Source organism: Syngnathus typhle, linkage group LG2, assembly GCF_033458585.1.
Source record: "Syngnathus typhle isolate RoL2023-S1 ecotype Sweden linkage group LG2, RoL_Styp_1.0, whole genome shotgun sequence".
NCBI classification, from domain to species: domain Eukaryota; kingdom Metazoa; phylum Chordata; class Actinopteri; order Syngnathiformes; family Syngnathidae; genus Syngnathus; species Syngnathus typhle.
This window is the reverse complement of record NC_083739.1, coordinates 2,974,546-3,046,634: the sequence shown is the minus strand read 5'-3', so window position 1 is coordinate 3,046,634 and position 72,089 is coordinate 2,974,546. Positions and strand designations below refer to the sequence as shown.

The 72,089-nt window shown below is 44.0% G+C and overlaps 1 protein-coding gene across 6 annotated transcripts; it reads right to left on the bottom strand.

Annotated features, from left to right (window-relative positions):
- Positions 1 to 17,174: 17,174 nt before the first annotated feature.
- LOC133170792 (neural cell adhesion molecule 2-like) lies at positions 17,175 to 45,077 on the bottom strand. 6 transcript variants are annotated; one of them, XM_061303953.1, is made up of 18 exons: positions 44,108 to 44,254; positions 39,641 to 39,715; positions 37,763 to 37,969; positions 36,229 to 36,372; positions 35,847 to 35,984; positions 35,077 to 35,194; positions 31,681 to 31,850; positions 28,472 to 28,617; positions 26,009 to 26,159; positions 25,620 to 25,807; positions 25,413 to 25,509; positions 24,829 to 25,002; positions 22,927 to 23,046; positions 22,280 to 22,401; positions 22,013 to 22,187; positions 21,234 to 21,432; positions 20,952 to 20,991; positions 17,175 to 19,225 (listed from the first exon to the last, which is right to left on the bottom strand). In XM_061303953.1, exons 1-18 carry the CDS (start codon positions 44,157 to 44,159, stop codon positions 19,157 to 19,159), a joined length of 2,385 nt encoding a protein of 794 aa, XP_061159937.1. In that variant the 5' UTR covers positions 44,160 to 44,254; the 3' UTR covers positions 17,175 to 19,156. The 6 variants fall into 6 exon arrangements, with proteins under 6 accessions (XP_061159937.1, XP_061159954.1, XP_061159928.1 ...); XM_061303962.1 differs by having other exon boundaries at positions 19,081 to 19,268; XM_061303970.1 differs by lacking the exons at positions 20,952 to 20,991; positions 44,108 to 44,254 and adding an exon at positions 44,955 to 45,077.
- Positions 45,078 to 72,089: the final 27,012 nt, after the last annotated feature.

Below are 72,089 nucleotides of genomic sequence, written 5' to 3'. Positions count from 1 at the left end.
TCAACTGCAGCTCTTCATGAACGGTGGGGTGAATTTTGCTTAAATGTTTTGTCAAGTTTGTGGTGTTGTCACAATATTTAATTGTTTTGTGACATATTTCACATTTTGCCTCGTTGTTATTAAGTAAAAGATAATATCCCCAAACCAGACTTCTCTTGCGTTCGGACTGGGCCGCCACCGTGGCGATGCTTGTTTGTGTTTGTTTGGATTGGAACGGGGGGGCAGAGGAGGAGGGCTTGGCTTGTGAGAAAAGGGGGCGGGAGCAGAGCAGAGCAGGACACGCCGGTGCAGCAGGCGGAAGGAAAAGTTGTGCTAGCATGAGTGCAAGTCGTCAAATTGGAGCAGAAAAAAAATGAGGAAAAATATAATTAAATAATTGTAAGTATCGATATTTTAGCGAGGGAGATCCATACTCAAAAATGAGCAGCCTGGATCGATATATCGATATTTTGGTATCGATCCGCCCATCCCTAACGAGAGCATTGCGGTCGCATGGAGCGTGTTTGTGACGTTGTGACGCTCACCCGCGTCTCGTCACGCCGCCCGGCTTGTCGCGCAATCACCCACGCTGTGACTGAAAGGAAGGCGGCGTTTAGTTTAAGACTCCTGCGGCACGTACCACGCTTTAGCTCCCGTCGCCCGCCTTTCACCTGTCACTACATCTGAGAGTCGAATGCAGCGGAGACATTTTCTCTGCCGGCCGGCAAAATCACAAAATGATAGTCTAGTCAATAAACTGACAGCAGAGGGAACAAGCTAAAGAGATGACATATTGACAATCCAAAGAAAAAAATATCCGCACTCCTGGATGGTGAACTGCAAAATATTCTTTGAAGTAAACACAACACCAGAGCAGGTCAAAATACTCCTTATTAAAAATAAAGAACCGAGCTGCCTAATATTGTTGGTTGTATCATGTTGTATGTCTTGGATATTGCGTGAAGAAACGAAACGGAACTGAACTGAACTAATGTCAGTGGATGACAAGGTCAGGGAAAGATGGCTGACCAACTTCACTTTGATTTCCAAGATGATAAACTTTTCAAGTCAAAAAATAAAATAAGCCGTCTGTCAGGTTAAATCTGAAAAAGCCACCATTTCACTAATTGTCGGCCTCTTGTTTTGTTACTTCCAAATGTGCTAAAATGTTTTAATAACAGATAAGAGCCACCTTTTCACTCATTGTTGGTCTGTCTTCTTTTTTGGTTCTTCGGAACATGCTAAAAGGTTTGAACGACCAACTCCACGATACAGTTTCCTTTCTAAGGCGGTAAACATTTCCAAGCGCAATCATTTGAAAAGCTCCCGCTTCACAAATTGTCGGCCTCTTGTTTTGTTTCTTCCAAATGTGCTAAAATGTTTTAATAACAGATAAGAGCCACCTTTTCACTCATTGTTGGTCTGTCTTCTTTTTTGGTTCTTCGGAACATGCTAAAAGGTTTGAACGACCAACTCCACGATACAGTTTCCTTTCTAAGGCGGTAAACATTTCCAAGCGCAATCATTTGAAAAGCTCCCGCTTCACAAATTGTTGGCCTCTTGTTTTGTGTTAGAATAATTAGTTTTGCTGAAGCGCTGGTCGGCCTGAAACCGAAGGTCACATATCTTCGCTCAAGTCAACATATGTGCCGGCTAGCCTTGGGGAGTCCTTATACTCCCTTTCCTTGTCTTATCTTTGAGAGGCCCTCACAAGTTAGAAACAGAACATCTTTGTTCTTTGTTTCTTGTTAGTTCAAGAGAAGTCCTCTCTCTGTTAATTGTTTTGTCCGAGACAGTGTTTAGTTATCCCATATTTACTCAATGTTTGTTTAAGTAGACTTCATACAAGTTATCTCACATCGTTGTTGGAGTGTATGCACGAGAGAGACACGGCATCCAGTTTTGGAGATTGCAGCCAGGAACAAGGATGCCAACCATCTAAGAACAGACTCTGCATTCCTGGGGTCACTGATCGGCCAAGGCCATGCGGCCTCGCACCACACAACATTATTAGCTAGCTGAAACAGTGTTGCTACAGACACACTCTCCCCTCCCTTTAGTGTAGCAACGCCTCTTGTAACCAGGGCAACGCAATATAAAAAGAGGAGATGACGGTAGGGCAGGTCAGAATTGGTGGAGGACTGTGAACTGGGCCCTCTACCTAATTCTCCTCGCGAGCAAAAGAATACTGGTTGTCTTCTCCTCTTTGTTTCCAGCGTGTAAATAAATGTCTGATGGTATTTAGACCTGACATTTTATTTCTTCCAAATGTGCTAAAATGTTTTAATAACAGATAAGAGCCACCTTTTCACTCATTGTTGGTCTGTCTTCTTTTTTGGTTCTTCGGAACATGCTAAAAGGTTTGAATGACCATCTCCGATACAGTTTCGTTTCCAAGGCGGTAAACATTTCCAAGTGCAATCATTTGGAAAGCTCCTGCTTCACAAATTGCAGGCCTGTCGTTTTGTTTCTTCCAAATGCTAGGCTCAACCTTTCAGGCATGTCTCTATATTGTGTGTCACCGTCACAGCTACGCAATGTCTCAGTCGGACTGCTCGCTGGGTTTCGCATTGGCATCTGGCTCTGACAGTCCACTTCCTCTCTGGCTGCCACAGCCAACATCTTTGAGAGCAGCCATAAGATGATGTACCCAAGGTCCAGACATTGATATCTGTCCGTCTGTGCCCCAATTAAATTGACCAGAAATGCACGAGATCAGCTGCGCCAGTCTTTTGATGCGCTCTGAGCAGGTCGAAATTGAGACCGATTTTTGGTCCTCCATAGCTTTGCCACAATTCCCAGCTTTGGAGCAGTCTGCCAAATTAGAATACGCCATGTTGATGCACAGAGATCTCTGTATATTATACATGTCAATTCCAAAATTCTCAAAGCAACTTTACAATGCTCAAAAACACCCAAACGCTCGCTAACAGCTTGCTGGCTTGACAGTACAAATGACATGCACAGGAGCAGGTCACAGACTACTGATAAGGCAGAACTAATTGTTCTGTGAAGCTCGGCTTATACACAACACTGCCTTATAAGGCTTTGATGGTTTAAGCCTTAAAGGGGATTTGTCATGAGGTCCACTTTTCCCTTCCACATCCAAAATATCCATCCCTGATTTGTCATGTGATTGATACATGGTTAGAAACCTGAGTGCCTGGAGATTTGATGAATGCCCTTCATTTTAAGATACCATCATATCTGCAGGCTCAATGAGCATTTAAACGAGACACAAGAGGAATGGCCGCCGCCGCATTCATCTGACACGGCTGCTGCCATTTCGGCACCGCACAAGATGTCAGTGGGACAACTGATCTTTTGTTGTTGTTGTTTTTCTTCTTCTTCTTCTTCCCAAGACATGGACTTGACAGGAGCACTGATTGGTTGAGACTAGGGGTGTAAATCGCGGGTTTTGTCATGATACGATATAATATCGATATAAAGAACTACGATACGATATTTGCCGATATCTTAAAGCCTGCTATATCGCGATATAGTGCTCTACGATCGATCTTTTTTTTAAAATAAAAAATATAGAACAATATCCTGATTTATAACAATTCATACGCAAAATCAACAAGGTACTGCAAACTCTTTATTTAGGAAATGACAAGAGTATTGTAGTATACAAATTGCTTACTTTAACATTGAACTTTGATGTGGTGTTTTTTCTTTAAATGTGCGGCGAGATTTGTGCTCCCTGAATATTTGATCAGCGCATGGCAGGATTTACAAACTGCACGTGTCTTGTCCGTTGAGCCAGCTTTTCTTTGGGACCCAAAGTGCTTCCAAACGAATGACTTGAAGCCTAAAGGGGAGGGAATTTCCTCGTCTTTTTGGACACTAGCCATAGCACCAGCCCAGGAGCCGCGTACTAGTTGTCGCCTCCCCTTTCACGTGCCTGCTCTGCTCACAACACAACAACGCCGGGCGCACTGCTCCCGGAAAGAGGAAGCAAGCAACAATGAACTGGATTTCAAAATAAAGTCGCCTCTAATGTCCGAGGTCAAACACGGCGATATAAATCGATGTTTACCTTTAGCATCGATGCCAATAAATCGTAGAGCATTATATCGATTAATCGATGTGTATCGATGTATTGTTACACCCCTAGTTGAGACTGCACGGGACGTCTTTGAAAAAGTCTCCCTGCCCAGTTCGAATTGATTCCCCGCAGGCTTACGCAGCATGCTAGTACCATGAACGAATGAAAAGGAAGAACAAGCGGCACTCTACTTTTTCAAAAGGTTCAAAGCTTGGCTGCAAGAAAGCAAAACCATTGTGTTCAAAAGGGCATTTTTCAAAGGAGCATAAACAACAGAATGACTGGCTGGCTGGCTGGCTGGCTTTTGAATGGTCATCCTTACAGGTTGAGGGCGACCGACCGACCGACCGTCCAGCAAGCAGGTGGATTCAACCTGATAACAGCAACAGGCCAGATTAGAAGTTACTGCATGCTTGCTTGCTTGCTTGCATGCGCGACTTCCAAAAGTCACGGCTGTTAGCAAGGCAAACAGAAGATGTCCTAACTAGCAACCAGCAGACCTGAGGTGAAGTGTACGCTCTCTAGAAGTCGACTCTCTTTCCTTAACCTGCCGCTCCGTGCTTCTTCTTCACATCATATCGCACCGCACCACACCACCCGTGTGCGCAGTGCGCCTCAAAGCACCGTTGAGAGCGGCCGAGCTGTGGGGAAATGGACTCCGTCCGGAGGGTCAGTGGGCAAAGGAGACGAAGGGAGGGAGGGAGGGCTGGATGGGAAATCCTTCCAAGTCCTGTCTGGCCGGGCCCGGTGAGATTACTCGAGCGGTAATAGGATCGTCGGCCCTTTTCCCTAATAGAACACAGAAAGGCTGAGCTCGCACTCTGAAGAAAGAAAGAAAGAAAGAAAGAAAGAATGAAAGAAAGAAAGAAAGAAAGAAAGAAAGAAAGAAAGAAAGAAAGAAAGAAAGAAAGAAAGAAAGAAAGAAAGAAAGAAAGAAAGAAAGAAAGAAAGACGCTTGCTCTCTCCGTCAGTCCGTCCGTCCGCCAAGGGTTGCTATGGTGACTGCATTTCATCCTACAAACACAATATGGCCAAGCCTGTCCCTGAGGAAAAAACTCTGGGCTGGAAGGAGTTTGGCAAGGCCATGGAAAACAACTGGCCGAGGGAGTAAAATGCTCTCAGGTCGGGCTCAAGGCCAACTGGAAATAAACTAACGACTGTCTGTGTGTGCGCTAGCGTGTGTGTGTGTGGCGGGGATTACGTTTGAATTTGAATTCAGCTAAGCAAAACAGAAACATTCTTAACCTCTATGTGTATCCAACAGTGGTTTGCCACTTACTAGGTCAAGGAACTAAATTTGGGCTCTTCAAAACGGACAGAATTAGAATCATAAAATGACAAGTTATTTGTTAAACCCCAAGTCAAAACCATTCTCTGGGGTTTTGTCAACACGATTTTTTTTTTTTTTTGGACTGATTGACAACTTTGATTCGGAACATTCAAATACACAAACAATAGCGAGCTTCCCCTTTGCTATCAGACAAAATCCCTCCATAAAACCAAATGAAATTGAGGAAGCAAAATAAACACTGAGAAAAGAGAGAAAATGTACAACTATGTACAACTATGACTGAAGGCCAGAAAATACAGTCTCATTTTAGTATACCGTTTTTTTCCGTGTATAGTGCGCAAAATTTAACTAATTTATTGTCCTAAAATCTGGGGTGCGCATTATACATGGGTACAAAATAAAATATATATATATATTTTTTTTAAGTCCCAATGATCGTCACACACGTAGGGAGGCAATGGGTCCCATTTTTATACATAGTCTTTGGTATGGTCTTAACTAGGCTGGATGTAATTTTTTTTGTTGGCGTTGATTTCTCCGACTGCCCGTAAACGCACCACCGCGCTCCGTGCGCACACGGGACAGCAAACGAGCAGGTGATCGAGCAAGCCTTGTCTGATACGAGAGCATTGCGGTTGCATGGAGCGTGTTTGAAGTGAACAGCAGAGAAGAAAGGAACAAGATACACCTGTCACCATTTTAAGCTTGTCTGAGAAACAACTCTGTACACATCTACTAGCTGGTAGTAGATAGATAGATAGATTTATCTAAAGAGCAAATCTGCTAGTTACTAGCAGATTTGCTCTTTGGATAAATAGATACATGGACGGACGGACGGACAGACAAGCTAGCTCAAAAAAGATAAGCTAGCTCGCTAGATCAAATAAAAAATGAATAAATGACTAGATGTGGCTCTCTTCCAACACACCTATTTGGAATGATGAGCTCATCAAATAACGAGCAACGTAAACAGGCAGAACATTGCTAGCGATAGCATCAAGGGAGCGGCTGATGGGGTGGAGGGCTGGCTACACTTGCTCGTCTTGTGTGCCGCCGACACCGCGCGTTTGATTCCCACCTTGTGAATGTGTGTGCGCGCGTGTGACAATGTCAAGTTCTGTCAATGTTTCACCCAGTTCTTGCTTTAACTTGAAAAAAGCCTGCTCTGAAGAATGCAAAGGGACAAGTCCAATCTTCATTTCGTTTTCCTTTCATTGGGTTCCAGTTTACATTCCATTTAGGTCCCAATGAAGGTTGTCATGTAGATTGTAAGGTTGATAACCTTTAAACAAATAAACATTTGTCTCATTGTAATTCAAACAAAACCTACTTCAACTTTGAAACAAGTACTCAAATTTCCCATTTCAACTTCATTTGACCATTCCAATAGCTCAGGTTCCTCAACAATCGATACAAATGTCCATTTTCATACCAGTTGCGTGTTGACCGTGAGCGGAGTGACTTTTGGTTGCTTGTTCCAGTGCTCCCAAACATTGTTGATTGCTCTCCGTGCCATGCAGGCTGGCTACAGGAAGTATATAGATACGTAGGTAGGTAGGTAGGTAGGTAGGTAGTTTAGTTCCAGGGCTCATTGGCTTGGGCTCCTGCTTTTGGCTGACACTTTCCTCTTTCTCTGCCCCCTGCAGGTTAGGAGGTTTGGAGCTGATTGCAAGTTGCCTGTGGCTTGCACCTCTGACTTGACATGACAGACAAAAGAAAGAAAAGCAAGTGACGGCATCAAGTTCTTGCTAGCTGCTGGATGCCAAGTCACTGCTAGCTGGATACCGCTGAATGTCTTGTCTTGGAGTGAGCCATTTGGGAACTAAAATGTCGGTTCGTGTTGTTTTTTTAGCGTGCTAAAGTCAGGCCAGCGAACCGAGCGGGCCGGACACGGACCGCAGCTGGCGAGGGAGGCAGAGGAGAGCATCTGGCACTGTCACATCACTGGTTAGCGTACGCGACCTCAGGTCCACGCGGGGGAGAGAGGCGACTGGAATACGTTGCCCTCGCACATTTGACATTTGACACAAAATCCGTACGGCCGTAAGGCATCCATCCCTGGGAACATGTGGGAACAGATGAATTCTGCGAGCTGGAAGCTTGCTCTTTGATAGGCGTCCGCATATCCGTTAGCAGTGACATCGGGCAGAAGGTTATTATCCGTAAATGTCACTTTCGAATGAAGGAATGGTGTCGGCCGGTGGCTCCCCTTTCCTGGATAATGAGCCGAGTCAAGCTGATTGTATTCACGCTACGCTCATGTGTCCAAACATACAAGCCCCCCTTTGCCAGGATAGTTCGTTTCATCAGCCGACGAGAGCGCCGCTGGGCCTTGCCTTAGCAGCCTCCACTTTGTTTGGCCTAACGAGGGCCGCCGCGGCCGCGCGGCGCGGTCAAAAGCAAAGCCAAGTCTTGGCTGAGAGCAAAGTTGACTCACACTTTGGTAGCAATCACCTTTGACTGGTGAGGAGCTCCACACTCCGCAGAGGCAATTATGGGGGCAATTTTGAGCTGTTTAGCAAATTGATTTTGAACGCTCCCCCAGAGGCACATCCATTACTATTGGGTTAAATTTGAACAAAAATCCAATATGAATTTGCACCAAGCCGGGAGGAGTAACTCCGCCATATTAGGCTAATAGAGAAGAATAGTGTGGCGCCGAATGGCCCCGCAATTACTTTGACATTTAGCCTGCCATGCGCTCGCTCAATTATTGGGAGCCTTTTTTCTTTTGCCACAGGCTCTGTTCACTTATGCATGCTGCTTTCTGCAAATGGCTGTAATCCATACAGGCTTGAAAGGACTCTGGCTGTGATGATGCGTGGCTTCATAATTGCCAGCTTGCATTTAAAATGAGCGACATTGGCCACTCAACATCTGCCGCTTGTCACATCCCACCTGATACATGAATGTGGGCTTCCGTTGTGTGCCTTGAGCATTCTTTCTGCTTTACCACTAGACCAGTGGTCACCAAACTACGGCCCGCGGCCCGGATACGGCCCACGGGACCGTTTAATCCGGCCCGCCAACCCTGAATAAATTGTATTATTAAACATTTTTTGGGGTCATTTTGCCTGCAATGACTGCGTTTCCCCAGTAGATGGGGAAGCGCTCGCCTGCGCATTTACTACCGGAAGCCGTGTCAGAAAGCTCGGTGCACACTCACGAGTGCGTGTACGTACTCAGTAGTACGGACATGGCGCACTTGCGCTCTATTTGAATCAGTCCCGAATTTAGAGCGTGGGCTGTGACGACAGCATTCTTGTAATTCGCGCGCTGAGCTTTCAGATGCAGTTTTGCGCTAAAGCCACCCACAAACCTTCCCCTGGAATCCTTCCATTAAAATGAGTCGCCCAAGGAAAAGCAAGGTGGACACAGTGCCGAGCGTTTAAAAGAGAGTGGCCAATTTGGCTCGACGTACGCGACGTGACGTTCAGCCACATGAACGTCAACATCAACCCGTCACAGATTGAGGTAAACGGACCAACACCTCGGATCTCGCCTAAGAATTGCCACAACAAATGTTACTCCAGACTATGACGCACTAGCAAACTTTAACAGAAAAGACAGCGGTGTCTACAAGCCTACTGGAACCTACAGAAGGATTATAAGGATGGAACACAAGAACTGTAAGAGACTGCTCATGTGTCAGAGAGATTCTGCTCTGACAACTGAGCTGAACTTTTATCTGTTAAGATTGTGCATGGCACAACAGAAAGTTAATGTTCCATGGCTCTTTTTTCTATGAAGAACCCAGAGAGAGTTATTTCTTTCCTGTTTTTTCTGTGAAGAACTCAGAGAGGGTTATTTAGTTATTATTTATTTCATTAATAGTGTTATTATTTGTTTCCTGACTTTTTTCTGTAAAGAACCTGGAAAGGGTTATTAAATAACCGTTATTTGGTTATGTGTGGCTTTCTGGAAAACAATACATTTTTCAAGCTCCCCTACGATCGTCACACTTTTTCTGTTACAAACTGACACCGGCCCCCCATCAGAGAAGGGAAACGTTATGTGGCCCTCACAGGAAAAAGTTTGAGGACCCCTGCACTAGACGGTGGGAGTGAATTCATTAGGCCTTACAAGCAATTCATTACAAGCTGCAGCAAAATGAAGTGATTACCGTGCTTCTAATTGGCTGCTGCGCTGTAAAGGTCTACCGCATTATATTGTACGTACGAAGAGCGTTTCAGAGTTCTTTCATTGGAAGCAACTGGAAAGTAGGATTATTCCCAGCAGCGCCTTTCCGAATATGCCGGCAACGCCAAACGTTTAAATCTCAAATCCACTTTTGCCTTTCAAACCAATGAGAATGCCATCGATGGTGGAACGGATCGATGGCATTCTCATTCATAAGCCTAAGCCTAAGCCTCCCGGCAAAAATTGGGTGATGAGAAGGAGAAAAACAGCAGTCTATATAATTGATGTTGCTAGAATGGCGCTCTATATTAGTGTTGGTGTTCAAATACGCGTGACTTCAAGTATTTGAATGCCGCAAACCTATTAGCCTGTCTGTGAGCTTTTGCTTTATGTGCTCGCATTAAGCTAGCGGTAGGCAAAAGTTGTGTCTTCAACTCAAAATTTGGGTCACTCACAGGAACCACCTAACGATAGCGATGTTTTCCCCATGATTTTAACGCAGCTGCTGAAATCTTGTATGTGAACGTAGGTGTAAGGCGGCAAGTTGAGCTGCAGCGGGTGTCGCAACAAAGCTTTTAACGTGTGACAGGTAATGACACGTCAGTCCTTTTACAGTAATTCAAATGAAGGAAAGTACCTTCGCGACGCCTTTGCGATCTCATCTGTGGTCGGCACAAATGGACTGCCTGCCAAAGAGCCTTTGGCACTTCTGACGCGGCCACATGGGAACCATGGTGTCAGGTTACCCCACCTGAATCTGAGGTCAAGCTCCTCCGCTCTGATTAGCGTCAACATTCAGTTGAAGCCGCTCGGATACCTTGTGTGCTTCTGGTCTGGTCTGATAATGATGTGTTTCATCACCACAGAGGTAAAAGAAAGGTGATGTCGTTTTTTTTTGTTTTTTTTTTATGTCAGTCTAGCGTGGACCAGAATCCAATCTTAAGTGCACGCTTGCTTTTACGCATAAGGCTCACGAATTCAGGAAAAGAAAAAAAAAAAAGGGGTATAATTTCGAGATAAAAAGGAGTAATTTTATGAGAAGGCTTTGATTGTTGGTTATGGAGGAAAAAAGGCGATATACTAACAATACTACTATTATGTACTATATACTAAGTATTTTTCAGAGAGAATTACATGAGCAATTTGCTGCCTGTCTAAAATTGCGCACTAAACAAATGTTTCCCGCTCACTGCATCAAAAGCAGTTTGGAATTGAAATTGTAGTTGATGGCACTCAAACGTGTGAAGTGAAAAGCACGCCGCATTAAAATCTTCATTTCATTTCACCTTGCACGCACAATTCTCTTGGTTTTCTCATCCTGGAGTGGAGGATGGATTTCAATGCAACACAGCTTCCATTTGAAATAATGCTGGCTTGGAAATGACCCTGACGGAAAAAAGCACTTTGCCCTCTATTGGGAAAGACAAAAAAGCCCACCCAATTGTCCATTGAAGGGCAAAAAAAAAAAATCGATGTTTGTGTAAGAATGTGATTTCACCGACAGTTTGTCACAAATGACAAGGACTGCCGTCCGTGCGTCCGTGCGTGCGTGCATGCGTGCGTGTCGCCCGCCCGCCCGCCCGCCCGCCGCTTGCCCGTCGACGTCCTTGAAGCAACGAAGAGAAAGCCACATCGGGAACCAGGGCCTCTTCTACCAGGACATGTTTATTTACATATGACACAAGTGTTGCACATGTACATACAGAGAGACATCGATATTCCCACGTCCTGCCTGCACAAAGCACATTCCGCGAGGGGTTAGGGTTGAAGGTCCAAACGGGTGCAAAGAAATTTGGGGCACGAAGACGACGCGCACTGTACACTGAGATCACACGCACCCGTTTGGACGGAGGAGTGTCGTACGGATACAGTTTGGGGGAATTCGTCTGTCCTTGCTGTGTTTCGTGCTTTACTTTAATATCCGTTTTTTCCACGCTGTGCATGCCTTTATTGTCTATCTTTGTAGTCATAGCCATTTCACATTGTTCACGTGCAGCATTGTGGCAAGCGAGAGGATCGACTCGTGACGTGAATCCTTCATGGCAAATGTCTGTGTTGCTGAATATACTCTGCTGTGCGTTGCATTGGATTAGCACAGTGCTTCTCAATTATTTTCTGTTACGCCCCCCCCCCTAGCAAGAAGAAAACTATTCGCGCCCCCCCCTCCCCAACGTGACTTTCCTAACTTGTCTTGTAAGTCGTAAAATGTTGCACTGTCGCAAACGTCATAGAAGTAACAATGAGAGCGCCACTGCCCCCTGCTGGGAAGATGCGCAATTACACTTTATTCTAGTACTGCAAAAAAAAAGCCTGTTCCCCAGGGTCACACGCGCCCCCCCAGGTATAGCACGGCGCCCCCCAAGGGGGGCGCGCCCCACTATTTGAGAAGCACTGGATTAGCAGGTGGTTCTACAAACACATGACTCAGTTCAGTCTTTGAGAGACCCTCGGTTACTTGGGATCGGTATCGATGAGGACTTAAGATGATGCATTGAACGGACGCCCTCTTCCTTCTCAGCCAGACTCCCAATACTTTTCAGGCTTGGACGATTTTGTTTTCTCCAGCGTGGAACTCATCTCCCTGACTCTAAAGTAAGTTTGAATCTTTTATTACACTGTCGATCTTTTTTTTTTTCACAGTTGGAGTGCCTGGGAGAGCGGAGGCTTCGTGGCCGTTTGTCTGCCGTCGATCATCGGACACAAAGTATGGCTGCGGATCGAGAGGTTTGTGTGGCTTCGTGCACCAACTGCACCCTTCTCTTAGAGAGGTTGTCCCTGCTAGAGGGACGTGTCCGCCAGTTAGAGCAGAATTGCGCGATAACTGTAGATGTGGCGGATACAGACGCGGGCTGTAGTCAGCCCGCTAGCCCAGTTAGCATTAGCCCCAAGCGGCTTGCTAATCGCGATGAGCCAGGTAAGACGCATAGTCGTCCAAAGTCATCTCGGTCTACTGGCCCTCGCGCTTTGGTCATAGGTGACTCCATTACTCGAAATATTACGCTTAAAAATCCAGCCACGGTAATGTGTATTCCTGGGGGCAGAGCACCCGACATAGAAGCTAATCTTAGGGAGCTGACTCGCAATAGGTCTAGTCAACAGCGTAGTTCCATCAACACTAGCTACTCGGACATAGTGATACACGTCGGCTCCAATGATGTTAGGATGAGGCAGTCGGAGATCACAAAGAGAAACATAGCGAGGACTTGTGATCTCGCCAGAAAGATGAGTCGGCATCGAGTATTTGTCTCTGGCCCCCTGCCTGGGAGAGGCACTGATGAGAGGCTTAGTAGATTAGTCTCCCTTAATCGATGGATGGCTGGGTTCTGTAAGAAGCAGGGACTGTATTTCATAGATAACTGGCCTTCCTTCTGGGGCCGCCCCGACCTGCTGAGGAAGGACGGCCTTCACCCTAACCGTGAAGGCGCCTTCACTTTTTCTAGGAATATAGATTACTGTTTGAGCCACACATGACAGGTCACTTTAGAGCAGGCCGGGTCACAGGTGATTAGACCACCTGTCAGGATGGGTTTGGAGTCTGTTAAGATAAAGTTAACTAGCGCTAGGCTAGACTCCCAGCATGCACATAGCTCCTTGTGTAGACTAGAGCGTGATAGTTTGAATAGTGCGACAGTACACATAAACGCACTTTCTACTGGGGTAGTAGACAAATCCAATCACTCCACCCCGACCGGTTTTGCTGAGGAAACGGTGCCGGTTTCAGATAATTCTACACGTGTAACAAATATTTACTATCAGATTCCCACGGTCGTATCAGCCCACCGCGCTAACAAACATTTGAGAGGTGATGTCAGGCTTAGAGAACACAATCTTACTCGCATTCCGTATAAATATCCTTCGATAAATACGCACCCGGATCGACCAATTACACTTAAACTTGGTTTTATGAATATTAGATCGCTTCATACGAAAGCCATTCTCGTTAATGATCTCATCACAGAACATAATCTAAACGTTTTTGGTCTCTGCGAGACCTGGTTAAAACCTAATGAACTGATGCCGCTTAATGAGGCCTCGCCTCCAAATTTTGTGAGCTCGCATGTGGCGCGTCCTCGAAAAAAGGGTGGGGGTGTCGCCCTCATCTCGAATTCCGAGCTTAGTTTTAGGCCTCGTTCGATCAACGTATTTAAAACATTTGAGGTTCTCATTGTCCGATCCACCGCTTTACCGTCATTTTATCTTGTTGTTATTTACCGTCCACCCGGGGCTTACTCTGGCTTCCTGGATGAATTTTCAGAATTTGTGGCTGATCTAGTAACCAATGCGGATAATATAATTATCATGGGCGATTTCAACATCCACATGAATTTACCGTCAGAGCCACTTACTTCGGCGTTTCAGACTTTAACTGATACCTTTGGTTTTACGCAAGCTGTACAGGCAGCAACGCATAAGAATGGAAATACCATAGATCTGGTATTATCCCGAGGACTTGCAACCTCAAATATAGCAGTACTGCCATACACTACTGTTTTGTCTGATCATTACCTAATAAAGTTTGAAATTCTAGTTCCTTGTCAAAGACAAGAGAGCAATCAGCATTATAGGAGCCGTCATTTCAACTCTATGACTGCAACTGCGCTATCTGAAATACTGTCGCCGGCAACCACTAATTTTCTCACATACGCCGGCTCTATTGATAATCTTACGAATGAATTCAATGCGACATTGTTAAATGCCATTGACTCTGTGGCGCCGTTACGTCTGAAAACTCGCCGTAGAGTGCCTACTCCGTGGTTCACAGATGAAACGCGTACGCTTAAGCAATTATGTAGAAAGCATGAGCGTAGATGGCGTCTAACCAAACTTGAGGTTTTCCATCAGGCATGGCAGGATAGCCTCCTGAAATATAAAGATGCGCTTATCTTAGCAAAAACTCGATATTTTTCGCAAGTTATTAATCTCAATAAAAACAATCCGAAACACCTATTTGATACAGTGGCAAAGCTGACTCTGCGCCAGCCGACCTCCGATAGTTCCTTCCACTCAGCTGACGAGTTCATGAAATTTTTTGCTCAAAAGATTGAATCCATTAGGGATGAGATCAAGAATAGCATTCCAATCGCTCGGTCGAGCACGCCGTTTACCAACGCTGATGATCATGCAACAACCCTCTCAACTTTTAAAAGAGTGTCTCTTGAAAGGCTTACACAAATTGTTAGTGCGGCTAAACAAACAACATGTTTACTCGACCCTCTTCCAGCCAAACTACTTAAAGAATTATTTCAAATTTTAGGACCGTCCGTCTTAAATATAATCAATCTGTCTGTCTCCTCTGGGATAGGGCCAACAGCCTTTAAAACCGCTATCATTAAACCGTTACTTAAGCGACCAAATCTTGACCCGGACTGTCTCAGTAATTGTAGGCCAGTTTCAAACCTCCCATTCATAGCAAAACTTCTTGAAAAAGTAGTAGCGCAGCAGCTTATTGATTACATGGTCGCCAATAATCGATATGACACTTTTCAGTCTGGTTTTAGAGCTAATCATTCCACTGAGACAGCACTTGCTAAAGTGACTAATGATCTCCTCGTAGCTATGGATTCAAACATTTCGTCTGTACTGTTACTACTCGATCTTAGTGCTGCCTTCGACACTGTAGACTTTGATATTTTATTCGGGCGTCTTAAAAGTTGTGTTGGTATTTCAGGGTCAGCACTAGGCTGGTTCCATTCTTGTCTATCAAACAGGACGCACCGAGTGGTCCATGGCAATGCGTCCTCGGAGCTCTATAATGTTACATGTGGTGTCCCACAGGGATCGGTTCTCGGACCAATTCTTTTTAATATTTATATGATTCCGCTTGGGGACATAATACGTAAATATAATATTAGTTTTCAATGCTATGCGGATGACACCCTATTATATATGCCGTTATCGATGACAGATCCGCGGGATTGTTGTAATCTTGAGAAGTGCCTTGCGGAGATCAAGCAATGGATGTCTCTCAACTTCCTTCGTCTTAACCCAGATAAAACTGAGATGTTGATAATTGGTCCAACTCGTTATCAACACTTATTCAAGGAAACCGCTATAACTATAGATAACCGTACTATCACTCAAAGCGATACTGTAACTAATCTCGGGGTAATATTTGACCAAACTCTCTCCTTTCAAAAGCACATTAAGAATATAACCAGAATTGCGTTTTTTCACCTTCGTAATATTGCAAAGATTCGTCCGATCCTCTCGACCGGTGATGCGGAAACTATTATACATGTGTTCGTCACGTCGCGCCTGGACTACTGTAATGTACTATTTTCGGGTCTTCCTAAGTCTCGCATCAAAAGTCTACAGTTAGTACAAAATGCCGCTGCAAGGCTGCTCTCTCGGACAAGAAAATTTGATCACATTACCCCAATACTAGCCAACTTACATTGGCTCCCGGTCCATTTAAGATGTGACTTCAAGGTTCTTCTATTAACCTATAAATCGCTGCATGGCTTAGCGCCTTCATATCTCGTCGACCTAGTTGTTCCTTATGTTCCGTCTCGTAACCTTCGTTCGCAAAACGCTACCCTTTTAGCGACACTGAGGGCTAAGAAAATGTCTGCAGGCTCTAGAGCATTTTCTATTCGGGCTCCAGAGCTTTGGAATGCCCTACCAATGGATATTAGGACTGCTACCTCAGTAGAAACATTTAAGACACGTTTAAAGACACATTTCTATGACATGGCCTTTAACTAACCTGTAGTGGCCGATTCGGCTGGAGTTTGTTTTCTCTCCCTCTCCATCCCCTCCCTCCCCCCTCCCCGGCCGGGGAGGTGGTTAGGTGGCCCCCATGCTGACAGCGGCTATCTGGATTCTCGTGGGCCAATTTCAGGATAGGGGAACTGCAGCTCAACCTCCTCGAAGAGCACTGCCAGGACAATTGAGGGCTCCTTCGGCAGCCCTCTGCTAAGACATGGACATCCACTTTTTATTTAATTGATTTTCATGTTGTATCATTTGTGCCCTCTCTGCATCCATTTCAACCTGGTGATCCTGAAAGGGGGATCCTTCCATCTGTGGTCCCTTCTCAAGGTTTCTCATTTTCCCCTGCTAGGGGTTTTTAAGTTTTTCCTTGTCCTTTTGGGAGCTTAAGATCAGGGGATGCTTTGAGAATAATTGTCAATTTCTGTCTATGTGAAGCCCTTTGAGACTGATTGTGATTTAGGGCTATACAAATAAACTTGACTTGACTTGTCCTCTCCTTCATAAACAGCAGCCTCTGCTTCGGCAACTGCAACAGCTTTTTGACTACTCAAAACATGTAAACTAGCCTCAAGTTCAGTTTTCTGTTTCATTATGGCTGCTTCTTTTAATGAATACTCCAGCTGTGCTCGTGCAGCAACTGCTTGTGCACGTGCTTTTAGCGCTGCAGAACTTACGGATGAACGTTTGGATGTATGCGAGCGTGAAGACTTCATCTTTGTGTCTGTGTAGCTTGCGTTACCCTTGTTCTCCGTGCTGTCCACATCGCCTGTGTTGTGCACTTGTCCTGGTTCTGTAGGGTCTGGCATTAGATCTTCTTCTGGTAGACCTGGGTGATACCGCTTTCCTGATGGTAGGCTCATGGTTATCTTGCTGGATGTAGCTCCTCGTGGTTGTGCCCGCCGCGCTAGTGTCCTTTTACTGTGCTGTCCTCACTCTGAAGCATCTAGTTTTTCACCAGCTAGACAGCGAGTTAACGACGCTCCAAATAATCAGACTTGGTTTCTTTTAGCTGATTTATTTGTAGAATGGCCTCAAACCATTGCCCTGTTAAGACCGTCGTAAAACTAGGAAAATATACAAGTAAAATTGTGCGTTAGCTCAACACATACAAGCTACATCACATTTACGGTGAATAGGTTTGCATTAAACATCACATGTAACCAAAATAAAATATTGTTTCAAAATTCGAATAATACTCACGGACAAATCTTGTCCAAGGCACAACATAAAAGCTTTAAACATCTGCTTTTAACAGATGCACACGAGTCGACATTGCTTGCTGCCATTCGGTATTTGCTCTTCCCACTGCAACTATTAGAGGGAGGTAAAGCGCTGCATGTAAACGTGTTTCTACTTAAACTTATTACAAAAGGCAGAATAGGCTGGCTGGGACAAAGCACGTTGTAAAAAAACAAACCAAAAAAATAATCCACGGTCTGAGCGGCGGCCTGGGGGAGTCAATCACGGTCCACAAGTGCATAAATCAACGAGTCACATTCATGGGAGGTCATGATCATCTCATACAACATCAGATGAAAAATACAGCAGAAAAATAAAATAAAATCAGAGTTGCCAAAGACAAAGTTGACAAAGCTCAACATGGTATGTCAGAAAGGTTCTAGGGCTGGTGTCACAAAAGAAACCAAATGGTCCTTCTGTGGAGCTCAGGCGATCAAGCAGCACCTCCACAAAGAGATCCTGTAGCAAATGTTGTGCTTTCAACTCGCACCTGCTCTCAATACCCTGAGCGTCTGACACTTCCTGGCAGAGAACAACATTGCCGTGTCCGTGCTGGAGCAACGTTCTCGAGCACTCATGATTTTGCCCCTCCTTCCCTAGCTCAAGGAGATCCGAAGGCATCACAGAGTGGACTGAAAAAGTGTGTTGAAAGATATGGATTGCGCCGCCGGTCCTGGAATCTTTCTGACAGACCTGTTATGTCAGCATCAGTAGTCATCCCACCACTCATACTAATGTTCTCTTCAGTGTTTACTACATTTCCCAGCGCATATAAACATTCATGTCTCAACAAATAGAATGACCTCCTCAATTCAGATGAACGCGATCGCTGCACATTTGACAAAACAATCAAAAGTTGGACGAGCACTAAGCTTTGGACCAAATACAACATGACAAAAGAACGATCTGCCTTTTGCGAAAGAAAAAAAAAGTCACATCTTTTATAGTGTTTTTACATAAAAGCTCTGCAAAATATTTTTTTCTTCTCACCTATGTACAACACGTGACAATGTCAGCGAGCAAAAGGAGAAAGGGGGGGGGGGGTACTTTGAGGAGACATCAAAGGCACAGAGCGCATAGAGATCAAGGTAAATGTTGACGATTGGTCGGTTGGTTCCCTCCGACAAAGCGCTCGCTCGGATCGATCGAAACGTTCACAGTTCAAGCTCACAGGAGGAGACCGAAATAGCAAAAACATCCATTGCGTAATGACAGATGACAACAGTGGCAACAATACTCAGCGTCAATACTTTAGAAAAAGACTTTTGAAAACAACTCAACCCACATATGCTACTTGCCACGACATCATTCTTTTTTGTCTTTTTTATTTGACGAGTCCCTTTTTGTTTGTTCTCTGGCAACACAGAATGAAACGATTCTTTCCCCCTGTTCTGTAGAAAATAGTTTGTCCATACTGAAGCTTGCCCAATCACGCCAGGGAAACTAAGAAGGTTGACATCATCGGCGTATCGTTGAGGTTCTCTGGCTAGAATGGCCCGCAAGCGTGATGATGCTGAGCGAGAGAGAGCTCAGCGGGGGAGCAATGACTCAACTGTGAATACTTTTGATATGAAAAGGAGGAGGGGGGGTCAAATAAAAGCATCATAACCAGACACAACAAAACACAAAATATACAATCATTTTTCCTTCCACCGCAGTATGTTTGTTAGGGTTTTGGTCTGGTGATCCGAATTTTCTTGCGGGAAAGCTGCCCCCGCCGCCGGCCCCCCTCCCCATCCCTTCTATGCTTTGTTGTCGTCCGGCTTAGGGTGGATGCGGCGGTCGCCCTGCAGTTTGATTTCAATAGTATCCTTGAGAGACTCTTTGCCAATTTCTTCCTTCATCGTGAGTTTCCTGCAATTTTCAGAGCACAGAACAGACAGAGACAGAGACAGAGAGACAGAGAGACAGAGAGACAGAGAGACAGAGAGACAGAGAGAGAGAGAGAGAGAGAGAGAGAGAGAGAGAGAGAGAGAGAGAGAGAGAGAGAGAGAGAGAGAGAGAGAGAGAGAGAGAGAGAGAGAGAGAGAGAGAGAGAGAGAGAGAGAGAGAGAGAGAGAGAGAGAGAGAGAGAGAGAGGTTTTCTCCCGCAAGTGTGAGATGATAGGGTCTTTTCTAAATCTTCTCAAATTCTTTCGATGAAGACAGCGAAAGCAAGACGCCTTCGTGTACTGCTGTCAGTAAGCTGATTCCCGCTTGATATCCAGCCTCAAGAAGGATTTGTTCAGGAAATGGGATCATTTTTCTCCAAATCGCACTATTTACTTGATGATCAGTGTGAATGATTCAATCTTTGCTCTATTCACACAGTAACTGGTAACTGGTCACTTCAACGGTCAAATCATTGTAATCGATTTCAAAAAGCCTCGTGTGAGTACGCGGAGAGACTGACTAGCTTTGGCCCACCGAATGAGCCCAAAGACGAGGCACAAGCGACAGAAACATCCAGCGTCCTTTCACGATGCAAATCCATTGAAATGGGACACAAATTCTCTCGCAACAAGACAAGTGAGATTATAGGAGAGTGAAATCCAGCCAAATAAGCACAATAAGTGCTTGATTGGAGGACGTTAAGCAATTTCATGTTTCATGAGCTCATGCAAACCCAGATTGGACTAGCGCCGGCACCTTTGCCACCATGCTTTGCATGGATTCATTCGGGATGAATCCGGCGGCATATTGACATCCCTCAATCAAGTTGGGCCAGAACGACTGATAACGCCGCTTAGCTGCTTATTACGTACGTTGTCACTGTAACAAGCCCAAAGCGGAAACACAAGCTTAAGTGCCATTTAGTAGTGGTTGCATGAAGCTACACTAAAAACATGTTTATTTCCTCAAGTGGTTGCACAAAATCAAATCATCTAAATCCAGAAATACTTTTCAAGTACCGTCATTTTCGGACTATAAGTCGCACCGGAGTATAAGTCGCACCAGCCATAAAATGCCCAAAAAAGTGAAAAAAAAAACCCATATATATGTATATAAGTTGCTCCTGACCATAAGTCGCCCCCCCACCCAAACTATGAAAAAAAACGCGATTTATAGTCCGAAAATTACGGTAGATGTCTAGTGTATTCGATCAGGGATTGTCAACAGGGCAAATTGGAAAATGAGGAAGATTCTCAAAGTCAAATGGATTTTCCAATTCATTTTGGGCCTCATTTACCCATCCAAATGGAGTTGAATTTTCCCGAAATAGACCTGCAGATGCAAATAAATGGCCTGCATCCAACCTTGGGTTGATGATAGTCGAAGATTTCATTTGACCTCTCGATGAACCAAATTTCAATCAAGCCATCAAAAACTTTTTTTCCGTGTACTGCTGCAACCTAATTTCATGTCCATGAAATGAGGAAGTGAATGACAAGCTGAATTTGTGTTTGACGTGCACAATTCCAACTGTGTTTGAATCATGAACGCTTCAATGGATCGCGGTCAAATACGGAGACAACCACTTGATCCGTGTGAACGTCTACATGCAAACGAGACACGCAGGATGAGATGTTTGTGAAGAAGACATTATCAGAGACATACTGTGGTTGAAAAGGTGGTCGGGCTGCTGTTGTAGGTGCACCTAGACGGCAAAGAGAAGGTTTCTTTTCTCATTCTCCAATAAAAAGCTAGCTAGATTTGAGTCTTTCACGGGTTTGGTTTAACTTTTGCCACACAGGTCACTCAACACGTGTGCACATTAGCTTGAAAAAAAAAATAATAATAATGTAGTCGTGACCCAAAGGCCGTGACACCCACAGCAGATGCTCCCTGGGCAAGCATGAAAGTCATTCATGTTGACATTGACAAGAAAAGGACACTCACAGGTAGGCGGCCTTGCCCTCTTCCATTTCTTTGCCGCCGGTGGCTGTCTTTTTGCTGCGCAGCTTGCGCGTGATGCACATCAGCAGACCACAGTGGCGCAGGAAGAAGCAGCTGACATCCACAAGGACAAGAAGCAGGAGGAGCGCTCCCAGGCCCAGGCCCACCACCGCCCCGAGGCTCAGCCCGTTGAAGAGGGATTCTGCTCACACAGAAGAAGAGGTCCAGTGATGACCATTTAGCTGAGCTTTGCAAATTCATTCGTTCAGTCATGGCAGTCGCAGCGCCAGCACCTTTCGAAACTGAAAAGAAAACTAATAACAAACACTTGAGAGCACTGTGGGTTAGGTATGTTGCTCCCGCACACAGAAATAGCTCTTGAAAAAATTGTACTATTACAAAAAGAATCAAAAGGAACTGTTAGGATGGGATTAGCCAAGTCAAAGGTATTTTCTGTGATTAAATAACTCTATTTAAATTGGATATTTTTTGGACCAATGAAAAATAAAACTACTGCTTAAATTCAGATTTTTTTTTCATTAGCGCACAAACATCAAAACGACAAAACTATCAAATAAGAATGTCCAGATTGCCTCACAATATAATTGTAACTAAAACAATAATACTATTGGAAAAAAACAAAAACAGATCAAGTCACATTCAGCCATGTCACATGAAAAACAAGTCCAATAAAATGTTAGATCTAGCAAAATCCATATTGTGTTTTTTTCCAATATGTTTGAGCCCTAATGAGAACCGTCCCTCCCTTAAAATGCGCTTACCTGTGATTTCCGGTTTCTGTGGCATGAAGAACTGATAGAAGGTGGGCTCCGACAAGCCTTTAACATTGCGGGCCGTAATCTCCACCTCGTATCGGGTGTTCCACTGCAGCGGCTGCAAAGTGGCAAAGTCATTGGAGCCCGGAACCAGCTTGGTCATCCATTGCTCTTCTTTATCCTGCAATCGAGTCAGATGGATGGATGGATGGATGGATGGATGGATGGATGAGAGGTTTGTGATCACAACGGACAACCTTTGTTGTCACTCACTGTCTTGTACTTGACGATATATTCCACGATGGGCATGCCGCCATCATCCTGCTTGACCAAGCCCAGCTTGTAGGCTTTGCCCAGTCCTCTCTGCCCGTGGACTGCTGGTGGGCTCGGTTCTCCTGACAAATGGAGCCTTTTGAATTTCTAATGATATTCCATTCCATTCATTCCAATGCTATTGACTGATTAACGTATCAGAAGAGTAAGTCATAGTTTTATGGCACAACTACAACGCCTTGCATTTATATTGACACAGGCTCGGAAAGAAGATCAGCACCCAAATGGGAATGTGTGAACGAATGAATAATGCAATTATTGTGTCTGGAAAAGCACTATACCCATTTTTTTTTTTTTTTGGGACACTCCCAAGCTAGTGGGTGTTGTTGAATTGCCTCTATTCTTAAGGGTGAAATGGCACCATTTAAAGGCAGTCGATGAGATAAAATGATCCGTAGAAAACAACAAAGCAGGTGACTGACGACTCCATCTCTTAGTTAATGTAAATGAAACCACCGCGCCTGAGGGAAAACAACCTGTCCCAAACAGAAGGCCTACTGTGCCTTGAACACAATGAACTGACTGAAATCAATAAGGACTAAGGAATCCTGAATTCCATCAAGAAATATGCCAAATGAGAGACTTACGGACGGGTAAAGTCTGGAAAGTCTCCATGTGACTGAACTCGCCCTGACCCATCTCATTGACGGCCGCCACTCGAACCTCGTACGTCGTATTGGGCTCCAGGCCGCTCAGCACCACCGTCGCTGGTGAGACAGAAAGCCATGGATCACAGGGCCAGCGCAAACAGGAGCGTACAACTTTTCCTGTTGAGAACAAGTTGCCTCCCTCATAAATATTTCTTTCTTTATTTACCAGCTTGATTGGGATTCACTCAATTGCTCAATACCTGCTCATTTGTTGCTCATCTCCCGGCGCGCGTACCGCATATTAAAAATGGAGTGTAAACACAGAGGACCTCAAGATCAGCACCCAATTTTTATGAATTCTAAAAAAAAATTTTTAAATTTTTTTTTTAAGTCCCAATGATCGTCACACACGCAGGGAGGCAATGGGTCCCATTTTTATAGTCTTTGGTATGGTCTTAACTAGGCTGGATGTCATTTTTTTTGTTGGCGTTGATTTCTCCGACTGCCCGTAAACGCACCACCGCGCTCCGTGCGCGCACGGGAAAGAGGCGGCTCTGTATGGGAGAGACGTTGAAGAGGAATAAAAACACCCTTGGAAACCAAAACTTGCCCCTCGTCGTGACTCGGAGCCGCAACAAAAGTTTCGGATTTGTGTAGGGTACATTGTGACAGACAGCAAACGAGCAGGTGATGGAGCAAGCCTTGTCTGATACGAGAGCATTGCGCTCGTATGGAGCGTGTTTGAAGTGAACAGCAGAGACGAAAGGAACAAGGCAAAGTGTTGTGAAATAAAATATGACCGACCTGTAATACGCATTTTGTTATTTGCTGATTGAAACTGCTAATTAAACTGTGAATTGAAACTAATAGGTGGAGAACTGAACTCTCGTTCTTTATATAACTGACGTGTCTTGCGCAACCGTTCTGCGCATCTGTAATGGCGGCCTCCGTATGACGTCCGGTCCGCGATGGAGATTAAAAAACAAACAATATTTGACAATAACACACCATCAAGGATTGCACCATCGCATCAAACGATGTGTCGTCAATTATGAATTTTACTAAGTGTGTTGGGCAGGATGGCTGAATGCGTTGCGCGATTGACAACAAACAAGAAGAAAGGTGATTTCAAGTTTTATTTCGAGGGAGATTTGTCATGTCTCGTCCCCAGTTTTGCTATGTGTTGCCATAGTTTCTGTTCGCGTCGCGTCGCCCCTCTCTTCCTGTGTCACCTCAATCGATGTAACGTGTTTTTTATTTAAGTCCTGTCTGCCCCTCGCTCACCGTCGGATCATTGCATGTGTTACTGTCATGATGTGGTTTATGTTCCTGTCTTTGGTAATGTCACCCTGTCTTTTTGTTCCACGACTTTGTCGGTCAGTCCTGTTGTTGGATTTGTTGTACCATGACTTTCTTAAAAAAATAAAAAATAAAAAAAAAAGAAATTAATTTTTTTGTACCCATGTATAATGCGCACCCCGGATTTTAGGACAATAAATTAGTTAAATTTTGCGCACTATACACGGAAAAAACTGTATTTGTGGTCTCTGAAAGAAGAGAGACTAATAGAAGAAATACTACATTCAACTGGACCAGCTTATTCATCCGCTTTCATTCTGTAGTCGAATTTGCCTGAGTTACAACGTGCCATTCATTTACTGTAAAGGATGAAAACGAGCGATAGCCTAACGATTTCGCAAAGCGCAGCTCGGTCGATCGATGAACCGGATGAGCTTGGCGAGAAAATGAAAAAGTTGGAGGAAGTCTGTTTTTAGAGGGTTTTGACCTCTGACCTTGTGTCTTCTTGATGAATACGGCCAACGGCGTCTCTTCTTCCATGACGCGTTTCAATTGCGCCTCCCGATACTTTTGTCATTCAGTGCTCCGTGGAATACTCACTGTGCACACTATGCGATCGGACGTCCTTCCAGTCTTGTGGGCCCAACTCCTTGTACTGCACCAGGTAATAGCCGATGGGCACGCCGCCGTGGGAATCCGGCTTCACGAACGTGACGGCGGCCAAACGCCGGGAGATGGCTGACAGGCGTAGCGAGTGCGGGTTGGACGGCACATCTGGACATGGGATCAAAAGTCGGTGGCAGTATGCGGGGGGGGGATCCCGAAAGACCCCCAATTTGAATAGGGGCGCCTATCTTGTCTCTTATTGGATGTAATCATGCGAGGTCAGCTTTTATTCCTTACTTTGGTTACCATTCAATCCGCACTGAAGATAATTGGAATGCGCAATCATGTATTGGCCTGCACTGCAGTCAATTAGAGGCCACTTCTGCAAATAGCCGAGGGAATGGTAAATCAGACGGCTTTGTTTGAGATTAAGATAGGGAGAATACAAGTGGACGTGGAACTTTGCCATAATTACAAATAGGCTCATTAGCATTTGAATGTCCAACAAAGTCCTTGTACAGTCAAGTCCCTGACGCGGGTCGGCTAACTTTGCCAACTTGCTCGGAAGTCACACTCACCTGCCTGGGCCAGAATAAATTCCTGGTAGCGAATGCCGACGTTATTGCGGGCGGTGCAGTTGTAACGACCAAAGTCCCTGTCGGACATCGGCGTAACCTACAAGTATAACAAGCCGTCGACTTTCATACCGGAAGAAATACAAAGCAAACGTGACAAGACAACAAGTAGGTCGGTCATGCATCCGTGTGCTCATGCTTCTGCCACACCTCTAGTAGAGACTTGCCCATGGCGTTGTGCACCCGAGTGTTGCTGGTCCCTTCCGGCGAGATGGCAAAGTGTTCCCTCCCCCACAGCAAAGTGGCGGGCGGGTTGGACATCACATCACAGCTGATGTTCACTGGGTTGCCCTCCCAAGAATAGTAGATGGTGTGGTTGCTCAAGAACTTTGGTACGTCTGTCCGAGACACATCGCGGAGGTGTTAATAAGAGAGGGCGCTCTTAATTGGAGCCTCGTCCTACGGCGAGTAGCAAATGCAAATTGGGCCAAATGGCGGCGGCCAACATATTTCCCCGCAGCCGAGGTATTCTACGACACTTGTGCATGCGATGCTGGGAGGACAAAAGTCACGAGAAACATCCTGGAATGGCCACTTACACTCAATGTCAAGGAACATGCTCTTCTGATGCCCTCCGATCCTGCTGAGCGCCTCACAGTCGAAGCGGCCCAGGTCGGCAAGCCTCACGCCGCTGACGGTCAGCACCGATTTGCCGTGGTGAGCGCGCACCTCGAAGCGTCCGTCCTGGCTCTGAGGACATCAAATGTTCAGGAGGCCCACCTTTTCATTTCCAATAAGCCTATGACGTCTATATGGCAGTGCACGAGTTCAGTTCATTCAGCTGCTGTTGAGATGAAAATAGTTTGGGAGGTGAAACACTGGACTCGTGCATATTTCACAAAGTAACTGCACCTGAGAGGAAATATTACATCATGACAGGCATCATTAATCTGATTCCCAAGTCAGCTTTTGCTACGCTCTTACCTTTGAGATCGTCAAATTGCTTTAGATTGCTCCATTTATTCAGTTATTTCTTGACTTAATCATTGATTAGAGTCAACGAGGGGGCACTTCAGGGAGGGAGAGTGTGTACTTATATAGTATGTGTGTAGCTATATATATATATATATAAATCTCAGGACAAGAAAGTGCAAAAACACCTCATAGTGATCAGCTGATGACTCCAGGTTGCTTCTTATTTAAGACAAATTCAGTTGAAAACAAATCTAAACTGGACCATTGTTGGTGTAAATGTGGCTTTGGTCATGCTATTTATTCCCTGCAGTGTGCATCTTCCCTTGCACATTTTGCTCTTGTAATGTAACCCCCAGTTCACCAACACACTCTTTGTTGTCTCAGCTTGATCCTATTTAGCTTATCGGCACTCTTATCACAGCAGCGCTCGCTCTCTATCTATCTATATCTATCAGCCAATGACTTCCAGTGGCTCACCACTTCACACGTTGACTGTTTACTTTGCCAGCTGGGCTCAATGGGATTGGAGGAGCACGCAACACTTTGAATGCTGAGGATGGACGGAGCAGCCAGGAGGAGGAGGAGGAAGAGAGAGAGAGGACACCTTCCAGGGGAGGAGCTTCTGAGTCAGGAAACGCCCCCTCCCTCGCATGCATCCCATCCCATTCCTCTCTGCCAACTGGCGGGGTGTGTGAGCAGAGACCAGGGCGGCCAAAGCACAGCCTGTTTGATATGCAGCTCAGTGGAAGGTGAGTGGCCAGCACACAACAGGGAAGCGCAGAAATGGTGCGTCGGTTTGAAGGCTTAATGAAGAGGAGTAGGTAGAAGAGATCTTACAGAATGCATCAATAATACAAGCAAGCATCTGACTCTCAGATGGGGGGGCTGGCATGTGCGAGGGACGTATTCGAAATAGCAGCTGGAAATGGCAGCATGGTTTGAAAGTGTCGTTAGTTTTTGTCTTCTTTTCCTAGTGCTGTTGTCTTGTTTCATAAAATCCAGATGATTATAGCTGCTTATATGTATCATTACTGACGATATCAAAAAAGATCAATATAACTGAGTGATGGCAATGTTTTGTGGTGACCTTTTTCCAGCAAAAAAAACCAAAACAGCGCTGTTGTTATTGTTGTCCCTCCGCCGTCCGTCAATGATTCCATTCCCAAAGTAGCCTAGCTGTTCCTCATTCAATTTCAAATCATTCCTTGTGGTCAATTTAAGTACAAGGTCATTGACATCCTGAGTTGCGGCATGTGCGTGAAAAATAAACAACGTTATTATGAATATTAAAAGCATCTGATTATGGACTGGTCACGGGCAGCACTTGTAGGCCGACAGGCTGACACTAATTTCACCCATTCAGACATGGCGAGTGGGAAGGATTATGACTCGACATTTATGAAGACATATAGCAGTGATGACCTGTAAATGTTGGCTTTTAGCATTCAACTAGACCAGGCAAACACAGGCACTCGATTACTTTGCATCGACGTCAAATGCATTTTACTGGGCTCGATTCAAAAAAATGCAGATGACTTGTATTGAAAGACGGTGAATAAAAGATGGCAAAATTCAACATTCACAGCTATGGCCAATTTCGAGGATTCAAATAGCCTAGGGTGAATGTTTCCAAATACATTTTGGTTTGCTTCGTTATTGTCTTGGGGGAAGGGAGGCTACACGGTGAATAGCAGTTTGCAGGATACACAAGCAGTTTGCAGCGTAAAGCCGCAAAGGCTGAGTTATAACAATTGCTATTGGGGTTTTTTGGGGGGAACAAATTTCACCTTTAATCTAAAAATCTTCTCCAGTTGAAAATGTGTAGGTGTGGAGTCTCTCCATTTGCAGCTCAGCGGGTGTGACCTGGACAACGGAGAATCTACGCAAGCAATTTGTAGCAGAATCTTTGGGATCGTTTGTTTTATGACGTGCTTGTGTTTTGAGCGAGGCTCTGAAAGGAAAAATGCACCGGGACGGGACGGGGTCTGAGCATTACCAAATCAACACATTTGTGTTCCCACCAGAAGACACTGTGCACAATTCCAATGGCAGATGGGTCTTTTGGCGCTCGGTCGGTCGCTAGCTACCTTGTCTCCGTCCACAAAGGTCCGCCCATCGCTGGCTCGTCTCCAGGAGATGTCCGGCAACGGCTCGCCCTCAGCCATGCAGAGAATCATGGCGCCGTTGCCCTCCACCGCTGTCACATTCTTCAGGTGTGTGATGTGGGGCTGGACTGCAGGCCACGTCGAATGTATTTGGAGGGTGGAGACAGTCACCAGAAAAATAAGAGAAGATGAGAGCGCCAGTCAGAAAGAGAAGATGAAGGCTGCGCCGCCGGCAGGTTTAAACACACACAGATGATGCATGACCGAGGTGCTGATCATTTCTAAATCACTGGCTTCTGCTTCTGTCAAGACGAGGAGGAAACCCTCTGGCCCACTCTCAGCAGATTTACAGATGAAACGTCTTTCTCAAATATCCAGCCTGCCTCTGCTGCCATGCACATTCTGCCTTCCCTGATTTTCTTTTTTTTCTGGGGGGGGGAGAAGAACCGGGTGTTTTCATTCTGACACAAACGTTAGAAGTGTGCTAAGGGCGATTGCTTGCTCCAGATAAGGAACTCAAAGCTAGCTTGAAAACGCCGCATGTGTGTGTGTGTGTGTGTGGGGGGGGGGGGGGGGGCATGGTTTCTAAATGTTGCATAACACATTTTCACCATCTTTCCAACAACGTCGCTACATGGGTTCTCAACGAACGAGCCCACACGGTTGGATGGAAGCTTTTAACCTTGTCGAGAGTGCACTTGAGGGAGTGTGAGGCTTGCTCAAAACAGCGCAAGCGTATGTATATGTGAAGGAACATCAGATCCCACAGTGATGGCCTTTGAAAGACGGAATGACATAACATCTGTGATTGCACCGGCGGGAGGAAAGCTTTCATTGCTGTCATGTCAAAATGACACTGGGAAGACGTTCGAATTTATGTTTGACCTGTAGGGATGTGAATTTGTTTCGATTCCGAACAACAGATTTGAAGGTCTTTTGCTTGCTCTTTTGACAAAATGGTTTTCAAGATTTTTGTGCACAAGGCGCAAAGTCGCAAGAGAAACGGACCCAAATAAATGTTCACATACAGCAGTGCTTCTCAATTATTTTCTGTTACGCCCCCCCCCCCTAGCAAGAAGAAAACTACCGTTTTTTTCCGTGTATAGTGCGCCCCCATGTATAGTACGCACCCCTAACAATGGCATGCTGATGCTGGAAAAAAGCTTGTACCCATGTATAATACGCACCCAATTTTTATGAATTTTTTTAAAAAAAAATTTAATTTTTTTTTTTTTTTTTTTAAGTCCCAAAGATCGTCACACACGCAGGGAGGCAATGGGTCCCATTTTTAAAGTCTTTGGTATGGTCTTAACTAGGCTGGATGTCATTTTTTTTGTTGGAGATGATTTCTCCGACTGCCCCTAAACGCACCACCGCGCTCCGTGCGCAGGGGAAGAGGCGGCTCTGTATGGGAGAGACGTTGAAGAGGAATAAAAACAACCTTGGAAACCAAAACTTGCCCCTCGTCGTGACTCGGAGCCGCAACAAATGTTTCGGATTTGTGTAGGGTACATTGTGACAGACGGCAAACTCGCAGGTGATCGAGCGAGCGTCTGATACAAGAGCATTGCGGTCGTATGGAGCGTGTTTGAAATGAACAGCAAAGACGAAAGGAACAAGGCAAAGTGTTGTGAAATAAAATATTACCTGTAATACGCATTTTGTTATTTGCTGATTGAAACTGCTAATTAAACTGTGAATTGAAACTAATAGGTGGAGAACTGAACTCTCGCTCTTTATATAGCTGACGTGTCTTGCGCAACCGTTCTGCGCATCTGTAATGGCGGCCTCCGTATGACGTCCGGTCCGCGATGGAGATTAAAAAACAAACAATATTTGACAATAACACACCATCGAGGATTGCACCATCGCATCAAACGATGTGTCGTCAATTATGAATTTTACTAAGTGTGTTGGGCAGGATGGCTGAATGCGATGCGCGATTGACAACAAACAAGAAGAAAGGTGAGTTTTATTTCGGGGGAGATTTGTCATGTCTCGTCCCCAGTTTTGCTATGTGTCTAGGTTGCCATAGTTTCTGTTCGTGTCACCCCGCTCTTCCTGTGTCACCTCAATCGATGTAACGTGTTTTGTATTTAAGTCCTGTCTGCCCCTCGCTCACCGTTGGATCATTGCATGTGTTACTGTCATTCTGTTCCTGTCTTTGGTAATGTCACCCTGTCTTTTTGTTCCATGACTTTGAATTAAATTTAAAAAAAAAAATTAAAACTTTTTTTCTTTGTACCCATGTATAATACGCACCCCAGATTTTAGGACAATAAATTAGTAAAATATTGCGCACTATACACGGAAAAAAACGGTATTCGCGCCCCCCCCCCTCCCCACCGTGACTATCCTAACTTGTCTTGTAAGTCGTAAAATGTTGCACTGTCGCAAACGTGACAGAAGTAACAATGAGAGCGCCACTGCCCCCTGCTGTAGTAAACGCGCAATTACACTTTATTCTAGTACTGCCAAAAAAAAAGCCTGTTCCCCAGGGTCACACGCGGGGGGCGCCCCACTATTTGAGAAGCACTGACATACAGGAAACTCAAAATTAAAAGTCAATATAAAAAAAACGAAAAGTAAAAAAAATTGAAAATAAATAAATAATAATAAATGAAATGATCCAGGGTTGATCAATGCCAGCAGCAACGATCATTTGGAATTGCGTAAAAAATAAAGACAGTTCAAATGGAGCTGATGGAGGAAAACCAAGTTTTTTTTTTTAAAGAATAGGCTCTTGTCAAATTGGAATATTTTTAAGCAGCTTGGGACAGACAGTAAGAGAATATGCAATGTTTTTTTCTTTGCTTCCACCCCAAAGGCTAAATTTAGATTGGAAGCAAACAAATGTCTACACAGTCTGACCTAATATCTGCTTACACAATGCCACTTTGTATTCGTGGCTATTTGTTTTATTCCGATTCAAATTCAAACATTGCCTTCCCTTTACGCGTAAGCTCTTCATTTCATGTCTGTATTCTGAAGAATGAGCCAAGTTGATTCCGATCATTTGGATCATGTAGCAGAGCCGACATTTGAAACACCGCAGATACTTCAGTCGGTGACCCCTCCAAAAATGAATACATCACCTTGATACGCCGGCGAAATAGGATTCAATATAAACTTGATGTTATACGATGTACACGCAACGCAACCTTGGGAGCTACGGGCATTTTCCCACTCACCAAATACTTTGAGGAAGAGCTCCATCTCCTGAGAGCCGGCCTTGTTGGCAGACTTGCAGTAGTAGAAGCCTCCGTCAACCTGACGGATGTTGCGGATGGTGAGCATGTTCCGCCCCCCTTCCAGTTGACTTAGAATGTACTGATCCGATGGCTCCAGTCGCTGGCCTTTCCTATGCAAAGACAGAGCACATGTTTTTTTTCAATGAATCTTTCATTAGTGAATGGTTAAATCAACACCCCCTCCTGCATCCAAATTCTCCACACGTGCTACAACTTCTCAAACTGTGTCACCCGGAGAGCTCTTCCTCCTCTGCTCAGGGAATGTGTTGTCTGTCAAGGCTGACGTGTATTGGCTACACTCGGCTGCCGGCGGCCCTCGGCTGTGGCGTGGAATACGCTCATCCCGGGCACGAGCAGCATGGGACAGGTGGCTCGGTGGATGTCATTACGCTGACTGACAGGAGCTCCATTACTCAAGATGCATGGGTGCGAGGCCGCACATCCCGCAGACAAGAAATGCAACTGGGCTTGCTTACTTAAAGGTTCAATTCATAAGTTTGTGAGGGCAGGCAGGGGAGTCGCTATGACTTGACTTCCAACGGTGTGCCAAATGGAAGAGAGTTAAAAGGGAGACCTACCTGTAAAAGTGGATCTTTGCTAATGCCCATTCAAAGTCAAAGTCAAAGTCAGCTTTATTGTCAATCTCTCCACATGTCACAACACACAAAGTCAAAGTCAAAGTCAGCTTTATTGTCAATCTCTCCACATGTGCATGTCACAACACACAAAGAGACCGAAATTACGTTTTTCTCTATCCCACGGTGACGAGACACAAAACACGATAGACATACAAGTACGCGACACAATATAAAAACAAGAAGGCAAAACTTCAAACAATCAATAGTAAGAGTGATGAATAAATACTAAATAAACAGATAACACAATAAATAAGAGGAGCAAAACGGAGCCAGCAAGCATAGCGCAAAAGTAAAAACATAAACAATAATAACAATAAATAGTAAGTAATAAGAGTAATAATAAATAATAAATAAACAGATAACACAACAAATAAGAGCCAGTGTGCATACAGACAGTACAGACAGTAAAAGTACAGGACGCTACGCAGAACGGGGGAGCGAGTTCAGGATCCTAACAGCCTGGAGTATGAAGCTGTTTGAGAGCCTGGTGGTGCGGGAGCGCAGGCTTCTGTACCTCTTCCCAGAGGGCAGAAGCTCGAACAAGGAGTGAGCGGGGTGACTCACATCACTCACAATCGTGGTCGCCTTGCGGGTGAGACGGGAGGTGTAAATGTCCTTCAAGGAGGGGAGCGAAGCACCAGCAATCTTACCAGCCGTGTTCACTATGCGCTGCAGGGCCTTCAAGTTGTAGTCAGTGCAGCCGCCACCCCAAACAGCAATACAGCTGGAGAGGACACGCTCAATGGTGTCGATTCAATTACATTCGATAGTCCTTTATTTGTCCCTATATGGGGGAATTCCAGTATAAAGTAGATCTCTCTCTTTTAAGAATATGACAAAGAACAAAATGGAGAAAAACAACGGCCATGCTGCTTACAGCAGGGTTGCTGTACATCCCAATATGATGAGTTCCGTTTTTGTTGTTGTTTTTCAAACAAACCGATTGAATGATTGTTCTTTCCCCACATCGTCTGCTATTACTTGCTATTATAATAATGGACATAATAATGATCGTACAATAATTGTTGACAAGACATGTCCAAAATGAAAGCCCGGATGTTTTTTTCAGACCATTTCTTTCGAGTGGAAATAGTTCGGGTCGACATATGTATGTATACGAGCGAGCCTGACTTGTTAATAATGAACGGCTGTAATGTAATCGGTCCGCAAGGAGCTGGTCAGCCCAAGTTTGCTGAGGCAGCGCACCGTTTTATTCAACCAATCAGTCCAAGACCCCCCCAAAACAAAACAGAAATTGGAAGACGTAGGCACAGCTGGCAGCGGCAGCACAATTGTCTTCATCCCATTCAATCCTGATGCATAATATTTGAACATTCATGAATGACAAAATGCAAGGCTAGCATAAGTATGGAATGCAGACGTCAACGTGTTACCATTGTCAATCCTTGACCGTTTGCGCCAATCAGTCTTTGGAGGAAGACATTTTTGACTTTTAAACAGTGCCGTCCATGCCTGACGACGTATTGCAAGCATGACATTGACACGCTGCAGCATAGACATGTGGAACAATTAGCAATGCTAAGCCAGCTCGGATGAATCCGCCGCATCAAAGAATTAAGCACTAGGGGTTTAACGATACATTGATACACATCGATTAATCGATATAATGCTCTACGATTTATTGGCATCGATGCTAAAGGTAAACATCGATTTATATCGCCGTGTTTGACCTCGGACATTAGACGCGACTTTATTTTGAAATCCAGTTCATTGTTGCTTGCTTCCTCTTTCCGGGTGCGCGGCGTTGTTGTGTTGTGAGCAGAGCAGGCACGTGAAAAGGGAGGCGACAACTAGTACGCGGCTCCTGGGCTGGTGCTATGGCTAGTGTCCAAAAAGACGAGGAAATTCCCTCCCCTTTAGGCTTCAAGTCATTCGTTTGGAAGCACTTTGGATTCCAAAGAAAAGATGGCTCAACGGACAAGACACGTGCAGTTTGTAAATCCTGCCATGCGCTGAACAAATATTCAGGGAGCACAAATCTCGCTGCACATTTAAAGAAAAAACACCACATCAAAGTTCAGTGTTAAAGTAAGCAATTTGTATACTACAATACTCTTGTCATTTCCTAAATAAAGAGTTTGCAGTACCTTGTTGATATTGCGTATGAATTGTTATAAATCAGGATATTGTTCTATATTTTTTAGTTAAAAAAAAAAAAAAAAAAATCGATCGTAGAGCACTATATCGCGATACATCGTGAATGAATCGCAGCAGGCTTTAAGATATCGGCAAATATCGTATCGTAGTTCTTTATATCGATATTATATCGTATCGTGACAAAACCCGCGATTTACACCCCTATTAAGCAGGCCACAGGAAACAAGCACCTTTATCAATAGACCCTCATGTGGAAATGGCTGCTTTTCTATGAGCTCATTTTCGGAGCACTAGGTGCAAAGCTGACAGCGCGGTGTCAAAGGCTCTCCAGGCGCTCATTTTTACACACCCGCTCCCAAAGTAGCGTGTGCTATTACTAGACGGCTGGGGGAAGGCTTGTGCGCGAGGACGGAATATCAATTCAAAGGTTTATCGACTTGATCTATAACCAGCGTGCCGTGCCGCAGCTCCTTGTTTTACCTGCAGGAAGTATTGACGCAGTTGGGAACACAAATTCAAGAGCTGCTGTGAGATTTCCGTGAATGGGACGCAAAATGTTTTTCTGGAGAGTGGAACATACCTGTGCCATGTTACCACAGGGTCGGGCGATCCGGAGGTGATGCAAGTAAAGGTGACGGACTCCTGGTAGTCGGCGGTGGCGTTGAATGACTGTTGGGTAACGGACAGAACCGGGGGAACTGTGGACACAATGGGAAAAGAATCGCATCAGAAAAAGAAGGCAACCCAAAACTGCGCACAACTGGACACAAAATTAGCAAATGTGCAATTTGCGATTGATCCTGCTGAAACGTGAGTCCATATTTCCAATTAACCTTCATTAACATTTTCTTCAACAAAAATTTGGACCATATTTGAACATTTGAGGTTTCTGGCCGACATCAAGCAACGGCAAGCACGTTGCTCGCTTGAAAGCAAAGTTGGTTAATCCATTACAATCCGTTACAGAATCCATTTTGTCTCAGCCCAACACTGCACCGATTGTTGCAGGTAGCCATGTCGCAAATCAATGAGCAAGCTTCGCCTCGTATAAATGGCGAGTAATATCCAACACAGCTTTTTTTGGGGGGGGTGGCGGCTCAAGGGACAATTTGATATTACTACATGAGGCACAGACAGGATTGGAGCAGCTCAACCATTACAAGACAGGAATGGTGCCGCTAGATGAATACAAATTTGGAAATCAAAATTCCATCCTCCTTTTTTTCTTTTTTTTTTGAAACCTCCAAGCCATTTTGGACATTTCCAATCGCATGGAAGCAATAACAGGAGACTCGGGATGGAAACATAACCGTTGCCAAACGCTACGTCATTGACATTCATCCAACTCACCGTTGACCACCACGGCGATATCCACATGGTCGATCTCGCCGCGAGCCTCCACGCTGGCCTCGCAGCGGTACACTCCCTCGTCCGCTTTGGTCACGCGGTGGATCTGCAGGCTGTTGTTTGTCAGCATTTTGAACCTGCCTGAATCGGGGGAAAGAAAAAAAAAACTTTTCAAAAACAAGGCAGGGGAAAAAATTGACAGACAAGAGAAGCATGTTTAACAAAATGACAAAAGAAGATTGTCAGTCAATCTTTGGCAGATCAAATGGACACAGATTCTTTCTTTCTTTCTTTCTTTCTTTCTTTCTTTCTTTCTTTCTTTCTTTCTTTCTTTCTTTCTTTCTTTCTTTCTTTCTTTCTTTCTTTCTTTCTGATTTCCACTTACTGTGGCGTTCCTCAGTGATCTCCCTCCCCTGGTAGGACCACACGACCTGCGGCACCGGCGAGCTGATGACATCACACAGCACCTCCGCCGTATCACCGTAGCGGAATTCCTGCGGCGACTGGATGTCTCGAAAAGTCAGCCTCTCTGCGAGATCAAACAAGATTGTCGACTTTTTTGCCCGAGTGGCAACGTTCGTTACACACTCAAGTATTTACTTATCGTGCAAAAGTTTGCTTTGTTTTCAGTCCAAATAAATACCAGTCTGCATTATTCACCTTGGACATTTTGGACATTTGTGTGGTTGAATGTGTTGTCTTTTCTGGTCACGAAGGCACACGAGTTTTTGTGTTAAGGACCCAAGACCCAGGCGCCTGTATTAGCTTGCTTTGACAAGATTAAACAATTGGTAAATTCGGTCTGATTGATCTACTGGTCTTCTCTTTGACAGAACGAACTCGCAAAATTGTTAGGTGCGCCAGTGTGTGGATTAGAACATAGCAATTCTTGTGTTAAGTGTTGATCACAATTTGGAGTCAGATCAATATCTAAAATCCATATCCTAACACAGTGCATATGACAGAGCAGACGCCTGCCTCCTTAAATAACAGCAATTACAATCAACAGTTCAAAAAAGAATCGGAGGACATTTTGGTGAGAAAATAGTGGGGTTGGGAGATTATGGAAAAAAAATAATCACACTTCTTTTGATGATCAAAATCACAATGACTGAAAAATATTTGTATTTCTTGACCTGTCAATGCATAGTGCCTGCATGGTCATTCATCCAATGTCCTTTCCTCCTTGTACATTGGACATCTTGAGCACTGTGTTCTTTTTGTCAAGCAGAAAATGATCTTGTGTATTTGAGTTCTCTATGTCCACTTTTGTTGCATTCCATCTTTGCACACGTTCAAAACGGCAAATAAGCATCCCCTTTAATTCTGTACTCTTTTGATTTGATTTTGCTCTCCTGTCTTTATTTTCACAAGTCTCGCAACGGACGTCTTGGGCTAACCTCTGGAAGATTTTGTGCAAATGGGTGCTAGCAAAACAAGAATTCGAGAAACTTACTTGGCCATCACAAAAGGCAACCGCTGACTTACAGTACATGAAACATGGATGCTATCACTCTTGAGAGCAATCCTACTGCAATTCTGAGTTTGTTTTAACCATGCCATCCTCACAATGGAATTGTCTGTGTAAATACTGAACAACAAACGCTCCGCGTCCCCCCCCCTTCCTTTGTGCCTCATAACATTGGGTTTTATCCTTGCTGGGTCAGCAAGGAAGGCTGGCCTCAGTGGCATATCCCTCCCTCATCATGCCTGGCAGGATCAGAGTCCCATGGCGTGGCTCCAAGTCATTCGACTTTAATTACAAGACAAAGAGGGAACATAGACACCCATAATCCTACACATGGACATAAAACGGTTTCCGAATCACCCAATGATGCGGATTCATTGAGCTGCGACGTGATTATTAGCTCGCGTGGCACGCTCGGAGCAGTAAATAGAGAAAGGTGTGTGGAGCTTACGGTAAATCTCCAGCACCACTGATGCCTCCGCCATGCGACCACTGGCTTCAGTGGCCCGGCAGCGGTAGATGCCGGCGTCCTCCACACTGGCGTTGTAGATTATGAGCCGGGATCGCGATGCCTCCGTGTGAAACGCCATTCGCTTGGAGGCCACGATGCGCTCGCCCTGAGGATTGTACCACTCCAGCCTCACCGGCTCGCCAATGGCTGCAAAAAAGCAAAAGTCGGAACGGCGTCAAGATGGCTACAAGATGATGATTAGACAGCGACCATTCTACTGTATGTATATCCTTCGTCCAACTGGCGGAAGTAACATACAAGGCGTTGGTTGAACCCATGTCACATGGTTTCTGGATCCCAAATTGTTTCCACCATTCAGCCAATGCCTTGCATTTTGGGGTCTCCTGGTGGCGAAGAAGGTGGTGGTGGTGGTGGTGGTGGTCATGCACCACACGTTCTATATTTGCCAATGGCCAAGTGATAGTGGAAGAAGAAATGATAGCAGAAGAAATACTCCCGGAGGGTTGCATGCTAGCTACTTGTGCAGTCCCATGCTAAATCCTGCTTCAGTTCTTCCAAAGCACAGGCAAACAAACATGGCGCCGCCTGTGATGTGTTTGAGCAGCTGACGCTTGTTTTGGCGTGATGCCACTGCGTTAATTGGAGAGGTTACATCATGTCAGTTGAGTCCCTCCCTCCATATCTGTCACGCTTGGCTGGAGCCGCTTAAATGCTCTTTAGTGTCAGCCAGTCAAGCGCAATGATTTGATTTGATTTGATGATTGGCGCCTCTTCTTCTCTGGTAGCCATTGTTTTTATTTGAAATCCTTACCCACGCAGATCGAACTTTTATCAGTGTGTCCATTTTTTTAACCCTTCTGTTTTACTCTCCCACCCGCTGCTGTCCATGCAGGAGAGCTGGAAGGAAAGTTGATGTTTGCTTGTCACCATCGTCACCTTTGTGCTTGTTTCGCCAGCTTCTCGTCTTGCCAGGAAATCCTTTTTCTGTTTGCTTTTAAGCACGACTGAGGATTTCAATTTTTCACCTTCTGTGCTATTCGCTTTTTAGCTGTGAGTTTTGGTTTGGACCAGTTCTATTTCTATTTGTTTTATTCCTGTCTCGTACGGTTAACCTTTTCTTATTTGCATTTAACTCATGCTTGCATTGAATTCTTGTTTAAATCCTGTAAAACCTTTTCAACTGTCTTTGCTTTGGAATACACCGTCAGCATTTCTCCGCAGTTTTTTTTTTTTTTTTTTTTTACATGGTCAAACTGATTTCTGCTCATACGCACTTGTAAAAATGCCCAAAATATTTGGATTATGTACTAATTCCAGGCTGGATTCATTGAACGTATCGCTCTCTGCTTTTTCAAATAGGTTGTTTAGAATTTGATAGAATAGAATATTGTCATTGTCACACATGTCCATGATGATTGTCATTAGGACAGGCCAATGTTATGCAAGCAAGGCCATTATTAAGCCAATATTGCATTTAAATAGAGCAAGGCCGAGGATGAGCGAGCGAGACAGCCTGCGGTGTCAAGAAGAGCTTCTTGACACACCTCCAACGCTCTTTTCAGGCTACGCTTGTTTGTGAGCTGGCTGGCAGAAGTGAAGAGGCAAACAGCGGGAGGTGGCTTGGACCTGCCAGCGCTGAACTCGCTTGATGACCATTTAGAAGGGGAACAATGGGGGGGGGGGGGGGGGGGGGGGTTAATGTCACTCACCATATGGGGAGCATGGAGCTGCTGTTTACTGTCATTAAAAGAACAAACAGTCCCCCCACTGTGCCGATACAACCAGTCTCCAAACATATGATGCATGGAAACACACACACACACACACACACACACACACAGCAGTGGCGTTTTCTACCTGAGCAGATGAAGAACTTGGACTCTCCAACTCTTAACTCCCCCTTGCTCAAAGAAATGGAAACCTGGAGGATAGCTGTGACAAACAGACAGAGAAAAGAAGAGGGGGTGGGGGGGACGGAAATACTTAGTTACGGCTGAGCTGATCATATGTTGTATAACAGTTTAACACATTTGCCGAGAACGATTTTCCAGCGGGAATGCAAACCTTCAAGGGTTTTCGAGTCATCCGTTAGCCTTCTAACCCAATTAGTTAGCAATGCTATTACTTTTCAAAAGACTTAAACGACAACCTTGAGATGCTTGAATAAGACAAAGACAGCCTTTGTGGGACTGACTGAGTGACTGAGTGCAGCCGCTACAAGCTTCTTTGCCGACGCAATGCATTTTGGGAGGTTTCCTTCAACTGGGTTAATAAACTATTCTGGTAAAAAAAAAAAAATGAAAAAAAAAGGTAACAAACGCTGAGCTTGTGTCCAACACAGCGGTCAACAATGTGCATTATGAAGAGACTAACGATCAATGAAGAAAAAACGAATCCCCCACATTTCATCCAAGTTTCTGAAAAAGTCGTCTCCATGATCATCTTTCAAGCTATCATGGCCGTCCGTGCATCAAACATACTCTCACCAAAATTTGACTGACTACATTGTGCTGGATGAGCTGACCCCGCTGAGTACAACAGCTCCTAGTGGGGCCGAATAAAGCTGCTCCACGCTCTGTTGTCCTTCACTGAGCCCAGCGTGCAGTCAGTCAGTCAGTCAGTCAGTCAGTCAGTCAGTCAGTCAGTCAGTCAGTCAGTCAGTCAGTCAGTCAGTCAGTCAGCAGTCTGAGCAACCGACGTTGCCCTCCATCAAAGACAATCATTGCAGCCGGGAGGGAGCAAGGGAATTACAAGCGACGGATGCACGCAATAGGAAACTAGATTTCTGAAGACTGGCCTGATAAAAGGTCATGTTTGCAAAAACTTACATACTGATTGTCTGATTGAAAAAGAAAAGGATATATATCTAATAAAATAAAAACAAGAATTAAAAATGGACCACACTTATATTAGATCATCGTATCCAATCGAGGGGAAAGCCACAAGTATGTTTTCAACACAAACAAAGACACCCTAGCAAAACTCAAGCAAATATATCTCTCGCGTTTTTTTCGAAGAGTGAAGGAAAAAGCAGACGTGCGCCAAAGCCGAAAGACGCACCAACAGACCTCCTAATTCACCTCAAACTGTCAGCTTGGCATTGAGCCACAATATTTTCCTGACTGAAAATATTGCCTACTGTACGCCTTTTTGAGAGGAAAATGTCGCAGAGGCAAAATGTTGGCCAATTATACCAAAGTCTACTCCTCGTTATCCCCTTAACACACTGACAACATTGAGTCCCAAACGGTGTTCATAAATAGCAAGGCAGACAAGATGACAGAATGTTACGGGCTTCAGTTTCGATTCAACCTTGGCGCTTCTACGTTGAGGGGGGAAAATAAGAAGGAGACAAAAAACCCGGCACTCCAGCTGAGGGCTCAATCAATACGACACCTGGGGGAAAAGGACGAGTGACTTCCTCTGCTGCCGAGGTGATGTGAAAATTAGGGCTGAATTCATTTTCCAGACATTGTAGCTCCAGCCTCCGAGGTTCACGGACTCAGCTGGGGGGGGGGGGCTTGCTTTGCATTTATGATTCAACGGCAGATGCTGCAAAAGTGAAACGAAATAAAGCTTTTGTGTTCATCTCAGGCTGGAACGCTGACAGATAAGCAGTCCTCAAAGGCTTCTGTCGGTGGTGAATTTAAAGTAATATGAAGTGAGGCAGATGGCGCATAATGCAGAGACTAGTAATTGGCCTTTATATGCGTTCGGTGCGGACTGACCGCTCGCTCGGTGATTAAATCTCTTTTGCGCCTTACGTATCATTTATGATAAATGGAGACGCGGACATTTCTACAAAAGTGTGTGACATTGCTCACGATTGCGAATACGTAAAAGCTTGCCCAATATCCTGACAGGCCACACTGAGGTTGACAACACCCATGCAGAATGGAACCTCTTGAAAAGGAACATTGAAAAAAGTGAGCAGCAGTATGAGCCTTACTATATGCTGGAATTGTGCATACAGACAAAGAAATACTATTTGACAAAATGATTTATTCATATTATTGAATTGTAATTCCGATCGACGTTTTTTCCATTCTTAAAATGAGCCCTTTGCAAATATTCATTCAGTTCACAGCATTGATTTGTGATTACCCTTGTTGAACTTTCCATCAACCCTCTTTGCAGTACCGTCATTTTGCGCACTCGGCAAAGCTGGAGCAAAATCCTCAATCAACGAGCTGAAATGACCATGGTTGCTTCAAAATCGAATAGCCAGTTGAGAAGCTTGCATGTCAATGTGAAGAAGAAGAGATGCAGAGGATAAGAGGCAATCTTGCAAAGATCCAAGACGAAAAATGTCAGAAACATGCTCCAGATTCTCGCCGAGTGCATTTTGTACTATTGATTTCTTTCTCTAGACGGTTGATCTCCTCGCAGAGAAAGACACTTGCAAACACAAGTGGTTCCATTGTCTTTCACTCGGAAATGACACAAATACAAGCGGCTGCAAACGATGAGTTCACCAAACAATCTGTTCAAATGGCGCATAGACAGACTTAAAGCTAGATTTGCCTCTTGACAGAAAATCCCTGATTGCATTTGCATGCGGTTTCTGGGAGGTGGAAACCGAAAAAAAAGATCATTTACTCACAATTCCAAGAGTGTTTGAAGCAGTTTGTTGATGCGGGGTTTTTTTTCTTTCTGTCTGTCTGTCTTTCTTTCTTTCTTTCTTTTCACCAAAACATGCTCAAATTGAATACGCTGCGAGAAGTCATGCACACTCTGGAAATGTTTATTTAACCAAATATTTTGAAGAAATGACACATTTTGGAGCAATACCGTGCCTCATATGGCAATATTTTGACCAAACACTGACACTGTGCCTGCCACAAGCGAACATCTCAAACTGGCAAATATGTTTTAAAGTGCAGCAGGTGAAATGGTGTGTAAAAGTAAATTAATAAATAAACAAAAATCATGTGAAAAGGAGATGCTCCTAATAGATCTGAAGAGGTTGCTTGAAGTGAAAAGTCGGAAAGAGACACCCTGAGCTGCACCGTTGTCAGATAAAAAGCACATAGTGGACGGGATTAAGCTTGCGTCACGTAACCAAATGGATTTTTCGAATCTCAGCTCCATTTGACATCATTCGGATGGCTAAATTATTCTCAAAGAAATCAAGTGCAACACTAGATAAATAAAGCAATTTCATTTTTCCAATTTGGCGGGCCACCTGCAATACCGCCCGCCACGGACCACCAGTTGACAATCCCTGATCTCATCAACAAACGTCATGATCTCTATTTAAAGACACAAGGTTTTGGTATACTGTCGATTTCTGTGCATGCGACCATTTTTCCATAATTGCCGATTATTTGGTGCTTTATTGTAATAACAGTATCGCTAGGTTGCCTACATGTTAAATGAGCTGTGACAAAATGTTTGCTTTGCAAATAGAATACCATGACTCGGTCAGAGAGGAATATATTTGACACTATTTTCGTTGTCGTGGTTGCAGTGGCGCACCGCGTCATGCTGCTTTTTTTTTTCTTTTTCATTTGATATCCAACACAAGCAATAACAAACAAACAAACAAACAAACAAACAAACAAACAAACAAACAAACAAACAAACAAACAGCTCTCCGTGTGATACCGTGCGCCACCAATATTATAAAAGGGAAAACAATCGCCTACCATGAAAGTCTGACAGAAGAAATGAAAATTGGACCTTTTCATTATTACAATGATCCTGACTGTGGGTGGTTATTGATGGATTTGTTAAACACAAGCTGCCAGATCCTATGTGCGTTCCCCGACCGACACTCAGTTGTGACAACCATGAGGCTGCTCATCGGATGTGCAAGCGCAGACACAGGCACCGTCTCCACTTGTGCACACAAGACACAGACGCAACAATGCAGCTTGTGCAAACTTCTCAAAGGCATCACTGACTACAAGTGCAAATGCCTCACTTTGGATCGACTGGACAGAAGAAGTGGGGGGTCATGCATGCACGATTCACAATACGGAACACAAATCTTTCTTTTGCGACTTAAAGTTCCAAGTATCTGGATGTACATGTAGGACATTTCAAAGAACCTAAACAGAAAACAGTGACCAGAAAAGTGTTTTCGCTCAATAAAAAAAAAAAAAAAGGCTCCCTCAACCGCCCCCTCCTTTCAAAGCCCCCTGGCTCCTGCAAAGACGCGCTGCAACTACCAAACAAGGTCCAGTCCAACAATCCAGCCCCTCTCTCCGTCCGTCCACAGCATCTCAAAACGCCCAAATAAAGTTGTGCACTAAGTCACAAAGCTCGGGTATTCCGCGCGCACACACACACACCACGCACGCACACGCGCGCACGTTTTACCTTGGCTGCCGCACACCAACAACGCCACGAGATGCACGAGTTGGAGCATCATTGTAGAGCAGCTCCTTCGCAGCTATAGAAAGACGCCGTACAAGGAAAAAGGTCGGATCCGTTCATCCACTTCGCCTTGCACTCGGCGGGCAACTGTGGTCCACTGGTTTTTATCGACTCCCTCCCTCCCAACCTCCCAACCTCCCTCCCTTCCTTCCTTCCTTCCTTCCTTCCTTCCTTCCTTCCTTCCCTCCTTCCCTCCTTCCTTCCTTCCTTCCTTCCTTCCTTCCTCCGCCCCTGCCTTTACGCTCGCTCCCGCTGCCACGCTCGTTCACCGAGCTGGCGCTGGCTGCACCCTCCCTCCCTCCCTCCCTCCCCGGCAGCTTTTTGCCCAGCCAATATCTCAGTTAGCCAGAGGTGGCAAAAAAACAACAAGGAACGCCAGTGAAGAAAAAAAAAAAACGAAGGGTGACAGGATTCTGACTTTTTTTCTCAGAATTCTGACTTTATTCTCAGAATTCTGACTTTAAAGTGGGAATTCTGACTTTAAAGTCAGATTTCTGAGAATAAAGTCAGAATTCTGAGTGTGCTGTCCTCACTCTGAAGCATCTAGTTTTTCACCAGCTAGACAGCGAGTTAACGACGCTCCAAATAATCAGACTTGGTTCCTTTTAGCTGATTTATTTGTAGAATGGCCTCAAACCATTGCCCTCTTAAGACCGTCTTAAAACTAGGAGTAAAATTGTGCGTTAGCTCAACACATACAAGCTACATCACATTTACGGTGAATAGGTTTGCATTAAACATCACATGTAACCAAAATAAAATATTGTTTCAAAATTCGAATAATACTCACGGACAAATCTTGTCCAAGGCACAACATAAAAGGTTTACACATCAGCCTTTAACAGATGCACACGAGTCGACATTGCTTGCTGCCATTCGGTATTTGCTCTCAAAAACAACTTCCCACTGCAACCATTAGAGGGAGGTAAAGCGCTACATGTAAACGTGTTTCTACTTAAACTTATTACAAAGGGCAGAATACTGAGAATAAAGTCAGAATTCTGACTTTAAAGTCAGAATTCCCACTTTAAAGTCAGAATTCTGAGAATAAAGTCAGAATTCTGACTATTCCCAATTTCTGACGTGGGGTGGCGGAGGGAAAGTCAGTGTGGTGTGGTTTTGACCAGAGAGGTTTTGTACATTGCTGACAGCTATGAAAATTTCCCAGACTTCCGATCAGAATTCAATGCCGTTCTCGAAAGCAATATCTGGGTCATGGATATTGTTTAATTCTGTCAATAACCATAACTCCGTTAATTATCCGTTGTAAGTTGCATCAACACAACTGTTCGTATTGGTCAAATAGAAACAAACTTTGTATTCGTTCCTTCACTGTTTTTAGAATTTTATAGAAACAGCTTGCATTTGGCATATATAAAAGTTCTAGGGCTTTATTAAAATGACCCAAGATGTTACGCATAACCATTGGATGGTTGTTTTCAGCAGCTACATAGTATTAAGTGAATGCTTCTGTAATGAAGAGTGGTAATATTTTATTGCATTCAATAAACTCACTCTTCATCCACTATGTATTTCCTGACTGCACCTGAATGTTGGTATATAAAAATAAAGTATTATGTTGTACAGATGCCTTCTATGAAAAGACACAATTTTTAATATACAAGTAATACATTAATACTTAATACATATTTAAGCAGTCAAGTTCAGGACATTTCAAGCAAAATGTAACATCTTGGTTTTTGTTAGTCACAAATGGAAAAGAATAACCATAGATCAGGTAAGCATAGTTAAAAAAATTTCAATTTTGCAATGAATTATTCTGTTTAATTTGGGTCATTAAGGAATATTTAAAGGTCAAGAAGGCATTGTAGGACTAGAAAAACATAGTAACTGAGTATACAGACTACTGATTAAAAAAAATCAGAAAAATTATTTTCTGAGGAGTTTATATGTATTACATCAATACGCTTGTCAAACAATCTTCAGTAATTCCTCTCTCGTTGTTGTCTCACAAGATACAATAAGACAAATTATAAAATCGGTTGACCCAGTCGGCGTGGAATTAAGAAGAGCACGACGCCTTAGAAGACGCCAGTACAGCTGCAGAGGCCCAAATGCTCTTTGGCACATGGATGGCTATGATAAATAATCTTGTGCAGGTAAAATATTTTGTCTCTCCCATCATGCCAGTCGGCCAGACGTCATGTATTCATTCCCTGCCATGCACAGTGCCGAGGATCGACTGAAACCCACTGGAATGCAAGATATCACTGCGTGTATGGAAGAGTGCACTCCAAAATGCCAGTTTCCTTGCGATGAAACTGTATTTGAACTGTGTTGTCTGCTAATGGAGGAAAATGAATGGCACGCTCCATCAGATCCATTGCATGCAAGTGACTTGTATCTTATGTTGAGAGAGGAATTACTGAAGATTGTTTGACAAGCGTATTGATGTAATACATATAAACTCCTCAGAAAATAATTTTTCTGATTTTTTTTAATCAGTAGTCTGTATGCTCAGTTACTATGTTTTTTTAGTCCTACAATGCCTTCTTGAATATATAGAGATAAGAGAAATAAAGATAGTATTGCCAAAATACAGTGATCAATAGCAAAGCCTCGCCAAGGCTCCCTTCAAGACCAGCGGTAGAAGGGAAAGAAAATCCCAGATTTTGATCAGGCTCTTGTTACCAACCTCGGTAGAGACCAGAGTTAAACGCGCGCGCGCGCGCGCGCACGCACGCACGCACACGCACACACTACAAATACATGTTGGCACAAATGAGCAGCCGGCAAAGAATAGCGTCGATCATCTCTAAAGGCGAGAAAAAAAACCCACAATGTTCTTTTCCTACAAAAGCAGTTTTGCAAAGAGGATTTATTACGTTAGCTGTCAAGTGCAGCAGATCATTTGAAATTAAGGCGCAACTCATTTCAATAGCAATGAAAAGTCGGAGTGCTCAGCAACGCAACGCAACGCAACGCAACGCAACGCAACGCAACGCAACGCAACGCAACGCAACGCAACGCAACGCAACGCAACGCAACCCTTATCGAGTTGACGGTTGGATTTGAAACTTCTGCTAGTAACGACGGAAAAGTTTTTCTTTTTTGTTTAAAATGTCCGACTTAAACTAAAATGCTGCGTCGCATTGTGGCCGAAGGAAGAATCCTGGTCAGTAATCGTGCTTTTGTAAATACCGTTTTTTCCCATGTATAATGCGCAAAATTTAACTAATTTATAGTCCTAAAATCCGGGGTGCGCATTATACATGGGTACAATTTTTTTTTATATATATATTTTTAAGAAAATCTCCTTCGAAATAAAACTAGAAATCACCTTTCTTCTTGTTTGTTGTCAATCGCGCGTCGCATTCAGCCATCCTGTCAGTAAAATTCATAATTGACGACACATGGTTTGATGCGATGGTGCAAATCCTTGAAGGTGTGTTATTGTCAAATATTGTTTGTTTTTTAATCTCCATCGAAGACCGGATATCATACGGAGGCCGCCATGACAGTATGCGCAGAACAGATGCGCAAGACACGTCCGCTATATAAAGAGCGAGAGTTCAGTTCTCCACCTATTAGTTTCAATTCACAGTTTAATCAGCAGTTTCAATCAGAAGCAAAATGCAAAATGAATGAAGCCTTACTGGACTGAGTAGAGTATCGCACATTTTCTTCCCTGCTGAAAACAAAATTGGCCTGCACTGAGAAGTTGGTCATGATTGCACTTTATGTGATTGGAATAGCTTTAATAAACAACTTCTATCATCATCATCATCATCATCATCGTCGCAATTGAACCAATTAGACGCTATTGGATAAGTTTTCTCTTTCTTTTTTTCACCCAGGTAGAGTAGCATGGCAAATTGGCAACACACAAAGCTGTGCTTGCGCACAGACTAATGGAGCCTTAATTGCCAAGGTTCTTTCAGTAGGTTCTTTTCAGACGGGTAGAAAAAAGTTCTTTTTAAAAAGCTCAACAAGATTGACACCATCATAGAAAAGATAAGCATAACACCAGAAAAGGGGCATGAAAAAGGTCACCCACCCGGTTTGACTTCAGACTGGCAAATTGGAAATAGATATTAAGAAGTCCAAGCGCAGACACTTCAATTGTTTTGCTTTTGTTACCGCTGAAGCTATCATTTCTCTTTGCACTTGAATCACTTTCCTAGCTCCGCATTGTGAACATCTAAAGGTGCGAGAATAAAAGGACCGTAGTACAGAAAGTACACAAGTGAGGACTACTGAGTATCAAGTGGCATCATACCGCGGATAAGTGGAGCTCCTGGGGCTCCAGCAGGTCCATGGCAAAGCAAAATCATTATAAGGCTGCAACAGTAAAACATGCTTGAATAGGCGGCGGCGGCGTCACCCGCGCCCTCGAGATTTAAACAGTCAAGTGTATTATTATGTGTTTATTATGAAAATGGTAGACGTTGCTTAGGAAGTCCTTCAGTGTCAAGACCCTACTGAATACTTTTTGAGGAAAAACTGAGAAGCAAATTAGATCTGGGAAAATAAAAAGGTTTCAGGTAAAATAGTTGACAGATTATATCTAGATTCATATATTATTATATATTTTTTAGAGAACTAAATCAACGAGCTATGTATGCCCTGATTTTTTTCCCCTCCATAGTTTGTTTGAAGTACAGGAGGAACACTCATTTACAAAGTCTGAAGTGCAGAAAAGAGCCATACGCATATATTCAGAGATCATAATAATTAATGCATGCTTTCTTGAGTGAAAAACTCTGAAACTACTGCATCGAATCCGTACCATTCATATATATATGAATATATATACACATATATTCATATAAATATATATATATGTATGTATGTATGTATGTATGTATGTATGTATGTATGTATGTATGTATGTATATATGTATATATATATATATATATACCGTTTTTTTTCGTGTATAGTGCGCAAATTTTAACTAATTTATTGTCCTAAAATCTGGGGTGCGCATTATACATGGGTACAAAAAATTTTTAATTTTCTTTTTTTTTTTTTTTTTTTTTTTTAAGTCCCAATGATCGTCACACACGCAGGGAGGCAATGGGTCCCATTTTTATAGTCTTTGGTATGGTCTTAACTAGGCTGGATGTAATTTCTTTTGTTGGCGTTGATTTCTCCGACTGCCCGTAAACGCACCACCGCGCTCCGTGCGCGCACGGGAAAGAGGCGTGCGGACGTGAAAAAGGCGGCTCTGTATGGGAGAGACGTTGAAGAGGAATAAAAACACCCTTGGAAACCAAAACTTGCCCCTCGTCGTGACTCGGAGCCGCAACAAATGTTTCGGATTTGTGTAGGGTACATTGTGACAGACAGCAAACGAGCAGGTGATCGAGCAAGCCTTGTCTGATACGAGAGCATTGCGGTCGCATGGAGCGTGTCATTAAATTTCACTCTAAAGTGCTTTATTGTCCTCCCCATTGTGGTTTCAAAACTCCAGAACCAATTTTCACCCAGGTATAGCATGGCAAAATGGCAACACACAAAGCTGTGCTTGCGCACAGACTAATGGAGCCTTAATTGCCAAGGTTCTTTCAGTAGGAAAAAGTTCTTTTTAAAAAGCTCAACAAGATTGACGCCATCATAGAAAACGTTTGGATTCATTGCCACAAAGAAATGGAAGATGAATCATGTATTTTAATCTCCGTCTAGTGATGCAGATCAATAAGTGTGACGTGAAATGTCCCGGCAGCGACGATGACAATTGATGCTTGCAACTGTATATTCATTGGCTAATTCATTTAGACTGTTACTGTGTTTTTATTAGTTTCAATTGACTTTTCTTTTTACTGTCTTACTGTGCTTGTCCCCTTGCTATAAGATAAGCGCTTTGTTACAGCAATGCATTCTATAAATAAAGTTGGATTGAGTATATAGAGATATTGATCTAGATACGTCGTATACATAGATATATAGTCAGTCAGGATCCTGAACTTGCTTCCCCGTTCTGCGTAGCGTCCTGTACTTTTACTGTCTGTATGCACACTGGCTTTTATTCGTTGTGTTATCTATTCATTTATTATTTATTGTTACTCTTATTTATTGTTTGTGCCTTCTTGTTTTTTATATTGCGTTGTTTACTTGCGTGTCTATCGTGTAATATGTCTTGTCACCGTGGGATAGGGAAAACGTAATTTCGATGTCTTTGTGTGTCTCGGCATGTGAAGAAGTTGACAATACTAAAGCAGACTTTGACTTTGATATAGATCGATATTTCTTATGATGATATGAATAATGAGTTTTTGATTTGAAGGAATTTGGTCGAAATACAAAGAGTCCTGGCTAGCTACAAAAATAGATATGCTTCTGATTGAAACTGCTGATTAAACTGTGAATTGAAACAAATAGGTGGAGAACTGAACTCTCGCTCTTTATATAGCGGACGTGTCTTGCGCATCTGTTCTGCGCATACTGTCATGGCGGCCTCCGTATGATATCCGGTCTTCGATGGAGATTAAAAAACAAACAATATTTGACAATAACACACCTTCGAGGATTTGCATCATCGCATCAAACCATGTGTCGTCAATTATGAATTTTACTGACAGGATGGCTGAATGCGACGCGCGATTGACAACAAACAAGAAGAAAGGTGATTTCTAGTTTTATTTCGAAGGAGATTTTCTTAAAAATATATATATATATAAAAAAAAATTGTACCCATGTATAATGCGCACCCCAGATTTTAGGACTATAAATTAGTTAAATTTTGCGCATTATACATGGGAAAAAACGGTATTTACAAAAGCACGATTACTGACCAGGACTCTTCCTTCGGCCACAATGCGACGCAGCATTTTGGTTTAAGTCGGACATTTTAAACAAAAAAGAAAAACTTTTCCGTCGTTACTAGCAGAAGTTTCAAATCCAACCGTCAACTCGATAAGGGTTGCGTTGCGTTGCTGAGCACTCCTACTTTTCATTGCTATTGAAATGAGTTGCGCCGTACCGTTTTTTTCCGTGTATAGTGCGCCCCCATGTATAATACGCACCATAACAATGGCATGCTGATGCTGGAAAAAAGCCTGTACCCATGTATAATACGCACCCAATTTTTATGAATTTTTTTTAATGAATTTTTATTTATTTATTTTTTTTAAGTCCCAATGATCGTCACACACGCAGGGAGGCAATGGGTCCCATTTTTATAGTCTTTCGTATGGTCTTAACTAGGCTGGATGTAATTTTTTTTGTTGGCGTTGATTTCTCCGACTGCCCGTAAACGCACCACCGCGCTCCGTGCGCGCACGGGAAAGAGGCGTGCGGACGTGAAAAAGGCGGCTCTGTATGGGAGAGACGTTGAAGAGGAATAAAAACACCCTTGGAAACCAAAACTTGCCCCTCGTCGTGACTCGGAGCCGCAACAAATGTTTCGGATTTGTGTAGGGTACATTGTGACAGACAGCAAACGAGCAGGTGATCGAGCAAGCCTTGTCTGATACGAGAGCATTGCGCTCGTATGGAGCGTGTTTGAAGTGAACAGCAGAGACGAAAGGAACAAGGCAAAGTGTTGTGAAATAAAATATTACCTGTAATACGCATTTTGTTATTTGCTGATTGTATTAAACTATCACATTCATTGTCAGTCAAGAAGAGAAGAGGACTATATTGCTGAAGCCTTCGCTGTATAAAATTGATTTTTTTTCTTCCTCCAGAGTCTTATGTTTGACTCATTGACTCTTTTTTTTTTTTTTCTTTCGGTATGGCGCCATAAGTGGCTGCCTCCCAGCAGTGTTCTCTCTTTTCCTCTTTCTTTCTTTCTTTCTTTTCTCCCTTTTCTTTCTGTCTTTTTGTCCATTCGGCAATGCTGCTGCCTTCTACCGCACCTCGGTATCTCTTCGGATCGGATATTTTGTATTTTTTTTTTTTCTTCCTGGGACCGGGATCATCGGTCGAGACCGGCGTAACTCTACGGCGGCTTCCTGCTTATCCGGGCAGTGATGACCGGGTCCCTCGCCTTGGCCTTGCAGCCGCAACTCCTGTGGGGAGTCCGCTCCCTCGTGCTCGTCGGAACCAACGACTTTCGCCATGCTAGCCCCGTGGTGACCATCTGCACGTGCACCCGACTGGGTGCCCAGGACGCTGCTCACACGTTTGCCTGCTTTGTGATGTTTTTCACCGATTCACGACCACGGTCCATTGGGCGCCGTTGAACTGGACTGCCCCTACACCTGTCTATGGACCCCGTGGAGGCTATTTAGTGTGTTTTGGGATGTTCTCTTGTATTGAGGGGTGCTGGTTGGCCACAGTTACTTTTTTTCCTTTGTCTTTTAGCTTTGTTTTGCTTTGATGGCTTTTATCTTGAGCACGTTCTGGCTTTCTTTGTGGCGCCGTTGTGTGGCAGCCTGTGTCTTTTGTATACCCACTCTGTGGTGTGAATACTGCTGGAGCCTGAATTTTCCCACCCCTGGGGATCAATAAATATACAATCAATCAATCAATCAATCAATCAATCAAATTGGCGCGCAGCTGCCCTATTGCCTAATTCTTCTGCCACTTCAATGACTTTCTTTCGAAATGCTACAGTATAACTTGCTCTCTTATCCATTCTGATGAAACTGCTAATTAAACCGAACTCTCGCTAATTAGTAAATAGATGACGTGTCTTGCGCATCCGTTCTGCGCAGCTGACCCCATAGTGCGCGTGCGCAGTCATACTGCTTCCGCGCATGCACAGTCATACTGCTTCTGCATGACGTCCGGTCCGCGATGGAGATTAAAAAACAAACAATATTTGACAATAACACACCATCAAGGATTGCACCATCGCATCAAACGATGTGTCGTCAATTATGGATTTTTTTGACTAAGTGTGTTGGGACAGGATGGCTGAATGCGATGCGCGATTGACAACAAACAAGAAGAAAGGTGAGTTTTATTTCGGGGGAGATTTGTCATGTCTCGTCCCCAGTTTTGCTATGTGTCTAGGTTGCCATAGTTTCTGTTCGCGTCGCCCCTCTCTTCCTGTGTCACCTCAATCGATGCAACGTGTTTTGTATTTAAGTCCTGTCTGCCCCTCGCTCACCGTCGGATCATTGCATGTGTTACTGTCATGATGTCTGTTTGCTTTCTGTTCCTGTCTTTGGTAATGTCACCCTGTCTTTTTGTTCCATGACTTTGTCGGTCAGTCCTGTTGTTGGTTTCGTTTTCTAAAAAAAAAAAAAAAATAATAATAATAATAATAAAAAATTTGTTGTACCCATGTATAATGCGCACCCCAGATTTTAGGACAATAAATTCGTTAAATTTTGCGCACTATACACGGAAAAAAACGGTAATTTCAAATGATCTGCTGCACTTGACAGCTAACGTAATAAATCCTCTTTGCAAAACTGCTTTTGTAGGAAAAGAACATTGTGGGGGTTTTTTCTCGCCTTTAGAGATGATCGACGCTATTCTTTGCCGGCTGCTCATTTGTGCCAACATGTATTTGTAGTGTGTGCGTGTGCGTGCGTGCGTGCGTGCGCGCGCGCGTTTAACTCTGGTCTCTACCGAGGTTGGTAACAAGAGCCTGATCAAAATCTGGGATTTTCTTTCCCTTCTACCACTGGTCTTGAAGGGAGCCTTGGCGAGGATTTGCTATTGATCACTGTATTTTGGCAATACTATCTTTATTTCTTCAGTGCACTGGACTGTCTCCAGATAGCTGGCTGAAAATGTGCGCATGTTTCAATTTGATTGTTTCTCCACTACAGGGCATGTTTTGATGATTACGACAACAACAAAAAAGTCAGTAATGATCTTGCTTTCATTATTGAAATGTTGCCAATATAGAGTTTTTTTGGATGGATTTTTTTTTTATGTTAGTTACCTGGCGGAGTAACACTGCTTGATGAGGTGCCAGGAGTGCACAAACTGATGAGACACGATCTGAACGTCATAAACAACATGGGGAAAATTCTACGCAAGTCACATACATTTGTTTTGAAGTTCAACAGTAAAAATGGAGTGGCACCTACACTAGCCATCGGAGAGTGCTTTTACAGCCCAAAGCATTTTCTTAGGTTGTAAAACCCAATGCAGCGCTGATTTACGACATTCATCAATCAGCTTTTTCCAAGTTGCAGAAACTCCTGGCTGACATAAAATTCTATTATTGTGGCCAGCCTACGGTGGATTGAACCTCTGGGACCTCCATGCAACAGCCAAAACAGGAGTAGGAAGAGGACATGGGTGAGGTGTGGTACCGAGGGAACTGCCCCTGTTTCGTGATCCGCCCGTCCAGCTATCAATCTCACTCAGGCCTCGGCGCTGGCCCGTGGATCTCTCGGATTGGATTATTCCAGGGCCTAACAGCTCCCAAAGCAACATGTGTTACATTTCTGAGCCTCGACTTAGGTAGCATGTTTAATTAGTTAGACATAGACAGAGACTTAACTTTACTCATCCCTTGGGATCGCTCCCTCGGGAAATTCTAGTCTAGCAGCTACCCTATCCTATGGGAAGAAATGTTTTGTTACTGTACCTATCTCAATGTAAGGTACTATATATTCATCCATCCATCCATGCATCCATCCATGCATCCATCCATGCATCCATCCATGCATCCATCCATCCATGCATCCATCCATCCATGCATCCATCCATGCATCCATCCATGCATCCATCCATGCATCCATCCATCCATGCATCCATCCATCCATGCATCCATCCATCCATCCATCCATCCATCCATCCATCCATCCATCCATCCATCCATCCATAATAAATATTTATCAATACGAAATCAGTTTCCACGATTCAGGGTATTTATCACATTTAGGAAAAGAGCTCCTCTTCGTACGTATATTTTACGAGAGTCGCTGACCGACATGCGTTGAGCCCAGTAGTCAAACTACTTGTTCTGCAAAGAGCATATGAAAGTGTCAGTGGCGAGAATCAATAAAACTTTTTTACGACAACAGCTTAAGAAAATGCGGCGGTAGTGGTTTGCTCTGATGTATGGCAGTGGTGTGGGGAAAATTAATTTACTGATGTGAATGTGAGAAACACGCACAGTCGGGAGCTAGAGGACTATTAAGAAGCGACTTGCCTGTCTGTCCCCAAGCATAAATACCGTTTTTTTCCGTGTATAATGCACCCCCATGTATAATACGCACCCTAAAAGTGGCATGTTGATGCTGGAAAAAAGCCTGTACCCATGTATAATACGCACCCAATTTAAAAAAATTTTTTTTTTTAAATTTTTTTTTTTTTATTTTTTTTTTTTTTTTTTCTTAAATCCCAATGATCGTCACACACGCAGGGAGGCAATGGGTCCCATTTTTATAGTCTTTGGTATGGTCTTAAATAGGCTGGATGTATATATATTTTTTTTGCCGTTGATTTCTCCGACTGCCCGTGAAGGCACCACCGCGCTCCGTGCGCACATGTGAGAAAGGCGTCCGTATGACGTCCGGTCCGCGATGGAGATTAAAAAACAAACAATAGTTGACAATAACACACCATCAAGGATTGCACCATCGCATCAAACGATGTGTTGTCAATTATGAATTTTACTGAGTGTGTTGGCCAGGATGGCTGAATGCGATGCGCGATTGACAACAAACAAGAAGAAAGGTGATTTCAAGTTTGATTTCGAGGGAGATTTGTCATGTCTCGTCCCCAGTTTTGCTATGTGTCTAGGTTGCCATAGTTTCTGTTCGCGTCGCCCCTCTCTTCCTGTGTCACCTCAATCGATGTAACGTGTTTTGTATTTAAGTCCTGTCTGCCCCTCGCTCACCGTCGGATCATTGCATGTGTTACTGTCATTCTGTTCCTGTCTTTGGTAATGTCACCCTGTCTTTTTGTTCCACGACTTTGTCGGTCAGTCCTGTTGTTGGGTTTTTTTGTACCATGACTCTCTTAAAAAAAAATAATAATAATAATAAAAAAAATAATAATTTAAATTTTTTGTACCCATGTATAATGCGCACCCCAGATTTTAGGACAATAAATTAGTTAAATTTTGCGCATTATACAAGGAAAAAAACGGTACTTGAAACATCTTTACTGGCTCAGAAGAGAAACATCTATTATCACCATTATTGTTGGTGGAAACCCGTCAAGCAAAAAGGAGCTCACAGGACTTCAATGCCTTTGACATTTTAGTGAGCATCTTTAGCAAGTTTATGCGAACAGGACGACCAAGGATTGAGAAGGTGACGACGACGGCGGCGGCGGCGTTAATAAACATTCCAGACGCATTCAGTCGACAAGTGCGGCGCTGACCCGGCACATTAGGACGTTTGATGGGGAAGAATCAAAGTCATCAAGAAAAGAGCTGCTTTTGCCACACAGAACAGGATGAACATATTCAACAAATAGGAGAGAAGATGATACAAATGAAGTGGGCACAAGAGGCAATATTCAAAACAGGCGGAAATCACACTGGGAACATTGGCGGCCATCTCGTTCTCGACTGAAATAACGACACGGTCGCCGGGTCGCAGGTCGCGACCAATCACAGCTAATCTCTTTCAGAAGCTGTGCCGTCATTGGTTGTGACTTGAGACCTGTGATGTCACTTTCAGTCCAAAGCAAGTGGTAAAATGGCCGCCCCAGGAGTTGGATTCAAACAGGTGGATTTTGCCTGTTGAACAAAGAAACTTCAGCCCCTAGTGTTTATATTTCAAATCATTTTGTTGCACCAAAATCCTGCTGTACAAGAACAATAAAGGCATTCTATTCGAATGTGACTGTACATACGTACATACCCAAGGCAATTATGTCATCCGTATTTAGTGGACTAATCTGCATATCTGAGAGGAACCTGCTCGTTGTTCGAAGGAAACTCTCGTTTGTTCGTTCGTTCGTTCGTTCGTTCGTCCGTCAAGTTCACAGCTCATCTGCCTGCCGTCAAGCTGCTGCCACTGGGATGGAGCTGATGTATTCATCGAGTGGCCGGCACATGGTCCAAAATGTTGCAGAAGCACACAACGCTCTGTCTGCCAGCTTTGTAGAATTCATGGTACGGAATTGGCATTCACAGGCCGCCCCTCAGACCGGAAGCGGCCGACCAGAAAAATAGCCACAAAGCTGCGTCGTTATTGCCGCTAATGCACTTTTATGATCTTGTGTCAATCGAACGGGAATCAAATGTTCCTGATTGACGCCAGCCACTGTCAAGACATATTTTGTTTCATCGGAGTCCATCCGGCCCGGCCCCATGCAATATCATCTTTTTCCCCCTCACATTTTTTTGTTTTTTTTTCTGTACCCTTCAACTATTGAACATTATTTTTAAACTTGATGTCATCCAAAAAAACACAACAAAAAAGCCATTTAATGGCTCTTATTTGCTTGCCGGTGGCCAGGTCCCCTTTGAGAAATCAAAGATACACAAGTCAAAGCGTTCCACTAAAGTCATCTTTTCTAACCTTAATCCAGCTGGCCTAATGCCGAGAGTTGAGGAAAAGATGAATCTGAGCGGATGGATTTCCATTATGACAGCTCGACAGTGGGACAACCCTTGCGAGAATGTACGCCACGGTTGCACGCTGGCTAGAAATGAGCAGCTCTCTCCCCTCTTGCGTTCTCCTGCCGGGAGCCAGCCGGGGTTGCAAATGAATGTCGTTGCCAGACAACCATATTTTACCTTCTCATTAGCAGCAGAGGAGGACGAGGTAATTAGCGCACTGGAGCAGCAGCAGCAGCAGCAGCAGCAGCAGCAGCAGCAGCCGGGCGAGCGAGCTTCGGAAAAGACGCTCCAAATGCCGAGGTGCGAGGATCCGGAGATAGAAAGAGCGCAACATTTCAAACAATTGTGTGTTTCTTAATTCAAATCAAATCAGATCAATAGCAACACTCATTTTGCATACATCCAAAGGGAACAAAGATGGCCGCTGCGTCCAAAGCGGCTAAATTGCAACTACGCATGCCACAAACCTTTTCAAGCTGTCCACCACACACGCACATTTCCCAAATAACAAGCTGCATTCTTACAAGAGCTCATATGAATGCATCATTGAAACACTCGAGCGTGACATTTCATTGAAAGGTACAATGCGCACGCATCAGCCGCCGGCGGCCAGATAGATAAATACTCAAAATGGCGGGCGGCCGGACGGACGCCGCCGGTTTAATCTCGGCATGCGCCGTGCAAATATGACCTTTATGGCTGTGAGCAGCATCCAGATGACAGAGAAATGGAAAGGAGATTGGACCGTTACTGCTTTTGTTTTAATTGGCATCCCAAATGGCGTTGCGATCCCAGCGTGGATCGGAAACGTGACCGTTTAGCATTGCTAGCAAGCGTTTGTTAGCAACCATTTGGGTGAATTGAAAGCATTGAAGAAAAGGCAATCAGGCTCGTGCACATAACGTTACACCCTTTACTATGTAGCGTAATAAATGCTCATTTCTTAGCCCCCGCCAATAATTCATGTCAATTGCAGACTTCCGAGCAGCTCGATATCGAAGCCGCCGAACGATCTCGTCGCACCAAACGCTCCGTGGGGAGGACTTGACCACGTTGACCGGGCAGCACCGCCATTTCAATCATTGTCCAAATACCGTTTTTTTCCGTGTATAGTGTGCAAAATTTAACGAATTTATTGTCCTAAAATCTGGGGTGCGCATTATACATGGCTACAAAAATGTTTTAATTTTTTTTTTATTTTTTTTTATTTTTTTATTTTTTTTAGAAAACAAAACCAACAACAGGACTGACCGACAAATTCGTGGAACAAAAAGACAGGGTGACATTACCAAAGACAGGTCCAGAAAGCAAACTAAATTTAAAGTTAAATTTTGCGCACTATGCACGGAAAAAAATGGTATAAACACTAGGGGCTGAAGTTTCTTTGTTCAACAGGCAAAATCCACCTGTTTGAATCCAACTCCTGGGGCGGCCATTTTACCACTTGCTTTGGACTGAAAGTGACATCACAGGTCTCAAGTCACAACCAATGACGGCACAGCTTCTGAAAGAGATTAGCTGTGATTGGTCGCGACCTGCGACCCGGCGACCGTGTCGTTATTTCAGTCGAGAACGAGATGGCCGCCAATGTTCCCAGTGTGATTTCCGCCTGTTTTGAATATTGCCTCTTGTGCCCACTTCATTTGTATCATCTTCTCTCCTATTTGCTGAATATGTTCATCCTGTTCTGTGTGGCAAAAGCAGCTCTTTTCTTGATGACTTTGATTCTTCCCCATCAAACGTCCTAATGTGCCGGGTCAGCGCCGCACTTGTCGACTGAATGCGTCTGGAATGTTTATTAACGCCGCCGCCGCCGTCGTCGTCACCTTCTCAATCCTTGGTCGTCCTGTTTGCATAAACTTGCTAAAGATGCTCACTAAAATGTCAAAGGCATTGAAGTCCTGTGAGCTCCTTTTTGCTTGACGGGTTTCCACCAACAATAATAGTGATAATAGATGTTTCTCTTCTGAGCCAGTAAAGATGTTTCAAGTACCGTTTTTTTCCTTGTATAATGCGCAAAATTTAACTAATTTATTGTCCTAAAATCTGGGGTGCGCATTATACATGGGTACAAAAAATCTTAATTTTTTTCTTTTTTAAATTGTTTTTTTTTTTTTAAGAAAGTCATGGTACAAAAAACAACAACAACAGGCCTGACCGACATAGTCGTGGAACAAAAAGACAGGGTGACATTACCAAAGACAGGAACAGAAAGCAAACAGACATCATGACAGTAACACATGCAATGATCCGACGGTGAGCGAGGGGCAGACAGGACTTAAATACAAAACACGTTACATCGATTGAGGTGACACAGGAAGAGAGGGGCGACGCAAACAGAAACTATGGCAACCTAGACACATAGCAAAACTGGGGACGAGACACGACAAATCTCCCCCGAAATAAAACTCACCTTTCTTCTTGTTTGTCGTCAATCGCGCATCGCATTCAGCCATCCTGGCCAACACACTTAGTCAGAAAAATTCATAATTGACGACACATCGTTTGATGCGATGGTGCAATCCTTGAGGGTGTGTTATTGTCAAATATTGTTTGTTTTTTAATCTCCATCGCGGACCGGACGTCCTACGGAGGCCGCCATTACAGATGCGCAGAACGGATGCGCAAGACACGTCAGCTATATAAAGAGCGAGAGTCCAGTTCTCTACCTAAATCCGTATTACAGGTCGGTCATATTTTATTTCACAACACTTTGCCTTGTTCCTTTCTTCTCTGCTGTTCACTTCAAACACGCTCCATGCGACCGCAATGCTCTTGTATCAGACGCTCGCTCGATCACCTGCTAGTTTGCTGTCTGTCACAATGTACCCTACACAAATCCGAAACATTTGTTGCGGCTCCGAGTCACGACGAGGGGCAAGTTTTGGTTTCCAAGGCTGTTTTTATTCCTCTTCAACGTCTCTCCCATACAGAGCCGCCTTTTTCACGTCCGCACGCCTCTTTCCCGTGCGCGCACGGAGCGCGGTGGTGCGTTTACGGGCAGTCGGAAAAATCATCGCCAACAAAAAAAATTACATCCAGCCTAGTTAAGACCATACCAAAGACTATAAAAATGGGACCCATTGCCTCCCTGCGTGTGTGACGATCATTGGGACTTAAAAAAAAAAAAAATTCATAAAAAAAATTCATAGAAATTGGGTGCCTATTATACATGGGTACAGGCTTTTTTCCAGCATCAGCATGCCATTTTTAGGGTGCGTATTATACATGGGGGCGCACTATACACGGAAAAAACGGTAATATTAGCAAAGCCAATGTGTTTCCAGCAAATTACTGACAAGGGACTTAATTAGCAAACGCGCACACTCACACGCACGCACACACTGATGAAATTGGATTTTATTGCGTGCGTTACAACCGGCATCAGCAGCGGAGTCAGCCCGCCCTGCCTGCGCCGCGCTTCCTATTTGACTTGCTGGCACCGCACTAAGCGAGAAAGCGGCCGCACTACATCGGAGAGGAGCCGTTACTTCCGGATGCCGTGGCAATGACTTGTGTCATGTCCCATTAATAATGGTAATGACGGCATTAGCGCGAGTTGTAATTCAAAGATCTACCGAGCGAGAGTGACAAGGTCACTGCAAATGACAGTCGCTCTCTTACAAGGATAAAATATGCCCGCCTTCGCGAAGATGACTCAAAGTATCACAGGACTGGAGATGAGTCATCAAGCGCAATCAGGAAGGGTCCCATTCACAAAGAAATGAACGTGTAAATCCAGCAGGCTGATTCCATTTGGCGGGAATGCTAACAGGCTGCACGCAGGCTCAACGTTCTCTCTTTAGGCCTTTACGGGGAAAACATTGGAAATGGCTGAAATCAACCAGGCAATCAATTCACACTGTTGGGAGATATTTTGGAGTTGATTTGATAGACGCCACCACAACTGCTTCCTGTTAAGGAACATTACATTATAAAATCAGATTGCATTACGACATGACTTAGTTACATGACTTCACGATATGACGATATGGCAACACGGCACAATATTAGATCTTTTTGGGAGATATAGCATATGAGAGTAACTTTATATTTGTAACCCAAACATACGTATATTGATTGTTATGTTTCATTTGATGATGATTCCATGAAAAGATGACAAAACTTGCCATGCTCCAATGACGTTATTATCACTGAATGGCTAGCAACTCAAATTACAAATGAGAGTTTCTAAATTTGCTTCCTATCAAATGCCTTGAGATACCATCTATTGTGATTTGTTGTTTTCCTAAAATGAAACTGCTTTGAGTGGGGGAAAAAAAGGCACTTTAATGAATGCAAGGGAAGTTCCGAGCAATTCGTCCCAGCTAGATAGCTGTGCCACTGCGTGTGGATTTCTCGGCTTTTCTGATTTATGCTTCTAATTTAGCTGACAGAGAATCCACAATAAATGCTCATGAGTAAATGTGATCATAAAAGCAAAGCAGACTCCAGGATGCTTCATGTCTTGATGAGAAGTACGCGAACCAAACTCTTTGCTAGGAGTTTGCAGTTGTCTAAAACTGGGGAAAAGCCACACGAGCATCATTCAAAGTGGCGCCACACGTACGTACGTACGTACGTACGTCATCCATTTTGTTCCGGGGAATGAATCTAAATTTGATCTGCGCACTTTCTGCGGGGACATTTCATTCTCCAGCGAGGACGAACACATTTTACTTGGAGTTACACTTGCGCAGCGGAGACATTTTACGGCGTCGCCCAACCACCCACCTGTCTGCCCCGTCCTGCATCCTTCCTTTCTTCCTTTTCCATGCACTGCGGAAGATCTCGCAGCCATTGTTCTCGCCGCTCCCCCGGCCGCAGCCATCTGTCTAACTTTACTGCAACAACACTTGCTGTGGCTGCAGGAGCTGCTTCCATCTGATTGAGTGAGGCTCCACTTGACCTTCAGCCATGTGACTGAGACTATATTAAAAAGAGGCAGCAAGAGCTGGGTGGGATTTTTATGGCTGAGCTTTACCAAGGTTCTACTGACCTGTCGGATAGATATTACGAGGATAAATCCAGCGTTCATACCGGTGGCGGCGGCGGCGGCGGCGGCCGAGGCAAGCGCTGACAGCTTGATCAAGCGTTTTTCTTTGGAATTACTGAGGTCAGATCATCTTAATGATGCAGCCAGGCAGCCAGGCAGCCAGGCAGCCAGGCAGCCAGGCAGCCAGGCAGCCAGGCAGCCAGGCAGCCAGGCAGCCAGGCAGCCAGGCAGCCAGGCAGTCAGTCGATGACTTGTTAACGCTGAAAGCTTCTTATTTGGGTTCTTCATCAAACAAAGCGTGGCATGTGGCAGCAGCGCCCAAGACCAAGAAATGATTCAAGTATTGAAATCAACACTGACAGCTAGGTATACGCTGGCTTGCTTTGATGGTGAGAAAGCTGAATTAAGTAGTGAGGCTTGCAAGATTGATTTCATCGACCATTGAATCTGTCCGAGAAAGCACGGCGTCGTCATTTTGGTTAACTAACCGACTAAATAATCCAACTAACCCTAAGCCACAGTCCAAAAACACGTGTAGCGTAGTAGGCTACGTTGTCACTAGCAATATTTTGAGAAGCGATTAATCGGATCGATTTTGGCTTCGTTTGAAAGTTGCCACTTTCCTGTTATTTGTTGGCGATCAAAATGACTGACAATTTCACAATGTCACACAAGAAGGATTCATGTTGTACTTAGCAAACTTGTGATTCACTTACTGGTGTCCTTTTCTGAAGTCAAAGCAGGTGTTTGCAAATATCTTGTTGTGATTCGACAACAACAAAATGTGTCTTCAGGAGAAATGATAATAATAATTGATTACCGATGACAATAGAGGATTTGGACAATTCTATGTTAAAAAACAGATTTTTCGATTCATAAGATAGTTGTTGAGTAATTTGGTATCTGATGGGACTTGTCGATGAATTGATTCATTTCAACAGATGTTAGTTTCAACAAAGACTTTCAAGTGTAATTGCTTGTTTTTGTTTGGATTAGATTTTGCAGCATGATTTTTTTCCTTTACTCTTCCTTTAGCCCGTCACATTTCAACAATTTTCCATCTTCCGATTGGTCGGTCAGAGCCAAACTTTGTGCCGCCGCCGCCGGGTTAAACGAGAAAAACCTATTATGACCATAACGACATTGTGGGGATGAAGAATTGTCTGGAAAAATCTTGGTTTCGAGGTGGACTTTTCCAGAAAAGAACCACATTCCTTGGGAGAATTGTCTCGTCTCAGACAGACTTCCAAACTCTCAGACAGACTCCCAAACTCTCAGACAGACTTCAAAACTTCGTTTTGAGGTGGCCTAAACATGACTCGGATTATATTGCTCTTTTTTAAACTACCGCTGACTTGTGTAATTGCGACGTACGTATTAAGATGTCGGTACGAAATGACAACGATTTGTGAGAGCCTCTGTGAGTTTTTCCTGCTGACCAGACGAATTAAGACGCAATCATAAACGATATGAGCGTATTTCTAATTAGTCAAACAGCCGGTCTGTAAAATAATTGACAAAAGAGCGAATCTTTTTTCTGACTATATCATAAGAAGAATGGCGTTGCACATTCTGCTTTTTGGGGACATTTATTCATCTCTTTTTTTCTCTTCAGCTGCATGCTGCTTTTACTCTGCACTGCTGCAACAATTCCATCAGTCCAGGCCAGGGAAAAGTAGTCCACCTGACCCCTACCGTATTTGATGGATCAATCAAATCCATTCCATCAACACTTTTGCATCTTTCGTCAACATTGTTACACTTTGCACCAGCCAAATTTGGCATAAAGACATTTGACAAGAGACCGCAGGAGTTTACATCCATTCCAACAGCAAATGAATGGAGTAACTCCAAAAGGATGCATGGATTACAAAACACCAGCGACCATGGCGCCCCGAGAACTCAACTAAACAGATCGTGCTTTCACACAAAGCGTATATTTTCCAGCGGCATTGTGTTCCAGCTCCCCGAGGAGCATCTTTGACCAGCATGCGGCCTCCTGTGGCACTGTTGCGTCTTTGTGTGTGTGTGTGTTTAATCATAAATCCATTTCTCTTGCTTGCGGGCCGGAGCCTCTCCCCGATGGGACGCTGCGTTGCTTTAAAAAGCAATAACAGAAAGCCTCTGGCAAGCTTCCACACCATTTACCGTTTTCTTCCGTGTATAGTGCGCAAAATTTAACTAATTTATTGTCCTAAAATCTGGACAAGTCCCAAAAAGTCCCAATGATCGTCACACACGCAGGGAGGCAATGGGTCCCATTTTTATAGTCTTTGGTATGGTCTTAACTAGGCTGGATGTCATTTTTTTTGTTGGCGTTGATTTCTCCGACTGCCCATAAACGCACCACCGCGCTCCGTGCGCGCATGTGAAAAGGGCGTGCGGATGTGAAAAAGGCGTCTCTGTATGGGAGAGACGTTGAAGAGGAATGAAAACACCCTTGGAAGCCAAAACTTGCCCCTCGTCGTGACTCGGCGCCGCAACAAATGTTTCGGATTTGTGTAGGGTACATTGTGACAGACAGCAAACGAGCAGCAAAAAAAAAAAAATTTAAAAAAATCATAAAAATTGGGTGCGTATTATACATGGGTACAGGCTTTTTTCCAGCATCAGCATGCCATTTTTAGGGTGCGTATTATACATGGGGGCGCACTATACACGAAAAAAACTGTATCATTGTTGCTAAATGTAAGCCATACGACGTGGGATGCTTACAAATGAAACGGCAGCTTACGAGAATGGGAGGGAGGGGGACCTAGGCTTTCGGGGCTGTCCACCCTTTTGGATCACCTGAGGTCCAAGTCATGATCCGATTCGAATCAAAGCCAGTGAGCCTTTTTTATGTTGCTGGAGCAAGTACAAGTGGAGATTTCATGGCAGATTTTCAAGGATTTCCAATTGGACTTTTGCCAGGTATTTTTCTAGTGAGGGATCATTGAGATGACAAGATCACTTTTTTATGGGGAGCAAGTATACCCATATTGAAAAAACCTACTAAGGGAATCTGCGCTTATCCAATGTGTTCATTGGTGTGCTCATTTGCAAGTCGGGGCTTTGTGATAAGAAGCGAGTGTAACCTCACATAGCTTATCTGTGTCCAAGGTGTGAAAATGCGGGTCGACTTTTGCATATCCCTGTGCGGAATGTTTGGCAAAACAAAGTGTGAAGCCAAGTTGACGTCTATTGTTGTGTACCTCTGGAGAAGAGTTTTGCACCTCTGATGTCAAGATCCGGTAATTGTGCGAAATTGTTCATTTGAAGAACTGCTAAGCAAACAACCAAACAAAGCAAAAACTAAGAATGATGCTTCTGATTTTTTGGGTCTCTTGCACCAAATCTCCAAATAAGGCATTTTTGGTTTGTCACTTTGACTTTTTACACCCACATTTTTTGGGTCCTGTGAGGCATCGCTGCCCTTTGAAATCAAACCACATTGAAGAAGAAGAAGCAGCAGGAAAAAAAGCCTCCAAGAATGAATTGGAGAACAACACAAATTTGAAATTGGGATACACACAACACAGACCAACAACAACAGAAGATACAAAAAATCCTAGTTGACTTTTATTTGCGCTGTGAAGAAGCAGTACTCTCGATTGAATGAATAACAGATCAAATATGTGATTGCTTCTGCTCGGCCGATCATACGCATCTTTCTTTCTATCCCTACTGCGCTGCTGTAGTGCACAATGACCCAAAATATTGAATGTGAAATGTCACCAAGATAAACGACTCCATTTCCAGTTAAGCGAGGACATTTCCTGTTGGCGATGGATGTGTTTCTAGCGTGCCAAATGACCTTGACAACAGATGGTGATTACACGTCCATTTCTTTTGATGCCTTTGCGAGGCCTCTCTCTCGCTATGCAAGCACAACAAAGCAATTAGAAACACAAAAGCGAGATGGGAGCGACACGTGACCAAGTCAAACTTTGGAGAGGTATTTGTGCGCCCTATTTTAAAGATCGGAAGATTTGTAGCCATTTCAAAACACCAAATGAGGGAGTTAGCTCAAGTTAGCTCAAGTGAGCCAGTGACAGATTGTGATTAGCGTTACACCAATAACCTGCCTGCCAGTTGGGCAGCTTATCACCACGTGATCATTCTTGGAGTTTTTATACCCTCCAATGATTGTCATTCCCTTCAATTCTCTCGCCAGCTGAACGGCGCAATCAAGAAAGGTTTGAAATAAAAATGCTAACAACCTCGTCTGTTTTTTCAGATGGTTAATAATCCGCTCAGGTCATAGCTTCTCGTTTCAAGTTGTCATTTGATCGTTGCACGTTTAGTTTGGAAATCTGCTGTTGTGTTCCGTCATTCCTGCCAGGTGTAATGACTCATTTCAAAGTCTGTGCCAATCGGGTTGTTTAGCATTCCTTTCAGATAAAAAGCCTTTAACCAACGCTCACTACGTGTTTCGGGACGGTTTTCTCGCCTGAGCTGAAAAAGAGCACGATAACATTTGCCACTCTCTGAAAATGAGAGCTGGGCTCTACTGTAATGCTCGGCCAATTGACGGAGCACACGGCAATGTTAGAGTTTCTGCCGTGCCACAAGTTCACGCGCAAACTCTTTCAAAGGAAGATTCACAGGGTTGATTGGATCAAAGGCATCGGACAAGCGAGTCGATTGCGAGACAGCGTCGTTATGTAGAACAAGGTGTTCCAGGTTCCGATGCCAGCTACAGAAAATAAACAACCTCAATTATGTTTTTTTGGGAGCAGTTGCCATCAGAAGGAGGAACATTTGACAACTATGGAGCGAGAAAAGAGAAAAAAAAAAAAACATCTACTTTGGATTTATTATCCTCAATAAGACCCTTTTGTCCAGCTCCTTATAAATAGTCAAGTCAATCATAGAGGAGAAGAAAGGAATCTGCCTGCTATGTTCCCTTTAAAAACACGATTATTATGATTCAAATCATCATCAAAACCATTCAGCCCCGTTTGACACGAACAAACAAAACACTTTCATAAAAGAGCTGGAGAAGAAATTGCGCAGCAGGAAGCCTCACAATGGCTACGGCATAAACAGTTAGCATTGGAAGAAAATAGAAATCCATTGATATGTACTAACAACTGGACCCAGCGGTAATAGAAGCTTTCCACTCAAAAACGGAGTTTGGACCCCTACAAAAAAGTAAAAAATGGAAGTCTTGGCTACCGAAAAATGAGTACGCACTGCTGTAGAGAAAACATCTTTAGAATCGCCCAACCCTTCAAAAAAGATATTTTCTAGGGGCCACTCGGAACCCACGACCCGCCACTTGCGCACCCTTAAATCAGGTTTAAGGTTCTTCCCCTGGATCGATTTACCCACAGCGGCCGAAGGCTCCAGTCAAAGGTCGAGCGAGGCAAAAGGATGACAGAAGGAAAAGAAAATGCGCGTGCTTTGTTCAAACCAACTTGTGAAGGAAGGGACAAGTCCAACCCCGAGGGCCTCCGACTGAGAGCAAATGAGGCTGCGCCAATCAAAATGAGCTCAGGTTTCCCTCGCGGGCGTCACTACGGTCGCATCCCACGGTCCATTATGAGGTGTCCTCGGGACATTTCGACTGCACTTGGTTGGGGTCATAACCTCAAAACAACGTCTTCATAAACATATGGCGACATATAGGCATGCGTGAAAATGGGCTCTCACGGTGGTTGGGAAGAAAGACGAGCCGAGGTAATCATTAAAAGTCTGGACCATGGCAAATGATGTGAAATATGATTATGTGCTGAAATCAATAAGAGGGCTTCATTTGTCACTAAAATGGCCGGTCACTCAATAGCAAGTGCGCACTTCAGTGGACCGGAGCCCTGAAAAATGTCCATTTCATGAAATGTTTGTAATTCATAACGGCAACAACAACAACAACAGCAGCAACAACAGCAGCAACACCACCAACGACAACAGCACACTTCTTGAATTCTATTGGCCCGCTTTGCACGACACCACCCCGCTGAATAAGCAAGCATCAGCGGGTTATTTGAGATTGCTGCCTGCCGGCTTTTCCCTCTCCATTTCACTAACTGCCTGACAATAAGAAGCGAATATTTGTCCGATATACGAGGGCGTTAATAATTGCCTCTCACCGCCGCTTCCGCTTGGTCACGGTGCGAGATAACGAAAAGAACAAAGGGGCACCCTCCAATTCCTGCCTTGATGCTGTCCACTTTTACATCAAACGTGTCGATTTCGACTTTCTAGAAGCGAGAAGAAATCCTGCATTAAATGTTTTCAAAGCGGGATCAAAGTGGACAACTATTATGTCCGTTTGACACGGCATCAAGGCGCCAGCGTCCGATTTCGGGCGAGCGCAAGACGCTTGGACGTTTTCATTGTGACTGAGGTCAACGCAATTAGCCTGAAGCCAACCAGTCGCGTGACCTTGCAACTTTGTCTCCGAGCGGAGCTCGTGGTTGAGCAAGGAAGGTCAAGCACCAGCGCAGTACCTCGTGCGATTCATCAGATTGCCAGTCAGACATCAAATCAAAGATGTTTAGCCATTTCCAGAAGAAGTGACCCACATGACTCGACCTTATAATCATCGTTGTAATCATCCGAATTAAAATCCTCTCGATGATTTGGGACTGCGGTGGGTGAGGTGAAATGTTTTTTGTTTCTCGAGTCGCGACTCCATTTCTTCATGGGTGTCAAACTCATTATTGTCGCGAGGCGCATCGTAGTCATGGTTTTCTTCGGAGGGCCATTATGAATGACTGTCAACCTAAATACATACATAAACGTCTCATGTCACCTACGTATATACTATGTACAGTATACGTAGGTGACAACAAACTGATGAATAGCTACTTTTGAAGTCAGAGACTAGTCACAAAAAGTGTTCACACTTTTAAAAAGAGGAACTGTCAGGTCTAAATACCATCAGACATTTAACCACACGCTGGAAGGAAGAGGAGAAAAGAACCAGAACAGGTTTACTCGCGAGGAGAACGATAGAGAGAGGAAACTCAGTTACAATCTCCATCAATTCTGAGTTCTCCCTCCACGTACTCCTCTATTTAATGTTTTGGTTGCCCTGGTTACAGAGGCGTTGCTACACTAAAGGGAGGGGAGAGTGTGACTGTAGCAACGCTGTTCAGCTAGCTAATAGTGTTGTGTGGTGCGAGGCCGCATGGCCTTGGCCGATCCGTGACCCCAGGAATGCAGCTGTGTCTCTGTAAAACAATGCTCTAGACTTTCTTGCTACATTTCATACAATAATAATAATGAGTAAATAATCAGATACCTCTCGTGCATACACTCCAACAAACGTTAAGTAGATGTGAGATAACTTGCATGAAGTCTACTTAAACAATCATTGAGTAAATATGGGATAACTAAAAACTGTCTCGAACAAAAGCAATTAACAGAGAAAGGACTTCTCTTGAACTAACAAAGAACAAAGATGTTCTGTTTCTAACTAGTGAGGGCCTCTCACAGGTAAGACAAGGAAGGGAGTATAAGGACTCCCCAAGGCTAGCCGGCACATATGTTGACTTGAGCGAAGACATGTGACCTTCGGTTTCAGGCCGACCAGCGCTTCAGCAAAACTAATTATTCTAACAGGAACGGTAATAACAATTGCTCAGAACATCTCTGTTTCTTAAAGTGAAGACAATTTGCAATTTTACAATTGAGGGAAAGTAGATGCGCAATTTGTCTTGGTGGGCGGGCCAAATAGAATTACACTGCGGGCCAAACGTCCAGAGTTTGTCACCCCTGGCGAAGGGCAAAGCAAAGTCTTGTGACTGTCAACTGAGAAAGAATCATCGGACTCTCGAGTGAGACCTGACAAGTCCGCGTAGTTTCATTCAAGAGAGAAATGTGGAATTCGCCGTCAGCCCCATGCTCAAGACGCTCAACGAGTGGGGCGGTGGGGGGGGGGGTGGGTGGAGGTAACAGCACCTCGCCTTGTACAGATCAATACCGTTTTTTTCCGTGTATAGTGCGCCCCCATGTATAGTACGCACCCTAAAAATGAAATGCTGATGCTGGAAAAAAGCCTGTACCCATGTATAATACGCACCCAATTTTTATGAATTTTTTTTAAATTTCTTTTTTTTTTTTTTTTTTTAAGTCCCAATGATCGTCACACACGCAGCGAGGCAATGGATCCCATTTTTATAGTCTTTGGTATGAAAAACCGCCGGGTCGGGAGCGCAACTTCTGACCCGCACGGCGCGCTGTTGCGAACGCAGCTCGCATTTCCGTCTGCATCAAACACGGCATGTCTGGCTGCGCTGTGTGTTGGAATTCTCCCTTTCTTTAGCATAACTACAGCTTATTATGACTTATTCTGTTGTTATCGGCCGTGTTGGAAGCAGACATCATTAGTGGCGGCAGCTACGTACGTATGCTGCGTCCCTGCTCGGTGTGGTGACTTCCTTCTTGCTGCAATTATTGTTGGGTTACACAAGACTGATTGTTGTTTAAAAAAAAAAAAAAAAAAAAGAGCGCATTGAAAATGTAGTTTGAGGTTTCGTTCCCATTTCATAACCGATTCTCTATTCATAGGAATTACAACAACAAAAAATGCAGGGAAGCCAATCATTGCTCAACCAAGATTTCATGCCGAGCCGTATCTTTGGTGGTTCCTTTATCTTCATATCTTCTGTATTCTCCTTACAGGCGAGGCTCCTTGTGAGTTCACCTCCGTCCGGGGAAAACAGGATGCTAAACATCTCAAGAGGCTGTCGTGAAAAGTACAGACAGAGAGAAAAAGTACGGGGATTCATTTCACTTGAATAGAGATGGCACACTTTTTTCTTCCAAGTCTTAAATTTGTTCTGGAATAAACCGGAATTCATTTGCATTTTTTTTATGCATCCATAATTAATTCAGCCCCTTACTTCTCTGCCTCCACTGTCAAGTCTTCAAGCATTTTTTTTCCACAATTATAAAACTTATTTTTGATGCTGTTGACCGCAACACGATAATATCAAATCTAACAACACAATAGGTCGTAGTCACTTTTATGAAAAGTTGCAAGAGGGGTTAGAAGAGTGGTTACACGACGAAGATTTCCGACAGGAGTGGAGGGGAGGGCTTCAAATTGGCCATCTCTATTATTTGAATGACCTTTCTTGTTTTTTCAGATTCTAAAACAATACATTGTGGAACATCCACAAGAGGACTCCATCCGCCAAAAAATGCCGCATAAAATGATGGTGGCGGTGGGCGGGTTCCGGACAAAGGTGAAGATGGAGTGCTGCAAATTGGCCATCTTTATTACTTGTTTGACCTTTCTTGTTTTTTTAAGATTCTAAAACTATAGTGGAACATCCACAAGAGGACTCCATCCGCCAAAAAATGCCGCACAAAATGATGGTGGCGGTGGGCGGGTTCCGGACAAAGGTGAAGCTGGAGTGCTGCAAATTGGCCATCTCTATTATTTGAATGACCTTTCTTGTTTTTTCAGATTCTAAAACAATACATTGTGGAACATCCACAAGAGGACTCCATCCGCCAAAAAATGCCGCATAAAATGACGGTGGCGGTGGGCGGGTTCCGGACAAAGGTGAAGATGGAGTGCTGCAAATTGGCCATCTCT

Coding starts and splice junctions, on each gene's coding strand:
- LOC133170792 (XM_061303936.1), bottom strand. CDS start 44,159: ATGATGCTCCAACTCGTGCATCTCGTGGCGTTGTTGGTGTGCGGCAGC. Junction 35,985..36,228: donor GATCACTGAGGAACGCCACA/GTAAGTGGAAAT, acceptor CCCCCGATTCAG/GCAGGTTCAAAATGCTGACA. Junction 23,047..24,828: donor CCGATCGCATAGTGTGCACA/GTGAGTATTCCA, acceptor CTGTCTCACCAG/CGACGGTGGTGCTGAGCGGC.